The sequence below is a fragment of the Chelmon rostratus genome, chromosome 6 (assembly GCF_017976325.1).
Source record: "Chelmon rostratus isolate fCheRos1 chromosome 6, fCheRos1.pri, whole genome shotgun sequence".
NCBI lineage: Eukaryota > Metazoa > Chordata > Actinopteri > Chaetodontiformes > Chaetodontidae > Chelmon > Chelmon rostratus.
The window spans coordinates 6,597,649-6,657,183 of record NC_055663.1 but is presented as its reverse complement, the minus strand read 5'-3'; the positions used below and the strand labels follow the sequence as shown (position 1 = coordinate 6,657,183).

The 59,535-nt window shown below is 43.1% G+C and overlaps 1 protein-coding gene across 2 annotated transcripts; it reads left to right on the top strand.

The window, feature by feature from the left end:
* The first annotated feature begins 3,993 nt into the window (after positions 1-3,993).
* Positions 3,994-58,450, top strand: wwp2 (WW domain containing E3 ubiquitin protein ligase 2). 2 transcript variants are annotated; one of them, XM_041938946.1, is made up of 24 exons: positions 3,994-4,031; positions 5,307-5,388; positions 9,496-9,652; positions 10,080-10,201; positions 11,420-11,557; positions 20,957-21,035; positions 24,601-24,764; positions 26,274-26,517; positions 27,800-27,889; positions 34,715-34,889; positions 43,151-43,205; positions 45,074-45,155; positions 46,582-46,710; positions 48,073-48,151; positions 48,870-48,941; positions 49,649-49,737; positions 51,901-52,060; positions 54,695-54,828; positions 55,268-55,408; positions 55,557-55,677; positions 56,219-56,323; positions 56,453-56,549; positions 57,038-57,110; positions 57,642-58,450. In XM_041938946.1, exons 2-24 carry the CDS (start codon positions 5,319-5,321, stop codon positions 57,739-57,741), a joined length of 2,676 nt encoding a protein of 891 aa, XP_041794880.1. In that variant the 5' UTR covers positions 3,994-4,031; positions 5,307-5,318; the 3' UTR covers positions 57,742-58,450. The 2 variants fall into 2 exon arrangements, with proteins under 2 accessions (XP_041794880.1, XP_041794881.1); XM_041938947.1 differs by lacking the exon at positions 46,582-46,710.
* The last annotated feature ends 1,085 nt before the right edge of the window (positions 58,451-59,535 follow it).

Genomic DNA, 59,535 nt, shown 5'->3' with positions numbered 1-59,535 from the left:
TCACCACCAGTCACCCAGCAGTGTCAGAGGAGTGGGGCTCTGCTGCACCTGTAACCACACCCCACAGTGATGACACACCCAGAACAATACTTCTCCATCACTGCAGCGAGGTGTGATGTGCAAACAGTGGAGGTCAGTAAAAATAAGATTTCTGCTGCTTTTAAGTTGCCATTAAAGATCTAGTCCAGGGGTGCTGGATTTTTTCCTTGAAGGGCCAGAACTGAAACTTAATAGAGAGCCATGTTTGCATAAACAGCAGTTTATATTGTCATTTTATTATTATTTTTCATTCAACTGCCTGCTGTGCAAATTGTCACCCACTGAAAATGTTTGGCGCATTATGAAACGTAAAATACGACAACGAAGACCCTGAACCATGAGGAATAAGTCTCCTTACTTCCTAAACATGAGTGTTGAGAGATCTAGTTTATCTAATCTTTGTGCTATTTTCAATTAAATATGGGATTTCAGTGTTATGCAAATCATCACATTGTGTTTCTGTTTACATTTGACACAGTGTCCCATTTTTTTTCCATATATGGTTGTACTACTAGGTACAAAAACTGTAGGGCTATGCAGTACATACAGTAGTTACTGCAGCATTTCCAAAACATTTCCAAACAAATTAGTATTTTGCGGGAAACGAATTACTATCTTGAGGAAACGAATTACTATTTTGAGGGAACAAATTAGTATCTTGTGGGAATGGATTAGTATCTCGTGCACATGTTTTAATTTTTTTTTTTTTACCATGTCATCTCTGGGGCTCCATACTTATTTACTTTCTTGCAGTGGGGAAAACAGCTAGTTTGGCTCTCTTCAAAAATACACCTCTGAACACTTCTTTTAATTACCATTTAGTATGTCCCTCGTTTACTCTGCACAGAAATGTAAAAACCGCCACTTCTGGTTTTGAGGGGAGTATGTGCTTGAATATTTTTTGGTAAACGGCAGCTGCGAGCACCAACTTTGCAGCATCTTGTCGTCATAGCAGGGTTACCGGGCAACCAATGCAGATGCTGCACAGAAATCTAAAAACCACGGTTTTCCATTTTTTGTTTGGATACAGATAACAGAGTCAGGCTAGCCATTTTCAGTTGTTTCCAGTCTTTATGCTAAGCTAAGATCATCACCTTGCAACTCTAATTCCGTTAATACAAACATGAAGATGGTATCAGTCTTCTCAGTGAACTCTCTGCTGAAGTGTATTTCCCAAAATGTCAAACTATTCCTTTAAAAAAATACTCCAGAGCTGTTTCATTTACGTATTTTAACTTGTTTATTTGAGACAGAGTATAAAAAAGACATATAAAGACTGGACTCAAAAATATTTTTTTCTTTATATTATGGTTGTCAGTTTTGAGCTATGACCAAAACCCAGGGGAGTTTTGGATGCTTTCATTTCCATTTAACATCTTGTTGGTTGGAGATTTAGAAAGCTTCAAAATCAGCCTCAGAAGAAAGATGAAATATATGTTTTTTGTATTTTCAGGGGCTTGTCGTGGAAGAGATGCTTCAGGTACAGGAGGGCACCACGCGACACAGGTGTCACAACAGAGGTTACTGCTTCGCTCCTGTCTCAGTCCAAGGAGAAATAAAGTTTCCCTTAGAGGACAGTTCCCCCCACTTCCCTCCCCTACTTCACACCTGCCCTCCCCTCTCTCTCCTCTCCTGTTTCCTTGATGAATAAAATAAAAGCTCTACTCAGTTGTCACCTGAAGGTTTATTGTGTACTGCTCGGTTGAGTATCATGCAGCATGCAAATAAACAAGAGTCTCCAAGGAGGAAATAACAACAGTTTTTATAGCTTTGGGGTGATGCTCACACACACATACACCAGACTGGTAACTGTGGAAAACGAGGTCACTGTGACACGCCAAAAATCACCAAGAAGACATTGTACACAGTAAGACTACTCGGTCCACAAAAATACATTTTCTCCTGCAGTTCCTCGCTTATTGACTGAAGGATGAGGAGACATGAATAAGGTATAAGGCAGTTATTGCAGAGCATGGGGTAGATGAATGGCAGGTTAGGGGAAACTTGAACTGGCTGAGCTGGGTGTAGGCAGAGGACGGAGCAGACCAGAAGAGGGTTTTGTGGATGTTCTATTTTGGGCACAGATCAAGCAGACTGAGATAACTTTGTGTGTCTTTTTCCATGGTAGGCCACTACAAGTGCTGGTGGAGAAAGGTGAAGGTCCAGTTCATGCCAGGATGGCAGGTCAGAGGGTAGAGTGGGCCCACTGGAGAACGCTGCAGCAAACTGAATCTGGCACAGAGCGTCAGGACCATTACATGGGTCAGGCTGATTCTGCTGGGATTGTAAGATACAGGACTCAATTTTCCAAGAGGTAGTGGCAACAAAACAGATTGAAGATGGAATCTGCTCAGAGTGGTCAGCAGTGAACTGAAGGGAGAGGGTGTCAGGCTTGACATTCGCACAACCAGGGCAATAAGTGAGTGGGAGTGAAATCTGTCAAAAAACAAGGCCCACCTGGCTTGCAGGGAGTTCAGACGTTTGGCGGATGTAGGTAAAGGATGCATAGAACCTTCCAATCAGTGACGCCATTCCTCAAGGGCCAGCTTGACTGCCAGGAATTCTTGGTTACCTATGTTACAATTTCTTTGTGCAGATGCATGATGACTTCCAAGAAAAGAATGCACATTGGTGAAGCGTCTGATCAGAAGGCCAATGTTGTGAAAGCACAAGACCTACCCGGGTGCCGGAGGCATCCACCTTCAGGATGAACTGGACCTCAGGGTCTTGATGAACGAGGACCGGAGCAAAGTGAAGCAGCATTTGATTTCCTGGAAGGCTGTCTCTGCCTCAGGGGTCCAGTGGAACAGAATGGAGGTGGAGGTGAAGGTGGATAGAGGTGCTGCTAGACAGCTATAGTTGCAGATAAACCATCTGTAGAAATTGGCAAATCCCAGGAAACATCGTAGCTGTTTTAGGTTGTACTGGCCATTCTGTGACAGGATGAGAGTAATGGGCTGATCAAAGAGCTTCTTCATCTCCCCCGTGAAGCTGAAACAAGAGAAGCAGAGACTGACTGCCAAGGTCCATGGAGGTAGCCCATCAGGTAAGAGATTTTTGACCATTCACTGGCATAAGTATGTTGCTCAAATACCAGCGAATACTGAACCAAAAAAGCTCTGCAAGCTCAAAGGGCTCACGGGGCAGAAGAGAGGGCCTATGGGCTAATGGCAAAGGCCTGGGTGCTGGTTGTAAGCACTGGGCTGTGAGTTGGCTCTGCAGGTTCAACAAAGTCTGTGACAACTCGAGTTAAGTTGTCATGTTGTCCAAGAAGGATGCCTTGAGAGGTCAGGGCTTGGTGGCGGGGATATGCATCCGCTGGGTTCATGTTTGTGGTCAAATTGCACTGTTACATGGGGCTGCAGAACAGGTGAACCCGACACAGATACAGACCAGGAGATAGGAATAAGGTAAAAAAAATAAAATAAATACTGCAGAGTGTGCAAGATGGACTGTAGGTTACTAGAAGCCTAAGCTGAGAGCCACTGAGAAACTGAGGCTAGGGAAGTTACAGGAGGCTGAGTAATGCAGGGATCCAGGGTGGAGCAGCAGCAAAAAATTAAATAGAAAATAAATCAATGAAGCTTTAATGTCAAAATTGTGATAAACATTAAGATGAAATTTGGGTTGAGTTAATCGTTGCATTTTCTCTTTGATTTGAACCTTGGAACTATAGTTGCTATAGTATTTTGTTATTTTTCTAATTACATTTCACATCCTTGTTTTGATACCTATTTATTCTGTTTCATTTCTTACCATGTAAAATAAAGACACTGAATTAATAATATTGCAATTACCTTTGCTGTATATCCTATTTCATCTGTCTAAAGTAAAGCGTAACTTTTATTTCAAATAAATGATTGATGTTTACCAATTTTTATAACCCACAATCCTTTGTGCAGTGAAAAAGACATACCCTGGGTCACGTGGTATTGTCACTGAGGCGGAAATGAAAGTTCACTAGCGACAGCAGCGGAGCACAGCTGAAAAAGGTACGGGAAAGATTACATTTAAACCTCATTTGTTAGTGTCTCACCAGACGTAGCGTGTTCTGACATGAACCACGTAACAACCAATGTTGCTTTACTTGTTGTCAGGTGATCAGAACAGATTTTATCGGTGTGTCCTTTTATTAAATCTCCCTACGAAGCTTGTTCGCTAACGGTTAGCTTCTCATAAGTTCGCCAGAATTTGCCACACCGGACCGGACATGTCGCGACGTCCCCTTCAAAACAAACGTGAAAGAACGACCACAGTGTCAGAAAAACCTCTACTGTGTTGTATATAATAGTATGGAGAACTACATGTTGTTATTTTCTTTCAGAAAAAAATCGCTCCCAATGGTAGTGTGTGTAATCTCTGATGAGCGCTGTACGTTACCATAAGACGTTTCAACATAGGCATGTTTTCCAGTTGAGATTTAGATTGGAAAAGTGACCGGAAGTGAATGTTTTCTCAGCCTCGCTTGACCGTGATGCATAGAAATTCCTTGATCATCTTCCGTGTTTGTGTTTTGTGCGCAGCAGCCAAGGGTATTTAAATACGAGGGCAATGATGTCTGTTCAGCAGAGACAGTCAAATCATCATTGGTCTACATGAAGTTTAGCCAATATCCACTGTTTAGCGGGTTTAGCTAACCCTGCGTAGCCGGCCAGCTTGCTTCACAAGGTTGACGGAAGATGCTGCCCGCTTTTGTTGTGATTGCTTTGATCTGTTTGTCTGCATCCCGGAGCCAGATCTCAGGTGGTCATTTATTTAATACAGCACTTAATAGTTCGCTTTTGTTACTGCCAGGTCACATCTGGCCATGCATCACTGGGTTTTGTCTGGTCTCAGCAACAGCAGTCACCTTGGTGCTGCAGCAAGTAGCGTTACACTGATAACAGGATGAGGATCCACCTTCACGGACCAGTTTCATGGTTAGGATCTTTTAAGGATGCACAAAGTACAGATCAATATGAACAATGGCTTTAGACTAGAGTTCAGTTTTACTGCGCACCGTCCTTGCATACGCAGTTCCCATTGCATTCAGTCCAGCAAGCTACATCTCTGACTTTGCTCAAGGTGATGTTCTTGGGCTCTGATGAAAGTCTTGGCACTCACCAAATCTGATGGGGGGGAACAAGTCTCTGCATTTATTGAAATTTATTTGACCAGGCTGCTAAATACACAGACAGTGTGCGCTGAATTTTATAACTGTTGTTCTAATGTTGTGATGAAGGGACAGTACTGTATGTTGTAATGTTGTTTGTGTGGTTGTGTTTCAGAGCTGTGAAGTCATGGCAGCCGCCAGCGTGAGCAGACCTGGCGGTACTCAGACCACTGAAAAGTCTCAGTTGATCTTGAAAGGTAATGAGCTGTTTATTTTTCCGCTGACTAACCGGGACATACTGATACAATATAATGCCGTGGCAGCTTCCCACACTGCAGTGTTACAAGAAACAAAATGTGTGTGCTCCATCTCAAAGTCTCTCAAATTGAGTAAAAGCAGCACTCTGTTGAGTTTGTCTTAGGTGCCTGTTTTTTTTAGTCATTATGCGTGCGTTCTTGGTTAGGCACGGCGATATCCATCCATAATAACATTAAAGTATCCTCGCTGTATGACACATCAAATTATGAAACCTCTCTTTTTCTAATGTACTTACTTCCCTTTTGAAATTAATGGGTCAACCTGACACCTCACACACCACATTGCTCTGGTCTGGCCCCCCTTTGTTTGCCTAACCGACCTGCTGCTCAGGCCTTGCACACTGCAACAGTTTCACAGCATTTCAAACATGGAAAAGGCATTAGGGCAAATCAGATAGTGTATAATAAATGTTTATTTGTGTTTGCTTGTGGCGACCACTATGTTGTGTTGTAAACACTGCCAATCAGTGTGGAACACAGTACAGTAGATTAATGGCCAATTGTCATTCAGCTTGCATTCACACAGGAAGCCTTGATAATTGAGTTTGGTTGCCTGCTCAGGTCAGACTTTTTTTTTGTCTGTTGTTTTTTTTTAGTGTTTCCATTAACCAATATCAACCCAAACATGATGAAATGATGAAACATCCAGGACGCTCATGTATCACCTGTTGTAGCGTAATGCGGCTCAGGAAGCTCATAACTTGGTCTATCTGATAAAATGCAATCTAGCTAACTCACTGTAATGTTTTCCTGTTATCCACTCATGGCCACTTCTTTACATTTTTTAAACTCTTAAGATTACATTGACCTTGCCGCTTCGTCCTTCCATGGCCCCCATTAAGCCTTCATTTTTCAGTGCTTTCATTTACTTTATTTAAGTTTCGCTTGTATTGAAATGACATTCCTAATAATTATGCAGTCTAACACCTCTCCGTCCAGCAACACCTCCATCACAGCTGTCTCCTACACAAAGGAATGACAAACGTTGCATATAATTAATGTAAAATTCACATGATTTCTGATGAATTTTCAGCAACACAGGTCAGGTTTAGGAACACACAAGTAAGCCAAGTTCAGTTAGATTTTTTTTTCACAGTGTCTTTAAAACAGCACTTACAGACATGTTTAAGGTTTCCTGATGAATGAAGGTCCAACATTCACTCTCTTTTGGCTCTGGTTTTGGTCTCAACCCACTCCTGAGGGAGATATCTGGCTCTTCAGCAGGAAATAAATGTAAATGTTGCGCTATGTTCGCCAGCTGGTCTCTAACTGTGTCTGCCGTTTGATGCTGAGCTGTTAGTGTACAGAGTGTTTTTAGAGCTTTTTCTCGTCTCTTGGGTGTTCTTGGTAGTAGATTCCCGGCGCCATCCTCCCAACCCTATCTGAGCCGAATCTAAGAAAAAAAAACATTGTAAATCGCATTGTCTTTTAATGGTGTAATAAATTCACGTCAATGTATACTATCAAGTGTAAGCATGATGCACTAGAGTTACATTGCTGATTTTTGTGTGTATGCCTCCCCAAAGCCTTGTTTTCCCGTGAACAGGCCGAAAAACCACAGTGTGACCAAGGTTTTGCTTCTTCTCTTATGTAGACAAACCCTACTCTTATTTCCCCTCAGTCCCACTTCAATCACAGCCCCTGAGTGTCATTCACTGTTGATTGTTTGAGCTCTGACTCACCTCCTCTTTTACTTCGCTATTGATCTGCTCTTAAATGCTGTCCACCTTTTCTCCACCCCTCCCACCACCTCTCACTCTGTGGAAACCTACTTTAGATTGTGCCATTTCTGGCGTTATTCCACCTCTCTGCGTCATTTCCTCCTTTTCAGAGAGCTGCGGATGAGTCACATCCAGATGTTTATGAACTCAGAGATCGTCGACCAGTGTAGATCTGCTAATGTCTCGTCTGTGATAGGAAGGAAGACAGACGGAGCCTTTTTCTCTGTCATCATTTATTCATCCAGCCAGTCGTCCTGATCGGACGCACCCTGAGAAACACTTCCAGGCTGTGCGCTCTTCAGTTTGCAATCCAGAAATGATTCAGGATGAACAAATCATCTCTCACATGATTGACACATGCTGCAACAAGATTCTCAGCAGGCCTACCAGAATTCAAAGCCACTAAGCCTGTCTAAGCCCGGCTGTAGACTCTTACCACAGTTGCAGAGCTTCCAGTCGTGCTGAGATCCAGTGAGATGTCTTGAAATGCAGAGCAGTGTGTTCAGAGAGGGTCAGGGAGTTTCATCAGAAGCCAGGGAATATAAGGAAGTTTTATTTAACATGAGTGTAAAACAGCAGTTGTACAACTCATTTCAATCATTCATATCAAGGTTGGTGCAGTCCAACTGGTGAGGAAACTGAGTCACAGCATGAATAAAACTGAAAGCGAAAGGATTCTTACATAGAGATTGAAAGTCCTTGAAAAGTCGTCTGCAGTGCGAACGCTTCCCTCCAGAGCCCATGCTCTGGTTTGCTGGTATTTTTTGACAGTGAGACTTTGTTGTGACTGTTAAATGATTATCCTAAACCCCGCTCTCATGAAAATGATTCAGAGTGGCACAGCAGATGTTTTTCTTTCTTCCACTGGAGGGCGATGTCTGTTCGCTTGCCCCACCACCAACACACAAGTTGGGTCCCAAATCCATACAATTCACGTAGCGTGTTCACACGGGATAAGTGACAAAAAGTATACTGAAAACAGCTTGCATGCTAAAAATTGCTGATAGCAACGCACAAAGGAAATGGACACACAGCTGGAAAAAAATAAAGCTGATGTGTGAATGGTGGAGAAACAGCACCAAGAGCACCTCTGAAAACAAAAACATAACGCTTTCGAAGTTGAACTAAGGTTGATGGCCGTCAGCAAAAGTTTTTTTTTTCTGAAAAAAGTATGGTGGTGGATACCCAGGCCATGTTTAAAACTGTATAAAACCCTTAAATGTAATTTAAAAATTGGAGCAGGGTACTTCCCTCCAAAACAAAGCTACTAAACAAGGCTGCCGTATTGCTCCAACCTTGTTTAATCAATAAACTCTCAAAACTGGAACATTTAGACAAACAAGATCATTTTGTTAATGCAGCACTTTCCTTTACACGTAAACTAAATTTGCTTATCGTTAAAATGCATGTGCACCCTCCCACCCAAACACATTAAGGAGTCCACATTTCCCCTACTGACATAAACACCACATACGCAAATGCTTCGTGATGGGAATGTGATGAGATTGACCTGAACACATCTGGAGGTAGTCTGGCTCGCATTGTGTTTGGATCTTAGGTGGATGTAAACCCGATCCGTACAACGTGCTGGCACGCATACACAGTGTAGCACTGATACAGATATTTGAGTAAACACAAAGACGAGATCGGATCATTTGATATCCAGATAACTTATCTGGGAACAGATAATAATTAATACCAGGTGTAAATGGGGTGTTTCAGAAAACCAGAATAGCACCTTCACCATTATTTTATTGTAGTGCTTGAAAGACACGTACAGTTTCAAAACTGAATTTGTATTTCACTGTGAGCCAATGAAGTAATTGAAGCACTGGAGTGATGTTTGTCTTTGCTTGTACACATGCGGATGCTGGCTGCTGTGTTTGGGATGAGCTGCCTTGTGTGTCCTCTGTTAGATTGGTCAAATTACAGGCCTTCTACGTGCAGATGAGCTGGTTTTAGGGGCCCCATCTTGCAGGTTGTCACAGAGGTGGACAGCATATAATTTAAAAGGAATTGTGGGTGAGGTGTTGTTGATGAGAAAGCAAAACCTTTGACCTTTAACACACACATGAAATAGATGTAGGTTTCCTTTTTGTGGTTGGACTGTGGCCACAGTCACACAGTGTGTGACTTTCTGCAATGTGACATTGTGAAATTGAGCTCTATGTTTTTGTCTGTTTGGATAGATGAAGCAAAGAAGAGCACCCTTTTCTCTCCCCGTTCATTCTAATGTAGTCCTTTCTGTTTTCTTTAATCTGTGTGTGTGTGCGTGCGCGTGCCTGTGCGTTTGTGTGTGTGTGTGTGTGTGTGTGTGTGAGAGCAGTGGTTTCAGCGAAGCCTCAGTCTCCCAAGCTGCCAAACCGTCACTCTCGGCTCAGCTCCTTCGTCGAGGTGACTGCTGACGGCCTGACCAGTGAAACCAAAAAAACAGGCAAACGCAGTGGACACCTTGAGCTGCAGTGGAATGAAGACCTCACCCTGTGAGTACACCATTACACACACACACACACACACACACACACACACACACATAATAGACAATAAATGAATATATATATAATATATTCCTCTCAGGTAGAGGTACTGTGCCTTGGATCACATGTAATTGAAGTTGAGCTGGTTCTGCTGTAAAAATCTACTACATTAAAAGTAGAACAAAATTTGTTTAAAACATTTCGTGAGATGAAACGAAACGCACAGGCATTGTTGCAGATGCAGAAGGTGCAAAGCACAATGATCCTGCCAGTTTGTAGCCGGTGTGTTTTTCATGCTGTTATTCCCGCAGAACTGAGGTCAATGCACTGACATGCGGTATCGGCTCATTTGGAGTGATGCGTGTTGGTATGGTAACAGGCTCCAGCTGGTGATGTGTGTTCACATGCGTTCATGTCGCCTTGTGTTTCACAGTAATGTGACGCCTCAGAGTCGTCTGGATCTGAAGCTGTGGAGCTGCCACACCCTGAGGAAGGAGCTACTGGGCAGCGCCACCATAGACCTGCTGGACACGCTGCGCACACACGATGGCAAGAGTAAGGGCACACACACACAAACAGATGGAGAAAATAGCTTCTCTCCACCGTGTTTCATAAGGTAAAATCTAACTTAGAGGCAATACATTTACAGACGAGAACAGCAGACAAGTGTAAATTGACACCGTGTCTGCAGGAAATCTAAAATATTTTATATACAGAATTAAAAAAGAAAGATAAAGAGAGAGTAAGATGAGAGAGGAGAAGGAGAGTGAAGGAGAAGAGGCTCTGTCTTCAGCGCTCACTCCACATGAAACACCCCGCGGCTACATTACATCACTTCCAGCAAACATCACGGAGAACAATGGGGGAAAAACAGCATCAGTGATCTATTTTAACTGAGTATCCTCTGGTCTAGCTCAACTAGAAACACGAAAACACCGAATACGTCAGCACGTTAGCATGTCGTTCACTACAGAGCCTGATTGTAACCTGTGCCAGCATCGTTATCTTCACTTCGCCTGACTCTGCTCTGCTCTGCTCTGCTCTGCACCAGCCGTGGTGCTCATGATTCTGAATGAATGTAGGTGAACCACTGCTATGAGCTCCACTTAACAACTGTCTGATTAATGGATTATGGGATAGTCATACAGGATATTTTCCAAACTGAGATAACAATAGACTTCATTCTGGCCACATTCAGAGAGGCGCCTGAGTCTGATGAGGCTAACTAGGTCCGTTCAGTTTCAGTCTTCAGATCCAGACTCTGAACCCGAACACAGTTTTCGTCGTAAAGATGTGCATTACTGGATATTCAAAAATGAATAAAATGCAGTTAATATTTCAATCTGGCAATGTCTGATCATAGAAAAGGTCTTTCAGCACCTGACAGTTCCGTACTTGGTACTGTAGGATAATATCGTCTGCAGTCAACGGGACAGTTTTCGCCTCTTGACACAGAAGTGGTACGTCTGCCTCTGAACCCACTGTGAAGCAATAAAATGTTCCTCCACTCTAATGGTTAGCCTTTGCTCATCTCAAACCTCTTTTGGTCACAGACGTCTCGGCAGGGTGGCCCTCCACTGTGGAAGATGATACACTGTGGGTTCACGCTGTTTGCTCATTTTAGAGCAATAAGAGAGGATGTCCGATTTCCTCCCTTCCATCTCTCCTCACCCTCACCCTTCCCTCCAACCCCCACCACATTCATCCTCCACCTTCTCAACCACGCATCATCATCTCTCTCTCTCTTTCTCTCGCTCCACCTCCCCCCTCTAGTGGAGAATGTCCAGCTGAGTCTGGTGCTGCAGACGGAGAACAAAGGCTTGGTTGTAGCGGGAGGCGAGCTCAACGTCTGTCTGGACGGCATGGTTGTTGATCTGGGCTCGCTGCCCAATGGCAGCACGGCAGCAGACAGTGAGTCCCGCCTTTACCACACACACACACACACACACACACACACACACACACACACACACACAAACACACATGCTCACAGAGAAGTTAAGGTAATTACACAGAAGTACACCTAGGGTACCACCCCAAGCCTCTTATTTGATATCCTCGATCCTCACTTGATCCGGAAGACGTTTTCAAATCTGTGTTAATTGTAGGTCTGAACAGCAAAAAGACCACAAACAACTTTCCTCACTGAAGAGAAAGGGTTTTCTTTTCATGATCATTGTTCTCCCCAATTAACTTTTATTATGCGTAAAATTAAAGTCAGAGACAGTCAGCCAGCAAAAAGCACTTTTCCATGATTTAGTGTCTTTTCCATTTAGTCACATGTGAGGCTGATAATTAGTGTCAGTTTTGATATGATTACATAATTTATTTTTTCCCTGAAACATTTAGCCATATAAATGATTTCCAGTGGATTTTTACAATGATAATTAAATTATGAATTCCCAATAAGAATATCAATAAATAGCATTATGTTGGTAGATGTGGTTGCTGGGACTCTGAGCAGGACACAGTATAAACCCAGAATGCAGGTTGTTATTCATGTCACTGAACAGGTAACAAGCAGAGAGAAAGCACTGCTGCTGTGTGGCTGATGACTGTGTGCTTTCATTAGTATTAGCACAAATACAGCTGTTAAAGCCGACTGACAGCTGATCAGCTCAGAAAAAAAGGACGGCTCATTTCCCTTTAAACATATTTCCTTACATTTCCTTTTTTTCCTCACGTGGTGACATGGTGAGGGAAACGTGGAGACCTGGGTTGTACCCCCAGAGAAGCACTCACGCCAAGGCCACGTGCACGTACATCTAGGCCGCTCCGGAGTGGTGATTTTTATGTTTTATGGCAAAAGCAAGAACTGCCTTAAAAAAGCAACAAAAGATAAAAGTGAAATGATACCTGCAGGGAATTTACAGATTTTCATATATGACAAAAATATAGCAGAAAGCAGAAATACAAGCAGAAATATACACAACAAAGCTAAAATCACGAGAAGTTTCACAAGCTGGCGTTTTAGAAATACAAGGTTTCGGCCCTCCGTGGAACACTATTTTCCCACAGAAATCCAGACAGCTTATTAGCACCAAATACACCACAATATTAAACCATTTCTCCTCCTCTGACTCTTTCCCTTCCTGTCTCTCTTAAATGTTCGTGAACATTGCCAACAACCTCGTAAACACATGCACACACATGCACATGCGTTTGTTTGTACAGTAGGATGCTCGTGTGTCTCTCCACCCTGGTAATGAGTGTTTTCCCCACTTGGAAAAAGCCAGATGTTTGACACTGTGCACATGGCAGCTTTCCAAAGTCACTTCTTACCCGCATGGCTGTGAATTAATAGTGTTTGTGCCCAAAGACGTTTTGTTTTTTGTTCTGGTGAAATCAGAGTTTGTTTGTATGGTGACAGAATTGTAGAAATGTGCAATTGCGTAACAAAATATAATTTCGACACTTAAACATTAATTTTATTTTGCTTATAGTCTTTATGTTGAAGTAAAAAAAGATAGCTTGGATTTGATGTATAGATGAGGTTGACATACTTGATTCCAAGACAGCCTTTAAGCCACATTTCTCACAGTTTTCCCTTTTTATGTGTCAGTGACAGCTGTGGCCAGAAGCGTTATAATTTCAGGTTGTCCGTTCGTCCGTCCCACTCTTGTGATTGGGATCTCTCAGAAACGCCTCGAGGGAATTTCATCAAATTTTGGCACAAATGTCCACTTGGACTGAAGGATAGACTACATTTTGGTGGTCAGAGGTCAAAGGTCACTGTAACCTCACATAACGTATTTTTGACCATAATGCAAGAATTCACTTGCTAATTATGGCTTAATTTCTCCTAAATGTCTCATAGGATAAAATGATGAAGTGATGACATTTTATTTTCAAGAGGTAAAAGTCAACTTCACTGTGACATCATAATGTTCTGCAAACACTTTTCTTGTCATTATTCAACACCATAACTCAGGAACAGAAGGCGGATTGAGACCATATTTCACATTTGCTCAGATACTGAATTGTTGACACTAATCTTGAAACAGTGCTGACTGTTTAGATCTTCTGAGCTGACGGGTTTAAGATGTGTGTGAAGCATCCATGTTTTAGAGTTTGTAGTTTCTTTGCAGCAACATCCATATTGAAGCACTGTAATCCACCACTAGCTCATTGGTTCTGCTGATATTGAGCTTCAGGTGGTTGTTGTTGCACCATGAAGTTCTCTATCAGTACACTGTGCTCCTCTGGAGAAATAGGAAAATGGAAATGATTCACTGGAATCATTATGTCAGTATAGTGTAAACTTCAATTTCACCAAAAAGACACTTAATATCTTTTACTAAATCCCTTCAAAGTCTTAAGTACATATGTTATATGAGTCTGGACAGACATGGATGTAATTGCAACTGGTCGTTGGAGGCAGACGACCACATGGTGGTAATTCAAGTTTTAATCTAATATTGATTGTGGTATTGACCTCAGAAGTCAGGCTGTAATACACAGTGTGTTCTATCAGAGAACCAGAGTTACGTTAATAACCATTTAACCTTTACCATGTGAAGAACGAAACCAGTCATCTCCAGAATGCAATCCTCTCAGTCATTTACTTCAGCAAAAGTCATTCACATGTTATTGTCTGGACAGAACGACTATACCTTGTTGTGTTGTGGCATCAGGCCACGCTCTTGTCAATCTTAACAAAGTTCCCTTTCCTGGCCCATGTCAGCTCAGCCCTGACAGCAGTATATGTCTGATCTCTGCTGTTCTGCTGCTCTGCTGCCTCATGCCTCAGGGCTCTTCTCATCAGGAAAAGTTTGATGTTTCACGGTGCAGAATCAAATTAAAGTCTGATTGCACTGTTTGCTATTTTAAACCATAGACAGTGCAACGCAGTTCATTAAAGTGTTAGGTCAGCAAAACAGTTACTTCCAAAGATGTCCCACTTTTACTCCAGGGTTTCTCTGTGGGACTTTTTATCTGCTGTTTTAAATAACATGTATTGATCGCTTTCTGGACTAATTTCATTTATGACTGTTACGTTATCTGTATTATTTGATTTTGCAAACTGACATACACTTAACAAGTGTTTGAATTAAAATCCACCTGTTTGCCTTTAGGTGTGTAGCCTCAGCTTCGTTGCTGCTTTGTGTCTAACCTGACACCAATAGAAGCCAGTTTACATAAGGGTAAGAGGTGGACTTGCGTGTTTATTTATTTCAGCGAACCCCGGGTTTCAGCGGAGAGCTTGGGCCATGTTTAAGTGGTGTGTCAGAAGGTTTTCTATCCTGCCAAAAACAACATGTCAAGAATATTGTTAAATTTAAAGTAACTCAATGCCAGGGCAAAATATTGACCATGCACAGCTGCACTATTGCTACCACACTGTATCAGCCTTCAGCAACTTGCATTCATTGAACTTTTACACTGACATCAGGGAACACGGGATCCCCATGTACATATGTTACTCTTCCCAAACCAATATAAAACCATTTCATAGCCCTTAGAGGAAGGATTTCAAACCCTCCACAGACTTAATGACTCTCAGTCAACAGTGTTTCCCGCTTCCAGGCACTATGCTAACATTTTACTTTCCTTTATGGTTTGAAGGCAAATACTAGGTGTCTTTTTAACAAACACGCACAGTTATTAAGCTGCTTTTAAATCCATAGCCACGTCCATGCATCCATCTCCTTTCTGTGCAACACACACACACACACACACACACACACACACACACACACACACACAAGCCTTTTCATAGAGCGCCACACAGAGCCCACAGTGTATTCTGCTGAATGAACACAGGGCCAGCAGTAAAGGCCAAGGCCTGCCTCAGCACAGTCTGTATAAATGTGTCTCTTTGTGACCGTTTAGATGTGAAGAGAGGTTAAGAGGAGGTGTGTTATAGGTGCTTGTGTTTGTGTGCATGCTGTTGTACCACGTGTCTTCACAAGGACGGCAAGATGAGAAAATTCCTGTAAAGGCTGGACGTTTTGCAAATCCTCCCTTTATGGAAGCGGCTAGTTTAAGGTTTAGATTTAGATTGATTTTTACTATAAGACACGTTTTAATGGGCCCATGTTGTGGTGTGACAGGGGTTTATGTGCCAGACTGTTTCTTTGCCAGGAGCAATGTCCTCTTACCAATTGAATACAAAAGACGCAACCTGTTAATTAGTGAGCTTTAGAGATGCTGGTAGGCCCATTTTGCAACCTGTGGACAGAGCCAGGTCAGCTGTTTCCAGGCTTTATGCTAAGCTAAGCTAACCTGCTGCTGACTCTAGCTCCACATATCAAGCCCATCTAACTTTTGGAAAGAAGGTGAATGAGCATGTTTCTTAAAATGTGGAAGTGCTCCTTTAAATGTGAGTAAGGGTCGTGACATAGGGGTATGAATACGGTAAATGGGAGGTCGGCAAAATGCCGTTAAACAAGCTGAGGTCTGTAATTTCGCTTTGTGTGAAGGTCAAATGTTAACATAAAGCGAATAGAACCCTGCCCCCTCAGTTTTTGTTTGGAGTTCTCTTTCTGTGCACACACACGCACACACACACACACACACACACACACACACATATATAATCATATACATCAGGAGTGCTTTTTTTCTAATTTGTTTTTGAGATTTGTGTAATTGAGCCTCATTGCTTGCAGCTCGGCAGTACAATCACCTCCTGTGATCCCAAAGCAGTGTGCATGGGAGCAGGGGGAAGGGGGCTCATAGGGGCAGAGGTCGCGTGTGTGTGTGTGTGTGTATATATGTGTGTGTGTGTGTGTGTGTGTGTGTGTGTGTGTGTGTGTGTGTGTTTTGGGGAGCAAAGGTTATTGAACAGAAGGCTGAAGTGTGCCCTCTAAAACCAGGGTTTCAAAATTGAGGCACTTGTCTTTGTACGTGTGTGTGTTTCGTGGTCTCATGGGTGCAGATGGAGGCGTGTTTTTCAGCTTGTGTGCGTATTTGTGGGTGCGCATGTACATATGTTTTACATTCTGCTGTGTGTGTGTGTGTGTGTGTGTGCGTGCTGCCCGAATGTAAAGTGTATAAAGGTGGAAGTGTGTTGCCTTTTGGTGGTGTTAAGGCGCTCTGTGTTCTCGCTCTGAACGCACCTCTGTTAGTTTGGAGCTTTTACTCATTTCCCCTGGCAGCTTTTCTGACACACACACACACACACACACACATACACACACAGCAGGCTTCATAAACAAACCTTTGTATAGAAAGATGGGGAGAAACAGAAGCCAGGCCAGAGAGATTTCTACTATTGGCACACATTATAAAGGTTAGATGCTCACATACACACTCCACATGTACACAACTCCCCATCCCACAGAAACGCAAGCTGTTGTTGATGTTTTTGTGTCTTCAGATGGTTGCTGACTGGAAATTCTATTTTACACACCTACATACACACTCACTCATGTACGCATTCACAGACACACACGCCAGACCAGTAATTCGACTTTAGCCATTTAAAGGGAGGGGGTGATGAACTCAGTGAGCAGGCTATGACACAATGGTTTCTCCTCAAGACCACTGTTTATTTTTCTGTATGTCCATCGGGTCTGCTCACAAGAAGCCCTTTCATAGCCACAAAACAGTACCCTGTGTGTGTATGTGTATGTGTGTGTGTGTGAGAGAGAGAGAGAGAGAGAGGGAGTGAGTCAGTGAGAGATTACCTGCATGCATGCCTGTAGATAGCAGGATATATGTGTGTAAATGCAGATACTGTTTGAGGCTGTCATGAGTGTGTCACACATAGGAAAGTGCTGTGTTTATGTGTGTAAAGGAGAAAGTGAGTGTTAATGAAAAGCATGCTATAGACCTGTGGTTTACAGTCACAGTCGGCACTGAACGTATAGTCACACATTCCCTCACACCACCAAGACCACATACCACCACACACACACACACACACACACACACACACAGGGTGAATGGTCTCTCTCCAACTGTACTTCCATTGCCACATGTTTCAAGTCTATATGGATTTGATTATTTAGGAGCTTTTATGAACACAAAGTGGATTAAGCCTCACCATGAGAACTTTATCATTTCTACACAGCTCTGTAGAGAACCAGTTACCTCCGTAATGTTCACAGTGTGGTAGTAATTTAATGATGGAGCCTCTAAGGAGAGACTGGAACTCATGCTGGTGTTGTTCTTAAGATCACTTTTGTGTTGACTTCTTTTAAAGTTTCAGTCGATGTAGCAGCTAGAGACAGCATTGTTTAAAAAAAAAGTTTTTGTGCCTAATTTAGAATTGTATTTTTTTTTCTCTTTTTCTTTTCTAGGCGGAGTGTTTGAGAGTGTTAGTTCACTAAATCTTATTGAATAGTTCTTCGTCATACTATAAAAGTTAATGGTATATTAAGATTCAAGATTTACTTTATTGTCCCACATTATAGGAAATTTGGATCGGACTGCACCCAAATAAAACATTCCCCATACTCCACATACAGAAAAGAAAAGGATAAGACAGGTTCACAGAACAAGAAACACGTCAAAGAACACGGTGAAACATACATAAAAAAGTATGGAACAAAATATAATAAAAAGTACAGGAAAAAACCTGGAAAACAGTCAATCATCAATAAAAAAGTAAAAATAAAGCTCTTTTGGCATCCTTCATCTTTCCATTTAAAATCTTTGTTGAAGTAGGGATTAAAGAGTTTTTAAATCTATTCAGTCAACGATTTGGTACTCTAGACCTCCTCCCTGATGGTAGTAACTGATGCTACTGGTGTGAAGCACATGGGGTGTGTCAGTTATCATCTTGTTGGCTTGCCTTGGTACGGCCTGTTCGTATGGATGCTGCCTTAGACCTGTTCTCTTTCATGCAGTCTGCATGAGCAGTTTGGACTTAAGTTGCACAGAGACGTTACCAAACCAAGTGCCACTGTAGCTAATTAGGCCTGATAAATGACTGCCATCTAATGCCTTTAATAGCAAAACTGACAGGAACAAACCCCTAAGCCACCAAAGGGCCCCATACTATGAAAGTGTTTTTAAGATACCCTTTCCCTTTAGTTTCCCCTTATTAGGTGGTTAAAATCATCTTATCCCAAGCTGCGTGACCAGTATGCACAGTGGGAGAAATAGTTATTCAACACGTCAACATTTTTTTTCATTAAAACATTTTCAGTGCAGCCATTCAGATCCAATTGATACCAGACGTTGGTATTAACTCAATAAAACGACACAGGTAAAGAAACTGTAACATTCCAATCCATAAAAAGTAATGTGCAATAAAGTGGAACAACACGGGAAAAAAGTATTGAACACGTTAAGAAAAAGCACTAAACCACCTGGTTAGTTCTTCTTCATGTGCTACTACAGTTAAAATCTAGTGATTGTTGCTAGGGTAGCATTTCAACTCGGAAAAAGAGTTACTCTAAATGCAAGTAAACAAATCATTTGTTGCCAAGCTGTCGTGCAAGACACAACTCATGATGGGTAAAGACCTTTCTCAATAGTTGTCCTGTAAGTACCACTGGGGCTATTATCTACAAGCAGAAGGAACATCACTCCATCATCAACTGACTTGTCATCTCCCAGGATGATCAGGATGAAACAGCGTTCCAAAACATGCTGCAAACAAGACTGTCCATCACCAAACCTAAACACAATAAAACATTTGTGGAAGAAACTGAACATCAAGATTCAGGCCCCCCAGAATCAAGATTTAAATCCTACCTGAACACTGAGAGATTAGTTTCTTTGAACGGGAACTGCCTTGGAGCAGTCTTAGCAAACAAAGGCTTCTCCTCCGAGTACTAAATATATTATATCTGCTTATCTGCTGATACATGGCTGATTCATTGTTTTTTGTTTTGTTTTGCAGCTGGTGTAGCAGTTTATAGGTCAGTTTGACCGCTTAGTAGTAGTAGTAGTGTATACAACCAGGTGCAGTGTAACCTATACTATAAATGCTGTGTGACAGTACAGTATGAAGTAAAGAACTGCAAAAAGTCAATCTTGCTCAGAGGTGTCGTGCTAAGTCCTGGAGGCCAACTATGATGAACAAGCATGTGTGCACATATATGGTTAAGTTATCCTCATTTTGAAGGTTATATAGCGTAACCACTGTTAATACATTGGTAAGTTTGCCTTCATTAGTCAACTACAGTATAACTGGCCAAATGTAGCAGACATTAAATTAATTTCTTCAGAAATCTATGATGTTAATGCACTTTTTATCAGTTTCCTTTCGCTGCGTAACAAGCCAGGATACTTAGATGCTTTATATTTTGTGTAGTTATGTTAATACAGTTACACTGTTATTGTAATTTGATTGACGTTATGCCGGTCATTTGTTGAACTGGTGGACTCAGTTTCTAAGCTACCGTTAGCTGGTGTTACATCATGCACAACACTGTCGGCCAGTGTTGTTCATGAACGCACTAAAAGAGCGTCATCATTGAACGTGCTCATGTTTTTGGTGAACTGTGAACTGAACAATATCCATTTGCAACTGATGAGCATTCCTGTGAGAGTCTCCGCCGGGTCTGGAAACTGGACGTCAGCCACATCGGCAATGAATTTGAAATGACACATTGAGTTGAAGCGTCTGACCATTTTTGGGAACTATGTGTGGGTGAATGATGATCACAAAAAATCAGTAACAAAGGGTAAGACCACTAGCCAACAGCCGCAAAGTTCCTCCACCTAAGTCAAACTCACAGCGTTGTGTAAAGGATCTGTTACCTTCATATCCCAACAACAACTTACTAGACTACATGGTGGGAGGTCTGCAGCCTTTTCAGTGCATTAAATTAATGCAAGAAGAAATGAAATGAAATGAATGTGAACTCATTCATTTTTTTGAGACTGTAAACTTATTTCAGAATTTAATATTGTGAACTGAACGAAAAGTAGTTCATTTTAATCTGTCTGCTGAACTTTGAGTTGTGAACTTGCACAGCACAGCTGTTGGTGCTGTAGGGGAGCTGAAGAGAGGCAAAGTACTCAGGAGAGCACATAAATATCACTTCCTCTGGATTTTCCCAGCAAAACCATCCAAGTACTTTGTATAGAAACCAGTCCACGGGCTATTATAAGCAATCACAGCAAACCTTCACATAGTGCCTTTAAGTTTTATAAACCGCAGCATTTCTGCATCTTCACATTCAGATGCTTTTTCCCTTCATGCTAGAAAAATGTACCAAAGTGCAAGTTGTTTAATTTTGAATGTGAGTTGTGCTTGCTGATGTGAGTGTGGGATATTTGAAAGCTGGTCAAACTGTGTCTCACTCTCTTTTTCTCCCCCTATTGATGTACTGTATGTGTTGTGACTGACAGCTAGTTATCAGCTGGTTATCTGTGTCTTTACAATGATGATGCTCTGTGTCTTTGCAGAGATACTGCAGTCAGACAGACCCAACCTGAGGAGGACACAGAGTGAGGAGACTCCCAGTACAGCGGGATCTCACAGCAGGTCAGGATTCATGCATGGGCACACACACACACACACACACAAAACACACACACACTCGAAATTCGAATGCAATCTCCTTGATGCTGCAAACGATAAGCGGAGCTTGAATGTGGAAGAATTAATACCATTTTCATCCCAATTGCCTAAAAAGGAAGTGGGCTTGGCTTCTGACATAAAGGCACATCATATCTGATTAGACTTGTGCAACACCATCAGCATTTGCTTGCCTTTCAACAGACCTAAAATGATTTTTAAATCAGCAAATGTCCAATCACATGATTAATAAACCGTTCAATGTTGGTAGTTTTCAGCACTGACAATTCAGTATTCAGGTTCCACACACAGTCCTGCAGTAGTTTCACCTGGTGTTGATGTTCACTTTTTTCCATTGTAATCTTTTATATCATATTCACTGTCTGCTGCTGCCATTATCCAGAGTGCTTTTTTGATGGAAGAAGTTAGATATTTTTAGCCTGTAGAGGTCAGGCACAGCTGATTACGGTTGGTCTAAGGAGCAACACTGTGGAAAAGTGGCTCATCATGTAGAATATGAGAAAAGAAATAATAGCCCTGTAGTTTAAAAGAAAAAGCCACATATGCATCACACTTCATCATCTCCTTACATCATGCCTATTTTTCCATCTAACAAAGGCAATGCTGATAGTTTGGGTTTTATGACAGCAGCTTTCCTTTATAGGAGCTTGTTTTTCTCACAGCGAGCTGTCTCCTATTTTTCGCTGCATTTCCTTATTGCGTTTCCTTACGTTGGAGACTCTTCTTCTTTAGATGTGAAGTGCTCAGAAAGTGCAGTTGCTGTTGAAATGAAGACAAAGTGAATCACTTCCTATAGGACAAAATTACCTCTTACGTCAAATGAATTTCATTGTGAGGTATAAATGCAAAGCTGAAACTTCAGTAGGTCTTGAACAACAGAGAGCAACACAGATAACGGCGTCCATGTTCACAGCTTGCCTTTTGTGCATATGTTGGTATTTGTCTTAAAAAGTAGTCCACATTCCCAAAAAATATTTAAGAAATACATAGTATGTTCCCTGAAATGAAGACCACCCTGACTAATAACAAAATAATTCCATTTTAATGAAGTGCAAACCATCAGGGAGCTAGAGCAAAGGCATTATATCGCATAGCAAAGAATGTATTTAACGGAGCAACTGTCATCGTCATGATCTATTGACTCTCGACTCAAAGATGCATCAGGATCTGTGTAATTCAGCTCAGTGTGTGACAATGATTGATTGAGCCCATTTGATTTGTGGTAATTATTTAGAGCAACACCTCACAATGTAGGGTCAAAGAAAACCAAACAAAAGTTTAAAGTTTAAAAGCAGACAAAAAGTAGAGACAAATGGCTGAGTTAGTCCCAGTCAGGTGGGCATGTGGAGGAAACACTCAGAGGAGCACAGAGTGCAGAGGACGGCTACCCAGCACCTCTTGGGAACTGTGATGTCACAGTGAGCTGCGAGTTCGTACAGGTTTCCAATATACCGTTCGACAGGCTCATCTGCCCCTTGGGTCTGAGAAATCGTGCCTGCTTGAAAACGGTTTCAGCAGGAAGTGTCCATCAAACAGTCCCAGTACATGTTCATAATCTTTGCTCCCCTCGTCGTCTTCCAAGGTGAATGATTTATTTACCTGTTTGACCTCTGGGCCTTTAGAGCATGTCAGCGCGCTCAACTGGACTTCCTCTGGGTCTTTGCTGAGCTTTGTTGTGACCTGCTGCCCTGAAAAACGTTGTTTCCAATCTGGCCATTCCTCCGGCTTGGTGAAGTTAAACTGCTCCGGCACTGGACACTTTGGTATTTTGGTCTGCAGTCCCTGACAAACTCTTGCGTACCTTATTGGCTTTTCTTCTGACACCATGTGTTGTGTTTATAAACCCATTGAACAGTGGGGAGAAGAGATGGCGGTCTGTGCATCCCACTGTTACCTTTATTTGCATGCTCACAGTGCACCTTGTATGTGCAAACAAGAAAACACTGGTTTAGAGCAACAAATGAGTAGCTGTAAGTTTGCATGTGTAAGTGTGTTACCCTGGTAATGTATAAAAATCTGCAAAAGACAATGAGTCTAGCAGGTGTTGATTGACAGATCCTACACAGAAATGTCACCTTTTTCTGGTTTTGATGTCACTTTTAGGTTTGTCACTGAAACTGGATTTCATTGGGATAAGTTGGAGTCGGTTTTTGCAGCAGCCTCCCAGTGACAGTTAGGCCCGTTTAGGTTTATGGATCAAAACATGATAGATCAAGTATACAGAAGGAGGTGAAAGGTGACAAAACGTTTCAACCAACTTTAAGTAAGTTCATGTCTTTTTCGTGACGCTGACAAACACACACAGACACACAGCTTTTTAGGCAGCACAGTTCACTACACAGCCGGTTTCAAATCTCTGCAGAAGTTGTGGTATAATAATAAGAATAAAAGAGCACTAATAAACTTGCATAACCTTTTTCTAAAACACTGTTTGCAAAGCGCTTAAATGAAAATCATAAACTCGGCATAATTGTAACCAAAATAAATGGAAGAAAGAAAAAAGGATCGAGTGATGGAATCGTGTGCCAGTATGGTCGACTGAAGCACTTACGCGGAGTGCCAGCATGTTATTCCCCCCTAAATGTGGTTTCAGACGCTGCTCTCACCGGCTAGAATGGTGGTGGGATAATAAATAGTGGAGCAGACTGCATTTATTTCAAAGCTGTGCGGCGGGGGTGCGTGGGGTCAGATGGTATTTCCCTCCAAACATTGCAGGGGGGCATTAAACACAGTTCAGCCAAAAACCCAAACCACCGCTGTCATGGAGAAGCAGTCAACATCTCCATCCAGTTGTGTAAGAACGGACGCCGCAGAGAGAGAAGAGGCGAAGAGGTGATCTCGGTCTCCCATGACGAGGAGCTCGGTGCCCACACACAAACACATTCATAAGTCTATACAGTACATACGTACACGCACGGCAAGTGTTGATGTCAAGCCGTTGCTTCCTTCCTCTGTTGCTTCTTTTCCTTATTGCGGCCAATAAACAACCGAGCGCAGCCCTGAATCCGGTCTTCTGTTGACGCCTGTCCAAGCTCGGCCTCAGCATTCCTCGGTCCTGGGGAGGGAAAGCCAACATATTTTTCTTTGTATGAAAGTTCTTGTCGCAAAAGCAAAGTTATATTTAGCGTTAGGAAAATATGAGGGTGCTCAGAGAGGAAAAGTAGCCGACACCAACACCTCTGTTTGTGTTTTCTGCGCTTGGTTTGCCTGAGTACACGCTCGAACGTGTGCCAGGTCAGTTCCCCCGAGTCAGGAAAAACAATAGCTCTAATTATAAGTTGTCAAAACAAAGCAGCGGGTTCATTCACAGGAAGCGGACCTGAAAGACTGTCAAAGAACGAGTAAGACACAACAATCGTACACATTTCTTTCCATGCAGTAGGTGCTGATGTTTTTTTTTTGTCATCCCTCCCTCCCTCTCCCGTCCTCCTCTCCCGTCTTTCTTTCACTTTCTCCCCTCATCTGCTCCACATGCCATCCTCTCCCCTCTGTGCATCCTTCTGTTTCTCAGGAATAACAGGCACTCAGTGGGGGGTTCGCAGGGCGGCTCTCCGGGGTGCTCCAGAGGGGCCTCTCTGACTAACGGGGAGCTAAACGAGGAGCAGGTCCCCGGCTCGGGCTCGTCCGGTCGCCGTCGGTCCTCCAAGAGCCACGGCAGCCCTGGAAGCAGCGCAGGTACGAAAAGTCTGCTAACCTTAATGCCATGTTACACACAGACCTGGCTTTAACTGGACTTTAGATTTATGTATTTACACTGACTAAAATTTGACTCAGAGCTGATTTTGATATAAAAATGGACAGAAGCTGCTGATAGATTTGTCCAGATATTCTGCATCTTCAAAGATGTTCTGACTGCCAACCAGGAAAAAACAAACATATTATGTCACTTCAGGGCGGGCAGTATTTGTGCCTCAAGGATCACTTGACAAAAAGCTGAATTCTCTCTTAATGCACAACTCTGTCAGACTTATGTAGAGCCTAAATCTGTCATCAGAATCAGATGAGGTGAAGCTCTTCCCACAGACAACAAAAGAGAGACTGATCACTTATGAATATTGCTTTGCCTTCCTCTTTTTCTCTCTCTCTTCTCTTTCACTCTTATGCATGTCCACACAGACTGCCACACACATGCACACACACACACACACACACACACACCAAATCAAGTCAGGTTTAACTTTGGTGAATGTTTTGTACACACTATGTCTAGTTTTGTAATTTGTCTTCCAATAATAAGTAAATAAAAAAACCTTTCAAATCCCATTTTAAATCATGTTAACCTTTGCAGGAAACTAAAGTTATAAATAACTAAATAAAGATGTCATTGTCAGGAACATCAGACCTGAACCTGAAAATGAGCTCACGGAGACCTTATTAACTAGATTATATAACTTATAAATTTGTTACTAAGCAAATTAATTACATTTCATATAATCTGTATATGTATCTGTATCTGTATCTGTATATTAACCAGTGAAAGCGTTGATCAGCGTTTAAATATGCTGAGCTAACCTGCACCTGTTATCTGAAAAAGATTCATTCCCCTCTGAGCACAGTGAATCTGTGTATTTGTCCATAAGAAGCAGATCAATAACTGTTCTGGGTACCAGAACCCAGCTATTACTCCTAATTATAAAACCTGAATTCATGCAGACTGTATTCAAGCAAACTGTATGATATCTATTGAGGCATAGTGTGCTGCTAATACCTGCTTTTCTGCATGAACAAATATCAGCATTTGACTTAACTAATAACTTTTTCAGAAAGGTTAGGTCAGTCTTACTCTGAGGAAATGAAGAAGTGGAGGTTTGTCAGTAGAGCGCAGAGCTCTGCCAACACAGTCCTTCAGTGTGCAAAGCTGAGGCCTCTGTAACAGTTTGTTGGTTTACTGTTTGTCCTGTGGGTTTATTTTTACAGCTCAATAGCATTTAACAGTGTTTATCAGCCAGCTTAGATGTCCCACATGTCAGACCTTCTTAGCAGCGTGTGAATGCGATGGACTAGTTGGATAAAAATGAAAATTGTGAGATGTTGAACATCCTGGATTCACAACAACACCAAGCTAAAGTCACTGGATTCTTAGATTCTGCTTCTGTTCAGTTTGTTACTTTTGAGCTGTGCTGCCAACTAAATAAATCACTCTTTCATGGATCTGTCCCCCGTCCCCGCTGTGTCTTCTCTCAGACAAAGTAGAGTTGACGTCTAACGGGCTGGAGAACAGCCGTTGGGGCGTGGCCCGTCACACGCCTCCTCCCTCCTCTCCGTCGGGCCGATCCCCGGCCGCCAGCAGCAGCAGCGGCAGCCCCTCCCCAGGTCAAGACGCCCTGGGTCTGGCCGCGCCGTCGGAGCCCGGCCCCAACGCCACCTCCGCCACCGAACAGACCAGCAACAGCACCACAGAGTCCTCTACCGACTCGCTTCCGGCAGGGTAAGAGTCAATGCATGCAAAGATGAAGTGCATCTCACATTCAGTACTATGATAGCTGTACAAATTTAAATACTAGAAAGAGTGTTGGCAAAACGGAAACACACAAGCAACTGAAATTGGTTAGCAGAGGTGGAAAGCACTAAACATGTTACCACTCTGCTTGTTGCCCTCAAAGCTTCATAAACCCAATGTTGTATTTCATAGAAATTTTAATTCAGAAATCAGAAAAACTTAATTGTTATAATAATGTAAATTTGTCTTTGCGGTGACTCACACTGTGCTCACAGTAATCATCTCCTGACGTTAGAGGAGCTCTTTCAGGCACCCTGCCCCACTCATTTCAGGTGGGGCAGGGTGCCTCCACTGGCAAATGCTGCAGGAAACCCTGCAGCATCCACACACTGCAGGTTACCACTATGGTGTGAGAGGGACCAACCGAACACGACTGAAACAAGAGAGAGAATGAATGCACAGCAGTCAGCAGTAATATTTCAATGAACAGGAACACCTCAGTGTCTGATCGCTGCAACATTTCTTAAATTTTTTATTCCTGAACTCTTCATCAGTATTCTGTTCCCACTCTTTTCCATCCATCCACACCGTACAGCCTCAGGACCTGGGCAAATCATTTCCCCCTGGTTTGAAAATATAACTAAATTTAAGGTTGCGACATGCAGAACATGACTGTAAAAGCTATTTCAAACCTCGAAACCGTATCCTCTGTGAATAAGATGGTGTTTTCTTAATATTCACAAAATTTACACACGAGGCAAAGGACAAATTTCATGCATGAATCATGAAACAGTACACTGGTCCTCTGATGGTCGTCATGAGCCGATGGAGTTTGTTCAGTTGTCATGGAAGTGGATCTATTGAAATTCATTCTTGACCTTAGAAACAGTAGTTTGTAGTTCTCCAGTCTCATTCAAAGTGATGCTTACAAAATAGTGGGTTGTCATGATGGTGACACTACAGCGGTCACACACATGTTAACAGTCCAGACAGCCACTAACAATCTGTGCTGCAGCTTTGGACCCTTGACAATACCCGTGAATACTCCTCTCTGTCTTTGTTGGTGACAGGTATCGTGGGGCACTCGCCATCCTCTCAAAATAATCTCAGTTTTGTGTTGAGAAGGATTTTTATTGTAATTACATTCATTATGAAATCTTAGAAAATAGGTACTTTTATTATTTTTGTAATGTGTGATCATGTAAACGCTCTCTCTCTCTCTCTCTCCCTCTCCCCCCTCCTCTCTCTTCCCCTCTCTCTCTCTCTGTAGCTGGGAGCAGAGGGTGTTGCCTCATGGCAGAGTGTACTATGTTGACCACAACACCAAAACCACAACCTGGGAAAGACCACTGCCACCAGGGTATGCCTGCACCTTTTTTTGAACGTGCTTCCTGTGTTGATGCATTGATTGCTTTACACACACTGTGATTTGACGAGGAAAGACCAGCTGATAAGTTGGGTCCACGTTGGCCTTTAGAAGTCAAATATCAGCCGGTCATGTCTTCCACCCCTGATATCATGGAAACAATTGTGTGACCGCAGGTACAGGAAACAAACACACTCACAAAAAAAGCTTCCAGACAAATCTTTGGTTCACCTGGTGAAATGGGATGAACAGCATATGACAGCAATTAATCCATGCAGTTGATAAACTGGCTGCATATGTGAAACTTTCATTGCTGACATTTTCAAATGCTCCTTTTTCCTTTGAATGGGTGAATAAGGTCAGTGGATTTAGATGTTGTAATGGTTACCAGCTAGTAAATCCACGTGAAGGGTGACTGCTTTAGGCAGCTGCTGGCTGTTGTTGCAAAAAGTCATTATTTTGTTTCGGTCGAGAGTTTAGTGATTAACTCGGTGCTGTTTCAGGTTTTGAATTATTTGGGGTAGAATACTTTTTTAGAAAAGAAACATCTGTCATCCACCACAGTACTGAAGTGCTCATATTGGGATCCAGAGACTCATATTAGCTAAAACTTCATACAGTTTTTCATTTTAATCTCCAGTTTGAGATTTTGATTCAATTGTGCACCAAATAAACAAACAATGAACTTGAGTTTAGATGAACTGCTTTCTGCTCTGTACAGATTTTAAAGCCCTCTGAGGCGAGTTTGTGATGTTTGGACTGTATAAATAAAGTTGACTTGACTAGACTTCAACTTTTACCACAAGTGGAAATCTGGTTGTTGAAGAAACGCCAGGCAGTTAATATAATATAAACCTCAACAAAAATGAGTAATAATCTATGAAATGGATCACTGAATCGAGAGATTAACAGTAAGCACTTCAGCAGCTGTCTGGTGGAGTCTGTTTCGTTTGGTAAACAGGAACATGAATGTTACAAGACTGGTCAACATCCAGTTTATAGCCATTGCCACAGGAAGCTAATCTAACCTTGCTGCTGGCCACTTCTGTTGTGTTGAGTTTATGCTCTGACGGAGGAAGTTAAATAAACATGGATGATGCAACACAGATAACAAGCTATGATAGCATCTTCCATTTTGGACTCTCTGGCTCTCGATTACCTCAAAGGTCAGAGCTTTTAAGACAGTTCCATTGAAATTAATTGAATTTCCTTCCATATTTTGCCCTTTTAAATGCAGACGTGGCCTGTAGGCGTTCACTTTATCAGACGTGCAGGTGAATCACAGAAATGTGTCCAGAGGAATGTTCATGCCCGAACAAGCCTTTTGGTTTCTTGTATGTTTGTTTTAAGAATGTCTTTTACGTTACTGTGATTGTCCCTAAATCACCCAGTTGGTTTTCATGTTGGTGTGCTAAGCCGTCATGAGGAGGATACAGTTTTCTCCCTCTCTTTGTGCACAGCATTATGAAAGCCAGAGCCCAGCCCTTTTATGACATTTTTACTTGCACCAATTATGTGTTGATTTTCAGAGTGTGTGACTGGGTGACAGAGAGAAAGAGAGGCTGCTTTTAGGAAAAGGTCAACCCCCCTTCTCCTCATACCCCCACCCCCCATCTCAGTTTTTCCATACAAGGAACGAGAGCGCGGGGGCCCGGAGAACAAAAGTCCTTTCTTAGCGCCACATGTACTTCCATCCACCACTGTGTTGGCCGCTGGCCGCCGTGGCCCTTCAGAGGATCAATTAGCAAACTAACACTGGGCTTGTGCTCCAGATGTACACACCAGGAACTGTTTAGATGCTGAGGGGGGGGGGGGGGGGGGGGGGGGGGGCGGTGGGATGAGTTAAGCAATCAAGGTTTGGAAGCCGAAATAATGAAAGCCATCCGAAGCCAGGCTGAGGAGAGCTTCTGAGTCACGCTGCTCTTTATCAAATACACTGCAGAGTTCGTAGCTAGTGACGCATCACATGTTCAGCTGCTCTGGTAAGATGCTGGACGTCTTAACACGCTTCCTTTCAGTCCAGCACCACTACGGCCTCTTTAACTGAAAATGTGCCATACTCAGCATTGCATGATGTCTGTCAACCACAATATTACATTTACTTTTCATGATTGATGTTGTTTAGGCAAAGTTAAACAATAGAAACTAGACTGTAAAGCAGCATTTTGTGTTTATATTCAGTATTACATTCCCACAGTCCCAGCACAGAATGGGGTCAGCTGCACCAAACCTAAATGTAACAGTAACTAAAGCTCTTGCTTATATACAACTTAATGAAAGCTGTGATCGATACTTCAGTCAAGACTGCAGTCTCTCCCATCCTGTCCAGCGGTGGTGGTTTTCTACATGGCAGAGTGTGTTAATGTGGCTGTGTAAACTGAGCAACAGTCAGTTGTGTTCGATGCTAACGCTTAGATGCTGAACAAAACCCCATTTTTCCTAATTAGGTGGGTCACGAGCCAGTTCAGGCTGAAACCACCGAAGAATATCAAGAGATGTACAGAAGTCAGACAGAAGAGTAGAACATGCCCCAAAACAGCACAGAAAACCCACAAAGCATAAACAGTCATTCACTGAGTTTATTTGCTGCAGTACACTATGAAGTACTTTCATTTTGACAGAATTTTATTGAGAGTTAACATGAAATATTGGGTAACATGGTGTCCAGAGTCTGAGCCACAAACTGGCCAACGCTGAACTGCCACAGACCAGAAATGTTTAGTGGTGGAAATATCTGGATTCACAGTTTAACAGAAAACCTAAATACAACAAATAGGCAGTAATTCTAAACAGTGAAACATGGTGCCACTTTAGAGAAAACATATTACAAAAGAGTGTATTATGATTACCCTGACCATGGAAAATACTTGTTTGTGACTGCATGACAGTCAAAGTCATAAGATTCTATATCAGGGCAGTACGTATAGTTTCAGTCCCCAGTTTAACCAATATTCTGTAAGAATTATTGATTATAATGTCAATGCTCAATTGAAAACAGTACAAAGACAATATATTTAATGTTTGACCTCATCAACTTCATTGATTTTTCAAATTTATTGATTCTGAATTTGATGCAGCAACACGTTTCAAGCAGGTTGGGACAGGAGCAACAAAAGACTGGGAAAGTTGTGGGATAATCCAAAAACACCTGTTTGGATCATTCCATAGGTAAACAGGTTGATTGGTAACAGGTGATAGTATCATGATTGGGTATGAAAGGAGCTTCCTAGAAAGGTTTAGTCACTCACAGGCAAGGATGGAGGAGGTTCACCACTTTGTGATTGCTCAGTTTCATCTTGTCAACACATGTCAAGCTGCATCCCAATAGAAAATGTGATGGAGACAGCAGATAGGAGCTCATAGTGGCTGCTGTCAGCCAACATGGTGATGAATGAGTGGACTGTTGTACTGTATAATCTTAATCTGGACCGTTCATGTTGAGGAAGCTGTGCCCTTCTAGTTCAAAGACATGACTTATGCAACGAGTTAAAGTCAGATAGCAGAAATAAGTAGAGACTCTCAGACGAGCCGCTGCGGGCTCAGGGATTTGCTCTGGCTCCAGTAAATAACTAGCTAGTGCTAATATCAGAGAGGGAACAGCGTTGTCCTGCCTTTCAAAGGAAGCTCAGAGGCACGGTGGTCAGAGAAACTATCCCTCAACCAAATTACTCCCTGTTTGCAATCATCCACGCTGCTGATGTGTCCTTGAGCAAGATATTAAAACCTACCAGCTCCTGGGGTGCAGTCGTGTAGCTGAGCCTGACTTCTGACCACAAGAGCAGAGATTTTCCATTCAGAAGACAACAAAGTACCTTTATTATTCCAATCCTTACGTCAGCTAATAGATCATGTGGGCTCCGTTCTCACTCGAGACACAATGCTGAATGTGAGTACTGCGCTTAAAGGTCTCAGCGAGGAGGAGTTTAAAAAGCATTTCCACTACATATATACAGATAAACTTATCAAGATTATTTCTGTGGCTTATGAAAAGTGTTGCTTAAACTTATTTGAGGGAAAACTGAAGTCAGGTGTCATCAGTTTTGTCGCAGCCTGTAAAGGAGCTGTTTGTGTTGATTTTGGTGATTTTGAGACTTCTCTGCTGCTCGCCATCTAACTCTAGTACAGACTCAGCCGACATTTGTTGTGCTAGAGGAGTCGCAGTGCTTGATTTAAGAGCTGTTTTTGGAGATGACTGAGTTAGGTCACTTAATTTGGTTATTATTGGTGCACAGTGTCCGTACACGTGATGGGTCCTGATGCCAGCCAAAGCTGTAATACTCACAATTTCACTTCTAGTTGATTTAGAGATGCCTGTGTTTACCAGTGGGAGCAGCACGTGTGTTTCAAACAATAAGTGGTCATATTCTATATTTTCTTTGCCTCGTGCCACTAACTACACCATGCAGGGTCAGTTACAGGATGTAAATACATTGCTGGGCATTGCTATTGCTGGGCAAATGAAACAGGGTGGGGCACCTTGATGGCCTCAGGGCTGAGTTCTCGACTTTGAATCTTTGAATTACAACATCCCCAATGTTTGAGTCTGACTGTGGCTCCCACATCTCTGTCCTCTCTACTGTCAACTTGGTAACAAAAGCATAAAATGCCCCCAAAATACTTTGTGAATTGGATGTGATGCGACAAAAATCTGAGGGATTGTTACTTTACATAAATACGTATTCATCCATAGAGTGTTAACTGAGCATGTAAACGCTCACCACAATCCCCTGCTTCATGTACTGCAGTAAATCCCTCATGCTGCTCTCCTCCTGCTCACTGAACACACACTGAATGTGTGTTTGAGTTTTGGTTTAGGGGCAACAAAAGTGAGTCTATGTAGAGGTCTTGGACCACTGGGAGGACCCAGCAAAGGAAAGGTTGGTGGCTCTACAGTCGTGCTGATTATACTGCATCAGTGTGTGAACGAGCGAGTAGAACAAGGTTCAGTTTGTTTGCACTTTTTGTGTTAATCTCATGTTCCGTATTTAGTCCAGTATCATAGAGCTTTAAGAAGCGTATTCCAAACAGGTAGCGTCAGGGAATTTTGAATATGTAAGATTTTGACTAATGAAAGTGATGACAGTTCACTGTTGTGGGGTAGAGCAGGATTTATTTTGCAGCTTGTCTCACACATTCATTGCAGCGACCGGCCTTTTATATCCTGACTACAGTGGAAACCAGACTGTTAGACCGCTTCAGAAAAACACAGGACAAGAGAAAGTGGAAGAAGGCCACAGAGACACAGTTCTCCAGCTAGTTATGAAAGGGTGAAAAAAAAAAAAAAACGCCATGGAGTTTTAACAGCGGCGCTGCAGTGGAAGCGCTGTCATGGTCTGCATGAGTGTTGATTCCTTTTTGCATGAGTGTGTGCGCGTTCTCAAGCCTGTTGGTATCTGCACAGTGTTTTCGTTAGCATACGGAAGTCGACGCTGTTTTCTCTTCCAAATTCTGTAGCGCTGAAGTCAGAGATATGAGAATAGCAGCAGAACAGCAGTCAGTCCTGCTGAGCCCGGTGTGTGTGTGAGTGTGTGTTTGTTGGTGCGTGCGTGCGTGCGTGCATGCGTGCGTGCGTGCGTGTGTGTGCGTGCATGCATGCGTATGTTTCTGTGGCCTTCTATACCTCAGTCCATGTCCAGACCTCCCATCTCAGGGGAAGAACAGGATATACAGAGATTTTTCCTGATCGGACCTCTTTTCTATCATTGAGTAAACGGATGAATCCTGATTAAGTAACGTATTATTTGAATATTTAATATAAGATTCAGTGTATAACAATCACAGTACAGACTGTACAAACTGATAAATTGTACAATTAACCCAAATAGTGAACAGAATAACTGCAGAAGTTTGTGTAAACTGAGCGATTTGGATGAATTATGAGCAGATTATTTCCTGTGAATGTTGCACCAGAGATGAGTTTTCCTGATATTTTTAAGAACTTGCTGTACAATTCTCTGTAATATGTATTTTAGCATGTTGTGCACTTTATAGATAAATTCAGTGTTTTCTTTCTTCCTGACTTTTGGCCATTCAACTGCGTCCTTGTCTCATACAGGACGAGGCTGTTTAGCAGAGAGTGATGCCTCTGTGGATGTAGCTTCTGTCCAGGTCTTCACTGTGTCCTTATCCTGCAAATTCATTTTAAGTTTATATGTTAGAAGAATAATCTAAACTCAAAGAATATCAATTTCATTTAGTTTTCTTCCCATGAATGAATGAAACCTTCAAAGAGGTTGCTTACATCAACAGGCCTTGTGACCTCTAGTGGAGGTCGGGACTCCCAGGTCGGGAACCAGTGACATAGACCTCTGAGTAATGCCACTCTCAGGCGCTGATGCACAAACACACACTACAACACATGGTTATTGTCACTCAGAAATCTGGCGTCTCCCATTGTTTTCCCTAATCATCGGAATTCAGCGCTGGCGTTGTCTTTAAAGGGAATAAGTTGTTTGATGATGTTTGAGGCTGAGCTAAACTAGTAATGACGCCACAAAGAAAGAAATGAAGTCTGGGGACCTGCCATGTGAATATCCATCAGTTTTATTCTGTCCCTGGAGCAATGTTTTTCAGGAGACGTAGAACAAATCTTTCCTGCTTCATCCCCAGCTCCTCTTCCTCCCTCCCACTCTTCGCCTCCCTCCTGTTACTGTTTGCTTTCCTTTTTTTGCCTTTGTTTCTTTTTCCTTGTCTCTATAAATCAGTCCTGTTACTATCAGCAGCACCGCTTTTTGGTACCACCACCCACTCTGGACAGGCTTAATAAAGATGTTGTTGAAAGCCACAGCCCCTCTCACCCCCCTCTGTCTCCCCCTCCAGCTGGGAGAAGCGAGTTGACCAGCGGGGAAGGTACTACTACGTCGACCACAACACCAGAACCACCACATGGCAGAGGCCCACGGCCGAGTCTGTGCGCAACTACCAGCAGTGGCAGAGTCAGCGCAGCCAGCTGCAGGGCGCTATGCACCAGTTCAGCCAGCGCTTCCTCTACCAGGTACTGCAGGCCTCCTCTGGCCAAGTTTACATGCACACAGTATGCTGGTGTACAGGAGACAACAACTGCACACTCAGGCAAAAGTAAAAAGCGATTAGTGCTTTTGTTAAAAGAGATCTTCCCCTCCAGAAGGGCTTTAAAATGGTTCTGATGGGTGCAGCATTCACTGCTGTAACTACAGTTACTGTAAAGATCCCCTCCAGACATATTCTATCTGTATCTATATAAATCACTGTACTTTAACTAATCATGTGTTTATGTGGTTTTTCCACAAAAAAGTTCTATTTTCTTGTTAAAATCCTTAAAATTGCATCCACCTCTTCTGCTATTATAGAAATCCTGGATTTATGATTGCTGTTTGTGATCATCCAGATGCAGCTTTTAGAATCTTAAATTGACTGTCATAATGTTTTACTAAAAAATATGCACAACTAAATAGTGCCAAAATATACTGACATTTCGCTGGACTAAATTATGTCCAATAACAAAAGTCTACTCAGCTGGGGGCGTCTGTCTGTCTTTGTTTTTAGTTTGTTTTATGCTTAGGGTTCATTGCTGTGCTGTACGCTTTCACCTGTCAATCAAATATTGTGAAGACGTTTTCTTCTGATTTTTCGGTAGTGGCTCATGGTGCCACTCTTTGTCTCTTTGGCCATTGTGGCTGCCGCTGCTCATGCTAACCGCCCAGTTCTTTTAGTTCAGTTCCTGTGCCACGGATAGCAAACCCTAACCCAATCCTAACAAGACACTGGGTGTTTTAAAGCAGCAAATATTAAAATATTCCTTCATGTCAGTGTAATGGTGGTGGAATAACTATTGTACAGTACTACAGCTACAGCGAAAAGACGTTTATTGAAATGAAAAATATTATTTCTTTATAGCAGTGCAAGACAGTGAACTTTTGCATCTTTTGAGATGATGTTAATCAGTCATAGCCCACACTCATATTTACGAGCCTGGCTGATTTGTCTGTCACTTAACAGACAAGAGATGGATTTCATGTTTTGGAAAATTCATGCTTTCATATAAATTGATTCCTTACATTTTTCCAGATGCTCATGAATTGAGTATTTCCCAGTTGTGGCACTCCTTAGGGACGAGGGTTAGGTTGGGGTGTTTCTCTCCTTCAGATCAAATCAGCGAGATTGAAAACCGAATGATGAAAACACCAGATTATGGATCGTCCCCACAAATGCACCAAACACGATCAACACCTGCTTTGAATAAGATCGGCGTTGTGTGCCACACAGTGCAGTTTGCTCGTCAGCCTCTATAGGGGGGATTAAAGATGTTATTTGAGACTTGTTTATAGTATTTTTCCAGTGGAGTCATTCGAGATTCGACCACGTCTGTGACGGTCGCCGTCCTCTCAGTGAAGCAGCCAAGGTCAAACTGCAACCAGACAGCAAAGATTTATGGGACTAAAACAACAGAGCTTTCTCAATGGACCATTATTAAAACCAGCCTTAAAACTCTTATAGGCTCCTGTATAAACACCCCACCCTACACACCCTGTGTGTTTGTGTGCTACGGGTTCAGTCCTTATGAAAGTTGTGTGTGCATTTGTCCTAGTCTACAGTTCTGTTTGTCCTTCATGTCTTCCTTTGAAATCACCTCAACCTGTTTCACTCCATCCATCCCTCTGACCCCGTTTATCCATACACCGTCACCCTACCCCACACGTTGACGTTGATTTCACACCCGTGCAACTCCTTTTCCGCTCTTGATCCCATCATCACACAGTATCTGTGTCTGCCTGTGGCTGCTGTGGCCAGCGTTGACGTTTTGAACAAAGGTTTGTAGTCGGCTGCATGCTATTTCAGTAAGAGTAATTGACCTTCGAACATAAACCGTCATCAAACATCTGGGAAGTTAAACATACAAGCGGCAGGGAAACAGAACTCCTTTGTGAGAAGCTAAACACAAAGTGTGAGCAGGTGGTGTAGCTGCTGGCCTGCTCTGATTTATTGTCCACTGGCATTTACAGTAGCTCTTGGCAGTTGATCATTTTGGACCCTGGTAAGAGTATTGCTCTGTTTACTTTATTGATTGTAAGTGTGACCAATGTTATTACTGTAACTGAAATAGCCTTCTGTCAGTGCCGCCCTTCAGCGGGGAAAGTACAGCTCACATCATCATGTAAGGCTCAAACCATGGGAATATGACAGTATCAATAAGATTAAGATGTAATTTCCTCTCTTTGAGGGCTGAGCGTCAAACCTCAATGTGCCAAATGTGTCCAGAGTATTATTGAAAGCTGGCATTCAAAAGTTGTTTTTAAAAATTGCATAGTTTAGTATCATTTACCCCATTTTTCACTGCCTGAACTTAACATGACGTGAAGTTGTTGTTCTCCTTCGGCTTTGTGGAGGACTCCCTGCATCTAAATTTTGCCGCTGCTCGTGAAAGATACCCTAAATGCAAGCTCTAGATACTTTCAAGAGTCGTCACGCAGATGTGTTTACTGCTGCATCTGTAACTGCATCCGCAACCAATGCTTAAAAAAAGAAAGGGACAAGTAATGTGTCCGGACCCTCAAGTGCGACAGACGGACAAATAGTGAAGGGGAACAAAAACAAAGTAGCAGTGAAGTCGTATAAAGCCTTGGTCCAAAGCCTCACGATTTTCCTTTAACTTCAGGTTAAAGGGAGCTCCTTATTCTCTTCTGCCTCCTTGAAGCCTAGGTTTACTCTACAAAGTTTTCTGCAGGAAACAGATAAGATTAGATCAGATTTTCGGCCTACTGTCGTCTTCAGCATCTCTCAGACTCATTCATCGCACAGCGCTGCGATCCGTTGTGATTATGGTTTACAGCGGAGATAAGTATTTGATTTAATGTGTGATTTATGTGAATGTTTCCAGTGATGTCAGATGTCATGTGATGTCATGATTGAACAAACAAAAACACAGTCATCGCAGTGACAGGATTAATTCATGTGTTCAAAGGTGACGCCACACACACACACACACACACACACACACACACACACACACACACACACACACACACACACACACACACAAACACTCTCTGTCCACACAAACAGGGAGGTTCGGTGTGGGCTGGAAACTTTGCCTCTTTCCTTACTCCTCCTCTGGCCTTGTTCCTTCCCTCCTCTTCCTCCTTTCCCTCCTCTCCCTCGGTGTGTGTGAGAAAAGCCAGTCGGCAGGTCTGCCCTCCATGTTGATAGTACACTGCTCTGTCTTGGAATGCCCACACTGCTGATAGCTGCGACTATTTATGGCCCCAGTGTGTGTGAACAAGGAAACACACACAAAAGAGCTCATAGTTGAACTGTGAACACAGCCACATGCTCTACTGCCCGACTGACGCTCTCACTGCGTGTGGACGCGCTGTCAAAAACTAAGGACTCCAAAATGATGACTGAAAAACTCCTCTCTTGCTCTTATTATTTACTGCGACTTTGATTCTGTATCAGTGTATGGGTGTGTGTGTGTGCACCAATGTGGATGCTGATGTAGGTCCTGTTAAATCATGTGCTCCTCCTCTGTGTGTGTGTGTGTGTGTGTGTGTGTGTGTGTGTGTGTGTTTGAGCAGATGTGTTCACAGGGCTGTAATGTTGAGGTCAGGTGCCACATTTCTTTTCTGCTGCACATGACAACCGAAGAGGGTCAAGGGGCCGCTCGTCCTCTTTAATGGACCATGGCGCTGTAACGAGTGCCTGCATTCACACACTCTCACACACGCACTCACACACGCACAAGTTAAAGTTGTGTCTGTGCAAACTCATAAACAGTAGCAGCGTGCATGTATGGAGAGTTTTTAAGTCACAGACGGTACTTGCAGATGTACACTTTTTTTGTTAGTTTGTGTGTGTGCGTGTGCGTGTGTGCAGAGTAATTGCAGCTCGTTAGAAACCCCAGAGAGAGTGGCCTCGGAGTCATTAACTGCAGTTTCCGGCTCTCCCCTCTCTCTTCCCCCCTTCTTTTCACTTCTCCCAGTCTTCCTTTCCTTTACCTCTGTCGTTTCCTTTGCCTCCGCCCATCCCACCTCCCAATCTTTCCTTCTCCAAAATCCCCCCAATCTCAGTTTCCCTCTCAAAATCCACCTTTTCTTCATCGCACCAAAATCTTTTTATTTTTATCTCTGCCTCCTCCTCTCCCATTTCACCACCTCTGCCCTAGCATTGGTCTTTTGCTCCCCTCACCTGCCCTCAGTTGCCTCCTTCTTCCTCCCTCTCACTCCATCTTGCTGTCCATTCTCACTGGAACAAGGACTCTTTAACAGCAGCACCTGAATCAGTTTTTTCACTTGCACCGCTGAACAGAAAACTCACACACATCCCCCACGGCTGAATGTCACGCTCACCCATGTTTACACACAGCCCGTCAGTGCTCATGTTTCCATAAAGCACGTTCAGTGGTTTATACCATGAAAGGACAATGAACAGAAGTTTTTTTTTAACATGCACTGATGCTGGTTCTGTTAACATGTTATGGAGATAAGAAGAAAAAGGTCTGTGAGTGGGATTTACTGTATGTTTCTTTTATTTCTACATTATTATACAATCTTATAATCTTATGTTTATATATGAATATAAATATTACATACAATTATATTGCCATGTCTTGAAGCTATATTCTAACGTTTTCCAATCTACACCAATAGGCCGAAGAGCAGTCATTTGTTGACAAATGGCGACAGCACCATTTGTTTACAGTTTGTCAAATTCATCATTCAAAGTATGCCGAATTAGTTATTAGCAGTTCCTGTTTGTATTGTAGTCATGGATATAGTGACAACTATCCCTGGATTCCTTTGATACTGAAGAAAACTTAAAAACAAGATGATTCTCAGGCAGGTCTGGAGTTGCACACATATTGTGGACATTTGCAATGTAAAAGAGATAATATGCTGGGAAAGTCACCTGATCACTACACTGTGTATCTTTGCTGTGTTTCAGAGTTGACTGATGGCTCAGAGAAAGGATGCATTTGACTTAAACTGCAGCCGTCAAAGTTTTAAAGTAACTGCAGCTTCCAAAAACACCTGCTGCTCCAACTGCTGACTGTGCTGAAACGCAGCCAAAAAACTACAATAACTAACTTCCAGTTGTTTTTCAGACAACAGCCGTCCCTTTCACCTCATGCAGGAACTAGGATTTGTAAAAGTTTACCGTTAAAGTTCTGTCTCGACGTTGGGAACAAACAGTTTTCAAGTCAAAGCTTCACTTGTTAGTTTTATTTTGAGCTTTCAACTGAAACGATTACTTGCTTTATCAATTAGTTGATTGACAAAAACTTTATTTCGAGACCATTTTGGCCAAACAACTCTGATTCCAGCCTTTCCATTGTGAGGTTTTGGTGCTTTTCTTTGTCTTTAGTGATAGTGAAGTCTATAGATTTTGGTTGATTGGACAAAACAAATGATTTGAAGACATCACCTTGGAACTTTGAAATTGTGAGTGGTCCGACATTTCGTAAAGCAAAAAAAAAAAAAAAAAAAAAAAAACCTTAATCAAGAAAATAATGTGCAGATTAAGTAATAGTGAAAATAGTCATAAATTGGGGCCTTACAACATTTCACAGTGTCATTACAAGACCTAAGACCATGAAATGTGGTCAGAAGCTCTGGAAAGCCTCCTAGTTGAGATATTGTGTTGCACAATTATAAAAGCATCTCCAAAACAGCCCTGTCTGTTACCAGAAGCTCCACGTCAGATTTCGTGTGTGGCTCCCGGACCTAAACCCCCATTGTTTAGAATATAAACCTCAATGTCGAATGAAACCAGAGTGAAGTTGAAAGATGCAAATATTCACCAGCAAAAATATTTTCTTTCTGCATAATTAACTATGGCAGCTCTAAATACGCACTGTGGTATGAACACCGGGCGGGTGAGCATCTCTTAATGTGAGACGAGAGACGACATAAACATGTTTTCGAAGCGCTTGAATGGCCGATGAACTCGCTGACCTCAAGTTTTCTGGATTCCTGTTCGTCACTTTGCCTCCTGATGTGCACCGATCTGCACGTGTGGAAAACAAGTGGCAAGTTGTCTTTGCAGGAGAAATGTGCTGAAAGTTGCTCCAGTCGTATAAATGAATAGTTTTTCTAATGGGCTTGTAGTATATGTTCTGAAGCCACACTGGTGTTCTAACATGTTAAAATGGCTGTTTTCACCTGTGGTGCCTGGCCTTGAAACGGGCCTTTATGGCGTATTCCTTCCAGATCCATAACACCCAGCCATTATTTCACACGTTTCTGCCAACATGCTGCTTTTCCCTCTCTTCCTCTCCCTCCCTTGTTTTCTCAGTCCCTCTTTCTTTTCCTCCCTCCAGCCTCGCTCTGTCTGGAAGCTGCTGAGGAGCTGAATGGTCAGAGCCAGGATGAAGTCATCATGTCTTTATATCATTATATTCTCCTTTTACCTTTTTTAGTCACAGAAAACCCATAAGGGTGGGGCGCCGGGGCATAGATTGGCTGTCGATGGGAGCGACACACACACACACACACACACACACACACACACACACCCTTTAACCCTGTTATGTGCCCACTCGCGCTCCTCCAGCAGGCCTCGTCCTTTCCATCCCGACTCCCTCAGAGTTTCCATGACAGAGCCGTTTTAAATGGGCACAGTCACATTTCTTCTTGGGAAATGCTGCGTAAAGTGACGTTGACATTCGATGGATAATGCTCTACTTTATGGCTTCTCAGAAAATAATCATCACTTTTGTGGTGCGACATGTCTCAGTGAAAAAAAAAACCCTTTGAAGGTCCACCAGCTTTCATTTGGAAAACGGTGGTTTTGGTTTTTTTCACCTACATGTAGCCAATAAAGGTGCCAAAACCAGCCATTTAATAGATGGAGAAGCCACCGAAACTGCATTTTCCCACAGCTTTTGATGATACTCTGAATGCATAATAGATTTTTTTGTCTATATGGAGAGTTTTTTGGCTTCTTAAAATCACAGAATAGTAGTGCACCCACCTTTTTATTTTCAGCACCGCTGCACCGTTAACCAGCGTAACATGTTGTGATTAGAAGGGCCTGTAGTCTGCTTGGTGGTGCACTTAATGATTCCGGAGCTTTTTGTGACACATATAAACCGACCTGTTTGATAAACATCTTTTAGCATGAAAACCCATCAGCAGCCACTAATTCCTAACAAGCGTCTTTTCAGCTACTTTTCCACTCAGGCTAATATATATTCATGGAAGTGTGTGTGTGTGTGTGTGTGTGTGTGTGTGTGTGTGTGTGTGTGTGTGTGTGTGTGTGTGTGTGCGTGCGTGTGTGTGTGTGTTTTCCAACATAAGAACGTACACATTGACTGTTTGCCGTGGGCAAATTTTCCACACACACACTTTTTTTCAGTGTGTGTGTATATGAGTGCAGGCTGAGTAAACCCCACATTGGTTTCCAGGCCCAGGCTGAATAAAGGTGCCTTTTGTCAGGCCCGGGTTGGGTTGGGGCGGCCGGGGAGGAGGCAGGGTGGGTGGGGCGGGGGGGGTGTCCAGTCTGGAACAAGCATGAATGTTCCCTCAGTTCCCTCAGACATCGCACTTCCCTGCCTATTTTCACAGCAGTTCTAGAAGAGAGCAACAGAAAGAGGAGGAGGAGGAGGAGGAGGACCTCGGGGTGGGGTAGGGAGGGGTGCCAGGGTGGAGGAGGAGGAGGTGGGGTGTATTTGAGGAGGTGAGCGGGAAGCTGGGGGTGGGGCTTGCGTCCAGCCAGTGAGCTCATTGGAACAGCGTTGTTGTTTTATCCTCCTACCGAGCGTGTAGTTTTTGGAAGGCATACGAGCCACCAGCCGGCCAGCTCCCTCAGTCGCCCCTTACCGCTGCAGCAGAGAGGAGCCACCCCCACCCCTTTCTGCCCTCAACACTTGCACACGCATACACGCACACACTTCAGCCAGCCTGACTTACCCACAGGTTACCATCCCTGGTTTCGTGAGTTAGCGAGGTCAAGCGGCGAAGACTCAATTGTCCACGTTTGGCTTTACTGAGTGAGTTTCACTGGCGTTGCTTTCAAATGTCTATTTTTTTCTTACTCATCTCAACTCTCACTGGTTTTCCCTTGTCTGTATTTTTTTGGGATGTTTTTTCCCAACCTTTTCCTCCTCTTCATCCTCATGCGGCGGCGAGAAAGCGAGTGGACAGACAAGAATTTCATGCCGTGCAGTACAATGAGGACAAGCGCTGAGAGGAAGCAGGAGAGAGGTGGAGGACGGGAGGAGAGAGACAGAAAGGTGTCCTAACCGGATTTGTTTTGTCTCTCTGTCTGTTTCTCCCTCAGCCATCTGGTGCTCCGGTGGAAAATGATCCTCTGGGCCCGCTGCCTCCTGGATGGGGTAAGTTTGCCTAACACACTCCTTGTGCACACACTCCATGCAAAGATACTCTCAGTGTGAGATGCTGAACTGCTTCGATGGTCTCGAGGTTTGGCTTCTGTCAGCGGACTAGATTTTGATCAGTCTACCTGCCTCCGTACCTGCTGGTGTTGGGGTAAATCTGATCGCTCAGGATGTGACTCTTTAAGTTTAAGCTGTTTTCAATCAGAACCTGATACCCTCGTCAGTCCTGCGAGTAGCTTGGAGGTATTTTTGACAAAGTAATCAGCAGTCAAGCAATGCAATCGGTTAACATGTACACCGCGGGTTCTTGATTTCGCCACTTTAAGTCATTCAGAATGTGTGTTTCACCTCTGCAGGCAACTGTGAGGGAGTGAGCTTTAGTTGAAGCAGTGCAAAATGTGTGCAGCACAGCAGCATTTTCCCTCCTTACAGAACTCTGAGCACATTTTTGATGATATTAAGCCTTTATGCAACATCAGAAACAGAGCTGGTTCTGTGGCTGCTCGCTTCCTTTTCGTCTCCAGTGAGATAATCAGTTGTTCACTGATTGATTTATGTCCCTGCTCCTGATCTTGATTTTCATTCCATTGTTGTGTCATCTGGATAAGATGTCTCCTGGTTTCTTTTCAATACTCTGCTCATGTAATACCGATTCATCACTGCATGCACTGCCTTTACTCTATAGTCCACTAATTACAAAGTCCACATTATTAATGGCGCTCTTCATCATCCAGCATTTTCCCAAATGAGCAATGTAATGGGATCCACGCAGAATCATGTCACACACAGTCATTCATTCACAAACGAACGCTGCTGGCGGCTCCCGTCCCACCAGCATTCTCACAGACTTCATCACACGGCCATGTTCTCTCCAAAAAGGCCTCACTCCCTGCCCATGATGCCTTTTCAACATGTTGCGGTATCTCAAGACGAAAACCTCAATTATATCACTGGCTCAGATTCGCTTCTCTGGCGCGCTCTTTTTCATCTGCGGTCGCTTCCCTCGCTTTTTTCTTTTCTTTTTTTTTTTTTAAGGCTCAGATTCAAAAAGACAAAGATGGGAGAAAAGAGGGAAAGATGGAGGAGAAGGAAAAGAGACAGTGGCGAATGAAAGAAACTCGAAGGAGGAGGAGGGGGGGTTCGGACTGGATAGTAAAGTGGGGGTGGAGTGAGTCAAGGAGAAAGCTAGTAAGAGTTGCAATGTGAGCACTACTGTTTCTGGGCCCTCCACACACTCCTGTTAATGAGAAAAAGATGTCAGAGCGATGGAGGGAGGAGGATGGGGCACCAGCTACTCATGAAACCAGTAGCCTACCATACATACACCCACATACACCCACACACACACACACACACACACACACACACACTCTTTACATTTTACACACTTCCATCAAATTCTGTTTTGTGTTTAAGGTGCTTCCAAGTAGTCGTTTAACTATTTGTTAACTTTTTTAAATGAAATCTTGGATCTATTTGCTCCCAACAGCGACTTTCAAACACTCCACCACAGCCGTAGTTCCCCACACACACACACACACACACACACACACACACACACACACACACTCACACACACAGACGTAGGTTTACCCTGGTGAGGTATTTGGAACAAGCCACAGTGAAATATCACACAAGCTCGCTGGTTTTCTGTCAGCGGGGTGAGATTTTTTTTTCTCTTTATCCTAAAAGAGAGGGTGAACCCGGTCGTCGCCGTCGGAGACGCTCACCTGATCTCTCTGATCCCCGTCTAGTTATTGTGGAGTTTATCCGAAGTTTTTTCAAAATCCTCCAACTTGAAACACCGCAAATCCAATAAAAGTCTCATTTTTCAGCCTGCCGTTCTCTTCTGTTTGTGTCCGCAGAGAAGCGTCAGGACAATGGCAGAGTGTACTTTGTCAACCACAACACTCGAACAACACAGTGGGACGATCCGCGGACCCAAGGGTGAGACTGTGAACTCGAGAAAGCACTGGTGTGTGTGTATGCGCATGTGTTTGTCTGCTTGTGAGATGGTACGCCGCTTTGGGTGTTCGCTCGTACCGAAGAAGAAGCTCACCGTGCACAGTTCGGCACGCCGACAGAGGGACTCGTCTCCTTTCTGATACGTGCATGCTTCCCACTGATCCGGGATGTCCTGGAATATTATGGAATTTAAAGAGGCGTGTTCATCTGCCACAGTCCAGGGAAGTTTAAATATTAGTGAGTTTACGGGAACATGGCAGAATTTTACTCAGGAGCAGCAGTGGTGAAAGAAAATTAGTTCAGGCTTCTCCATGTGTGGGAAGCCTCGCTGCACCGTGGTTCATCTCACTGCTCCCAAAACTCTAAACACCCTGAAATGACTTTGGAAACTTTCTGGGCTGATATCCTGCGATCTATCTGCTGTTTATTTGATCATTTTTCTGGCATTATCTTCTATTTCTTTGACATTTAAACTCTTCCTGAGCTCTTTCAATTATTTTCCTCCCACCTCACTCATTCTGATTGAAGCTCTGTCAGCCAGTTGGTTCGATAATGCAAATTTCACACATTACCGACTTGAATATTCAGTTCTGTTTATGGCCTGGCTCTTGATTTTGCAGAGCCTCTACACGGCATCAGTAGGGCTAGCTGGAGATGTGTTTACTAGCCCCAGTTTGTGCCTCTTATCTATTAACATTATGTACAAGTCACAGAGCCCAGTATACCAACCTCTGACAAACCCACTTCCTGCTGTGCTGAAGCCATTTCCAGAATCTTCAGAGTCTTGTAGGATTGCAGTTTATAATATTTTGGTGTTCAAACTAAGATTGTAGCCCAAAAATTAGTCTTTGCCTAATTTGAACAACATAGACGTAGACATACAGGTGTTATTAACAGTTAGAATTCTCTATGTCCATGAGGACATGCAGCAAGGACATATGTTATTTCCAGCTACATGGATAGAAAACACAACTGACTGAATGTGCAACAGACTGAAGAGTCTTTTAGGATTCTGGAAATACCTTCAGATCCGCCGTAAGTGTTTTCTCATATATTTTAATACATGAGAGGTACTAGCTGCGGCGAGGGTGAAAGGAGGAATTCCTGGCAGCGTTCAAAATACTTCTCAGTGTCACTCCTTAATAATGAAGTACAATTTTATACAGGCCTGTCCTTCTGTGGCCCTCTAGACTTTATTTTGAGCGGCAGCAGTCTGAATAAGTCTTTGGGATCCTCAAAGGAGATAAACTCCACCTGAGCACTGCTTTGAGTTTTTGTACCATCGCAGGGTTTTGTTTTAGTGTCCAGGGCTTCAGATCCACAGGTTGGCGGGGAGGTGTGTTAGTTTCATCCCCAGGACGGGGCCCCTCCGGCTGGGACCGTGCTCACTGCCCTCTCCCTGTTGCAGGATGATCAAGGAGCACCCCCTGCCCCCGGGCTGGGAGATGAAGTACACCGCTGAGGGAGTCCGATATTTTGTGGACCACAACTCGCGCACCACCACCTTTAAAGACCCCCGACCCGGGTTTGAGTCAGGGTAAATATTCTCTCAGCCCTTCCTCCCAAAGCTGCTTTTTTTAGAAAATCAAAGTATGTCACAGACTGAGGCAAAGACATTCTGAGGAAATGATCTCTGTCATCCAGGTCATGGAAAAACACTTACAAAGTGAACTAAATCAACTTCTTTTCCATTTTTTTAATGATTGCTCAATGATTTTGCCTAGGTCTGACATTACTGCACTGCAAATCTTACTTTAAGCAATCCCCTCGTTTTGTGAAAACCCTACAAGATCATTAAAAGGGGCAAAACTGTATCTTAATCTAAACTGCACCATCTTTTTATTTTTTATCTGCCCATGTTTCATCCATTGCCTTTCATTTCTTAAGCGTCACAGATATTTTAACAAAGTCACATTTTATTACAGCAACAAGCACACACACACATACACACACACACACACACACACACACACACACACCTTCCCCCCGGCCTGTGGATGCTTGCCTTGCCTTGAAACAAATCTTTACGCAGACGTCAGGAGAGTGTGCAGATGTGCGACAACAGATCCACTGCAGACTGCACTGGCGTGTGTGTGTGTGCGTGCGTGTGTGTGTGTGCGTGCGTGCGTGCGTGCGTGCGTGCGCCGCCGGTGTTTGTGGGCTTTTTTGTGGTGATGTTCGGCATGCACGTGTGCATTAGCTTGTGGCGTGTTTGTCTGCGTGTGTGTGTGAGTGCTTCTCCAAGCTGCTTTTCATGCTGATATTTGAGCATATTTTTAGGCCGCTGGTCGCGGAGCGCTTCTGAGAGAGAGCCTTCGCTGTTTTTACAGCGATCCTGCAGGAGTGTGTGTCCGCAGCCAGCGCTCTGCCGCTGTGGTCTTAATTTCCTAACCCGAACCGATGTGCCTGGCAACGCCGCGAGCACAAACCAGACGCATTAGAGGCTCCTTCTTCTCTCCCCCCCTTTCACTCTCTCTCTTTCCTTCCTCCCATTATCTGTCTAACTCTCTCGCTCTTTCTTTCTCTCTGTGTCTCTGCCTCCCCGTTGCTGACGAGGCACATATCCAGCGTGTGTGTGTGCAGCGGGTTGGTGGAGCTTATACTAACACAGCTGCAGGCTCGGACTCAGCTCTGTCTTTGAGACCCAGACGCAACGAGTCGTTATTTAGAACAGAATAGCTGGTGTGAATTTAATATTTACTTTGAGTGTCTGGCACACAACCTGGAACATCAGGGTTTCTTAAAGAAGACCATCAAGTTTCCACTGATCAGCTGACCAGTGACGAGTTTGTTTGTCTTAGAACATGGAATTATTCAATACAGATTCCCCATGGATTTTGCTTAAATAGTGTTAAATCGACTGAGTTCCTCTCTTCTCTCTTTCTTAATGTGTGTGCAGGTCACGGCAGGGCGGTTCACCCGGTGCTTACGACCGCAGCTTCAGGTGGAAATACCACCAGTTCCGTTTCCTGTGCCATGTAAGTGTTAAGTGAACTTTTCATCGCAGTGAAACTCTCCCTGTCCACACACCACACCTTGATCTGTGCTTGTTACTGAAGTTTAGGTGTGTTCACCCAAATCATAAAAAAAAACATATTTTCACCATTACCTGGACTGGTATCGAGCCATGCAGGTAATATTTGTCTGTATATGTCCAGGATTTGTGGTGTCTGTCTCCACACAAATATAGTGGAAGTGAATGGAATTTCAGCTCCCCATTGCTCTATAGAACACACTGTCAGCAGTCTGTCTTGGGACTATTTCCTCTGTAGAAATGTTATGTTTCAGTGCTGTGAGCTCCATTAACAAACGTCCGTTCACCTCCATTGTATTTGGGTGGGGGCAGAAATTTCAGAGATAAGGTAAGTGGAAAAGTAACTTTTTTGTGATGTGATGTCAGATGCAGTTTGAGGACCATTCTTTGGCTTAAAGCTGCATGTAGGCGATGTATTCATTATAGTAATGAACTGCATTAAATTAATTATCAGTGATGGAGCAGATGCTGCTGAATAAAAGCAATACTCACCCCCTTTCAGCTCACAAAGGCTGCTTTTGGCAGGTCAAAACTGAATTAGGGGTCAGAATTAAGAGACTTGTGGTAACCAGCAGCCATCGATGTCACACAAGGCTTTTCTGGAAGTCTTACTGATTCAAACCTAAAACTAATTTCTTCTTCTTCTTTTATTTTCATTCCAGTCCAATGCCTTGCCCAGCCATGTAAAAATCTCAGTGTCCAGACAGACGCTGTTTGAGGACTCCTTTCAGCAGGTCAGAGCTGGACACGTCCGGTCTACACTCAGATATCACTACATTAATGTCACCTTGTGTTCACAAAGAGGAAAAAATCAGATAACAAAAAACAAGTCAAACCCAATGATGGTTGGAGCTCGATTTGGCCCTGAAAAATGATACAATTCTGTTAAAGTTGAATGATGTCATGAATACTGATGTTTAAAAGGCAGAGGTGCTCAATAACAATATTATACAGTATTTCTGAGATATAAAGATGGCCATACACATACTGTATAACATGAATAGGTTTACAGTTGAAGCAAAAGTAGTGATGGTTAGACAAAAGCTTCTCACTGGCTAATTACAGTGTCTGAACTACATCAACAGAACATTTCACCAGATGTTTCTCCATTTTTAGCTGCATGTAATTCCAATTTTTCTCAAACATTTTTCACAGATGTACATATGTTTATCAGCCTGTTTTCACTAAGATATCTGTAAACCAGGCTCAGATGGGTCCATACATACAGCAGAAAAACAAATATGCCACACATCTCATTAGCATCTGACAGGATGAATACATCCAACATTTATTTCAGGCTTCACATAATAAAGAAGGTAAATCATCACTTCTGCTATTTGATCTATTGCAATATGTGACTCCAGTGTTCTCTCCATCTCAAATGTTTCCTGTTAAAAAGTGTTAATCATTTGTTGATTGTACATGTGTCTCTTGTCATCAGATCATGAATGTGAAGCCATACGACCTTCGCCGCAGACTCTACATCATTATGAGAGGAGAGGAGGGGCTGGACTACGGCGGCATCGCCAGGTGAGAGAAACAACAAAACGAACACACCTTTCTTCTACTCCTCACTCATTTTGTGAGTGGTATTACAGGTGTAAAAGTTCAGGGACTGTTGTTATGTCAAATTAACATTTGTTTTTAATGTTGGTGACGGTGATGGTGTATATTTTCCTATTCCTGCCACTTCTCCACCTCTGCACCAGCTTCCTCCTCATCTGGAACCAGCTTCTGATTTGGTGTTTCCTGCGGTTCCAGGCAGGAAACTATTTTAAAAGATCATAAAGAGGCAATGGGCACAGAGCTTTACAGGGTTGTTTGACTCAAGGTGTCGGCATCACTGGCTTTCAAAACTTGTGTAGATTGGTGTGTCATACATTTGTGTGTGTGAGGAAGACATTCTCACTGGTTGCCAGCAGGGGTCACACTGTAAATTGCTTCATGCCCCTTTTAAATGCTGCCTCCTGAAACCATACAACACCTCCTACCCTCTTGCAACATTGCTGTCCTCCTTCCCTTACCCCATCCCTCCATCCACCCATCACACGTATCCATCCTGCCCCCTGTGTCTGCTGTGTTCCGGGTCTTCCTTCCTCTATATGTTGTTATTTTTCTGTTGGCGGTGTTCCCATTTTTCTGTTTGGTTTTGCATTGTGTCTCTGTCTCCGGTGTCACGTCAGTGGTTTTACCCTATGGTAGGTGACATCATGCTGTTCTACCACAGGGTAGAACCACGGACGGGATGTTGGGAGGTGTCTGCGTCCGTCCGTCCGTCCGTACCCCCCCTCCCATAAACCCCAAGAGGGAGGGCAGGGGCCTTGGGAGCGCTTGGTTCTGGTGTTGCAGCTGGTGGTGGTGCTGCTCCCTCATTCTCTCTAACATGCATCCTTACACAGTCTCTTTGTGTCTTTTTTGATTCTGCCCTGTGTATTTATCCTTCACTTTGTATGTTTTGTCTTCATATGATTTATGTGTGCAATTCTGTTAATGTACTGCATATTCTAATTTGTACCACTATCCAGAGTAGATTGATAGTGTTCTTTTTTAAAACCTGATCTACACGAGACCACCATAGAAAAATAGCCTAGATTTATAGCCTAGAAGAGAAAATAGTGTTTTAATTCTTATTAAAGTTTGGGGAAAATGATTATTCTCTTCTTTGGCTGCCTGTCTCTAAAGATGAAGTTTAAGATAGTGTATGATTAGCTTAGCTTAGCATTAAGACAGGAGACAGGGGGGACACAGCTACCCCAGTTCTGTCCACAGGCAGCCAAATCTGCCCACCACCACCTGTAAAGATCACTGATTAACACGTTACATCAGGTTTGTTTAATCGTGACATGAGTTACGTGCAGAAGTATTTCTCGACCAGGTGCAGTGACTTCTTGGTGTCGCCACAGTGAGGTTGCCAGGCAACCTGAGGCTTCAGGAAGTCGCTGGCCTGACATGAGAATGATTTAAACTATTGATTTAATGAGAAGCTTTAGGCTTTTTCAATCTGTTTAGCCAAATATAATTCAGGATCCATTCATTCACAATTATTTGGAAATGTTTATGAAGTTGGATTGGGTTTGTACTGAAGTTGTATCAGTGGTGATCTCTCAGCTCTCTGCTTTACTGGGACCACCTCATCACATTTAGAAGGTGGTTATTTCAAAACACTTAAATACAGTTTATTAGACACAGAGAAGAAGAAAAACTATCAACACTACAAAACCATCTTCAGCAGTGTGAAACATGAGGGGAATTCAGAAAATAGACCCGCCTGAAACTGACTCAGTCCTGTATTATGATGTAATGAAATATACTGAGATGCAGCAGCTTCAGGTCTCAGCTGCTCTAAGGCAACATCGTATTCAAACATACAGTGTGTCATTCCTCTGAAGTGGTACAATTACTGTGTTTCATTGTCAGTTTTCTTATTGATTTTTCTGTATAAACTGTGGCCGTGGATCATGTTCTGTCTGTGGATTAAATGTACTGTGATTGTTTTGTCTGTATTTCTGATAAGATCTTCAGCATCTTTTTGTTTTTCTAATTGTTTCTATTTTTATTTGTTCTTGTTCCTGCACTGCAAAATGTTTTATGTGCTCCCAGCGACTGCTCTGTCTCTGCTCACAGTGATCAAACTAATTCCCGCATTGTCCTCTGCAATGCTGCATTAATGTCTTCTGTCCTCTTGCTCTGCAGGGAGTGGTTCTTCCTGCTGTCCCATGAGGTGCTTAACCCCATGTACTGTCTGTTTGAATACGCCGGCAAGAACAACTACTGTCTGCAGATCAACCCGGCCTCCTCCATCAACCCCGACCACCTCACATACTTCCGCTTCATTGGACGCTTCATCGCCATGGTGAGCATCACTTTGGAATAGTTTTATTGAGATCTGATTTGCTTCCAGGGACATTCAAGGTCTTCAAAACTGAACTGCAGCAGGCAGCTTCTGTTTTTATTTTTTCCCCTTCTTCATGTTTTTGCGACAGAATATCTGCCTCAAACACGTTTTCACGATCATTGAAAAGCCATTCGTAAAAAGAAGCTTTCTACCAAACTTTTTTTTATTTTTATTGTCCATCGTGAGTCCAGCAACGTTAAAGCTGTTCTCATTTAAAAAGACACAATTATAAACCATGAGAGAGGTTTGAGGTGGAATTTTGAACAGAAACTCTGAGTTTGTGCAGATGGAGGCATCATCAGACATGACTTAACCCCATTCGATGGCAACAGAAATGTGAATGCAGAGCTTCCTATAAAGAAACGCTTCATGTTCTTCTTTTATGCACATGTAAATGTTGTATGACAGCTGGATCCAGAGATTTTTCCTTTGAATAATCAGCACAGACAGAAACATTACGTCCACATATGTGTGCTGACATATTTATGAGTTGTTTTTAAATGTGAACTTTGAGCCAAACTCGTATGCACTTGCTCCATTAGCATAGTTTCTTTTTATGTTTTTTTTTTTTTTTTTTTGAGGGGTTTGCCTTTAGTTGATAGTGACAATGAACCATGAACAGATAGACATGAACAGGGGGATGACATAAGGGCAAGGGTCCAAAGCTGGACCTGAACCAGGGCCCACAGATACACAACACTAGGTGTGATGTGGTATAATGACTCTGGGATGGAGCCATATGGCAGCCCACCTTTAAACTTGCTCTAATTGGAACCTGGGGGAGGATCTTATGTTGCCTTTACAATCCTTGTATTTTTCTATGAAAACATCGAAGTAATGAGCCCAAGACGAAATTCTGGTAGAATTGCAATTATTATTGCTCCAAGAGAGCAAATCATGCTTTTCAATCAATCAATCAGAAAATCTCCTAATTAAATTAAATGATTATTGCAGCCAAATCTTTTCTGGCACCTTTCATATAGAAACCTGTTCAGTACGATATTAATTATACATTATACATTAATTAATTAGATATTAATTAATGTACCTATTTGTACATTCGGAAAGATGTGTTTCCCTCTCTCGCTTTTTCTCCTTCACACACATTAGTTTCCACTCACACTCATGTCCTGGGTACTAACCCAAACCTCGACCCTAAGGTTTCATGATAACAGACAGTTGTAGCTAGCCAGGTGAGAGGCAGACGGTTGTCCCTGAGTAGCACATCATGACACATGTTTGTGATGTAAAATGAAGATGTGTAACATTCAGCGGTTTTTAACCTTCAGTTACGTGATTTACAGTTTGTACTATAATGTCTCTCTCTCTGGGATCAGCTCCAGATAGCTGTAGGCCCCAAAAACCGACACCCTCCACCCCTCCTTCAGTCTGCCACCCCACCCCTCACCCACACCATGACCTCACTGCCGCACCCAACCCACACCCGCCAGCAGCTGCCTATATTTAGTCCTAAAATGCACTTTGCTGACTTGCCTTATAAAGATGCTTGTCTCTACCAAGCCTGAGCTACCAAGCCCCTCTGACTGCCTCCTTTTCTCTCTCCTCTCTTTACCTTTTTTTACTTTCTGTCTTTACCCCCTCCCTTCCCACTGACACCCTCTCCTCTGTCTGTCTGTCTATAAATCTTCCTGTGTGTGTGTGAGTGTGTGTCGCGCTGGCTGTGAGACAGACACATGGTCATTCAGGATACAGTAGGACAGAACAGACTGTGACTGAGTCAGTCAGTGGGCGCCCGTGTTGTTCTTGGCTCATTGCAGCTCAGAGCCCTCTGTGGTTTTTATAACATTAAACAGCTCCGTCTGGCTGAATCTACTCACTCTACCTCTCTGTGAACACACACACACACACACACACACACACACACACACACACACACACACACACACAGACAGGAGACATGATGACTTGGTTTGAAGCTGTGTGAACGTATTGAGTTAGCATAGTGTTTTGGCTCTGGATCATGATCTAATCTTGTAGCTTTCACCATGAAAATGAGGATAAAAGGAGCAGAATAAGTCACCAGGATGTCATTTTGAAGTCAGACGTGCACGCGGCTGCCCTCTGGACCATTAAGAAACAAATATATATGTCACCTTTTGCAACTGGAGGTGTAGAAAGCTGCACAGAGTAAGCTTTTGGGACACAGATATTATATGAATTATTAGTTGTGGTTTCGTCCCAGTGAATTCATGTCTTTAAGCAGGTGTGGAGTTTTTGCTGGTAAATGATTTGGACAGAAGAATGATATCAGGCTGCCATGCTTCCAGAAATAGAAGGCCCATTCACGTTTCCTGTAAAGGTGACGGGCTGTTATTTCTAACACTCGAATGGGCACGAAACAATCCCCAGATAATCATCAGCGCGAACACCGAAAGAATATATGAGCAGTTTGTCGAGAACAAATTTGAACCATATGTCACCAGCGGCCATACAGTAACGCTATAATACCACCAAATTACAGCGGAGGAAAAATACTCCCGTCAAGCCTCTGCCTCGTTAGATGCAGAGAGTCAGACCTGCCATATCATCAGCTTCAGTGAACTGACCCTGTGTAACAAATCCTCCCTGCAGGCTTTGTACCATGGAAAGTTCATCGACACCGGCTTCACGCTGCCATTCTACAAGCGAATGCTGGACAAGAAACCCACCCTCAAAGACCTGGAGTCCATAGACCCTGAGTTTTATAACTCCATCATGTGGGTCAAGTAAGTAACACAGGTTATGTTACCTCTGAATGTGTGTGTTATTGTTATTTAATGCTCACAAAGGTGAAGGGTGGGGGGAAATAATCAGTAAGGACATTTTTCCAGGCTGCGTTTCACTTTTTCAGTGTTTATGTTGGGCATTATGAAAACGGTCAGTTACATGTTATGGCTTACTACTTATTTGTTAACATAAAATGGACAGGAAAAATGGTTTAAAATCCAATCTTTCTAAGGATCACTGACCTGATGAGGCTTAGATGGAAGTGAGAGCCTGACTGTCTCACTCCCGGTCCCAGCAGTGAACAGATCTCCAGCGCAGTGTCTAAAAGGCGGAGTGGCAGGAAATGTCCAATTTAAAAGAATTATCCTTCTTGCAAGAAATGTAGCCACGACTGTTGACTCAAAATTTTTGGGCGTGTGTGTGTGTGTGTTTGTCTAGAGAGAACAACCTTGAGGAATGTGGCGTGGAGCTGTATTTTGCACAGGACATGGAGATCCTGGGGAAGGTTTCCACTCACCAGCTGAAAGACGACGGCGAGAATGAGCTGGTCACAGAGCAAAACAAAGAGGAGTACATCAGGTTAGTTAACACGAGCAGCGAGAACCCCGACCGCCGAACAGACGGAGGAGAGTGAAACTTGCAAAAATGCAGACTTCATCAATAAAAGAGGAATGATGTCAGTGATGGAGAGCAAAACGCAGAAACCAACCACTGTTCCTTCCCTCAGCCTGCTGACAGACTGGAGGTTCACCCGCGGGGTGGAGGAGCAGACCAAAGCCTTCCTGGACGGCTTCAATGAGGTGGTTCCTCTGGAGTGGCTTCGCTACTTTGATGAAAAGGAACTGGAGGTGAGGAGGAGTGGCTTTAGGGAGCGCCAGCATGATCCTTTGAAAGTCAGAAAAAACGCAATGAATGAAAGGCTTTAGAATACGTTAAAAGTTCCTGAATCCGATTGTTAGGATTCTTATTTTACTGCCATGTTTCTGGTCTCTGAGTGTTAATCCTGCTTTGTACTGCCCAATAAGAGTATCTGTTCTGCCTGTTTGTCACTTAAGCTCGTACAAACAGTTTTCCAAGATGTAAGTGAGCTAAATTCTGCTGAGCAGGACGAACTGAGAGGAAGCAGAAGGGAGTCGCGGCCCTGCTGTTGTTGGTAAATTGCTGCAGATCCTGATTGATGAACAATTTCTCCTTGACTCCTGCTGCAGCTTTCATCTAAATGAGTCCACGTCCCAGCAGACCACCTAACAGAGACAGTGACTTCAATTAGTCTGGAGTCCAGATTGAACTCACTGTGACTCACTGTGTTAACAATGTCCTGTCCCGTGTCCTCCGTCTGAGTCACACAGACTGCACTCTGGACTTCAGGTGTCGCTTTGTTTGTTGCAGCTGATGCTGTGTGGGATGCAGGAGATCGATTTGGCCGACTGGCAGAAGAACACCATCTATAGGCATTACACCAAGAACAGCAAGCAGATCCACTGGTTCTGGCAGGTACAGCCACACTGTGCTTCAGCGGGCACAAGGCCGCAGCAGCCTTGAGCTAAACACACACACACACACACATGCACATCAGCTATGAAACACATGCATACAGTAATTGATGGAGTTATGTTCCTGCAGGTGGTGAAAGAGATGGACAACGAGAAGAGAATCCGCCTGCTTCAGTTTGTAACAGGAACCTGTCGGCTGCCCGTCGGAGGCTTTGCTGAGCTCATAGGTGCACAACACTGACGCACACAACGCCACATCCATGACACGTCACTGTCCTTCAGAAAACTTTGTGAAATAAGGATATTTGACATAAGTTTTACACAATACGCATTGTTTTGTGTATTTGTTTGTGTTTGTATTTGATGTCATTCTTCTTAAGCAACAGTATCGGCCATTTTGGATTGTTTTTACATTTAATTGACAACGGCTTAACATCTGTCAGGAAAAACAGAACTTGAGTAAAACTGGAAGTAATAGGTGGATTAAACAGGTATTTCTGTAATAAAGACAAACTCAGAATAGCAGAGCGGTGAGTGTGACATGACTGTGCTGTACTGCTGGAATTAGTGCTGTGGAAATGTCCATTATACTGAATTTACTGTGTTGTTGTAGGTTGTAAATTCACCCCCTCTAACTATATCTACGATATCTGCTTCTCTAAGATACTTACGATGACATTTGATGAAATAACGTGTTGTTGTTTTTACCCCTCAGGAAGTAACGGTCCCCAGAAGTTCTGCATAGACAAGGTGGGGAAGGAGACTTGGCTTCCAAGAAGCCACACATGGTAAGCTGCTGCCTCATCTGGTAGCACGATGAACGCTGTGTAGCAACATCATTAAAGCTTTGAGGCCCAAGCTTTTCTGAGTGGTCAGGTTGTTTAAGATGAAAGCTCCCCAAAACTAGCAAGTGCACCTTAAAGCTTGCATTGTTTTGTCGCATATACTGTTCCCAAAGGTCACGCATGAATTTCAATGCTGTTTCAATTTTTTTTGTTCGAATTATTATTTATTTCAAGGAAGAAATGGCTCAGACTGTCAATCTTCATTACACTGCAGCAGCAGTAATTAATCCCCCTGAAAACTACTGTTAGATATAGAGAGGTAATTACAGGATGTAAATACACTGACAGGCCTGTGTAGAAAAAATGGCCTCCATAAATACTATCAAAGAGTGGTGTGATTTCATGAAAATCTTGAGGATCATAACTTTCAACTCAAGGTGATCATTAGAGTAAAGATGAAAATACAGCGTGATCACCGAGAGGAATGATGAATAGTGACCCGTCTGTCTCCTCCCGTTTCTCTCCCCCTCACAGCTTCAATCGTCTGGACCTGCCGCCCTACAGAAGCCTGGAGCAGCTCCGAGAGAAACTCCTGTTCGCCATCGAGGAGACAGAGGGATTTGGACAGGAGTGACGCAGGAAACGCTCACGCGATGGTTAAAGGAGAACCTCTAATTCAATGGGAGTGTTTTTGTTATTAATATTATTATTTTGAATTTGTTAATCACAGGGCTGAGAAATCACCTGTCACCTATAGCCCCTCACCTGGGGGAGGATCATGTTTGTGAACTGGGAGATGGAGACACAAGAACATAGAGGAAGAGTGTGTGTGCTTACTTGTGCGTATGCGTGCGTGGTTGCTCACATTAATGCCATTGTGTATATGCATATAAACGGTGTGTGTGTCCACGTGGGTTTGACAGGAAGGCACATAGAGAGAAATATATTTGACTAGTCTCACCCCCCACACGTACACCTCTACTCACTGCTTAGAAACGCACCAAAACCAGGCAACAGGATCATTGTAATGTCGGCGGCGACTCACAGCAACAGCACAGCTACCCGTAAATGCAGTATGACATATCTACCAGAGAGAAATACATTTTTTTAAGATTTTAAAGTGACGAGAGAGATGGGAGAGTGTGGGAGAGAGAGAGGCAGTGTGTGAGTGCATGTGTGTGTCTGTGTATGAGAGACAGAGAGCTGTTATCAAGAACTAGTGCACCTCTGTTACAGAGGCTAGAGAGATGAGATGTGATTTTATTTTTTATTTTTCTGTTTACCTGTGAAATTCAGCGTTTTTCTCCTGTACATAACTAAAATAAATGAGATTTCAATCTGGAGCTGAGTTCATGCTTTTTTGCGAGGAGAAATATCCAAGATTTGTGTAGACCTCAATAAGAGGTGCCGTTTGAACACCTGAGCACTCCACGTCCACTAATTAATAACTCAGTGGGGGAGAAGTGGGATGAAAGTAACACTCATTTGTGTGTTCTATCAAAACCAGGTGCTATTCTGTACAAATGTGGAAGGAATCTGGTATAAATTGACTTTGAATGAACCTCAGTACATGTCTCATGAGACCAGAGCCGACAAAAGAGACACTGCACCCACACTTTGCTCAGGAAGAATGAGCTGAATATCTGCCGATTTTTGAGTGTTTGCCAGCATGCTAACATTCTTACAATGATAACGGTCACATGATGATAAGAGGGTATAACATTTACCATGTTAGCCATCTAGGGTGTTAGAATGAACACAAATGCATGACACATTTTATGGTGGACAGGGAATGTCCATAGTTTTGCAGGTATTTGGTCCTAAACAAAACATTGGACCTGATGATGGCACCGGATGAATCGACTTCTGGGAATCATAAAAGTTACTTCAGTCCATCCTGAGGGGATCATGTGTGGACCTAATTTCATGGCTTGGGTGAGACATTTCACAAACGTGTCAACCTCATGATAGTGCTGGAGGAAAAGTCAGAGGATCATTAAAGTCATTATGGATCATCCTCTGGAGACCACCAGTTTTTGTATAAATATAATGGCAATCCATTTTATAGGTAGACATAATTCTGTCCGGACCAAGACTGACCTGTTGCTAACGTAGTTAAAAATATACACACGAAAGCCTGAGTGAACAGACAGAAGATGACGCAGTGCTGTTCCTGATGCCTGTGTCCGTGTGAAGGTAAATAGGAGCATTGAGACCACACATGCACCCACAGACAGGACAGAGTAACTTACTGTCACACCATGTTAGACCATAACACTTTAATTCTGAAGTCCTTCAGCCTCTGTTTCATCCTGCAGGCCTGTGGAGAGAGCAGAGACAGTCTCTGGAGAAAATCCTTCCACCTGTAGTCCTGTACAGCGTTTGGAGAGGAGACTCATACCTGGATGAACTACCTCTCTGCAGTTCC

Coding starts and splice junctions, on each gene's coding strand:
- wwp2 (XM_041938946.1), top strand. CDS start 5,319: ATGGCAGCCGCCAGCGTGAGCAGACCTGGCGGTACTCAGACCACTGAA. Junction 48,152..48,869: donor AGTTCCGTTTCCTGTGCCAT/GTAAGTGTTAAG, acceptor TTTTCATTCCAG/TCCAATGCCTTGCCCAGCCA. Junction 52,061..54,694: donor TTGGACGCTTCATCGCCATG/GTGAGCATCACT, acceptor TCCTCCCTGCAG/GCTTTGTACCATGGAAAGTT.